Here is a 72,089-nt window from a genome sequence, read left to right as displayed (position 1 = left end):
TTCTCTATGCAAGGGGACAGCATGGGACGGTGGAGAGCTCTGGGTTGAGAATGAGCAGATTTGTTCTGTGAGTCATAATTCCGTCACTCACTGACCAGGGCAGATCTTCTCTTTCTGAGCCTTATTGTCTGTAAAATGAGGATTTTTGATGGGATAATCTCTATGGATGGAGCGCCACCTTTCACATGAAGCCATTCTTGGTTCTTTATATTCTATCCCCAACCAATGACTTCTCTCCCCATTCCCTGGCAGCATGATTCCAAATTACCTTGTCTTTACTTTGAAAAAATACACACACACACACACACACACACACACACACACACACACATATATACCCATATATATATATCCACATATAATATGTGGATATATATATATACATATAAACACATACATATAAATATATACATAAATACATATTATATATATAATATGTATCCATACACAATTACACACAGACACACACATATCTAGTTTTGTGATTGTAGAAGCTTGCTGATGCATGTTTTCCCCCAGAAGACTAGAAGTTTCTTGAGGGCAGGAATGATTTTATCATTGTTTTTGTACTTCCTGAGTCTAGGTGCTAGCCTAGCACCTGGATTATCGTAGGTGCTTTATAAACTCCAGTTGACTGATCGATTGATTCTGTCTCTAAGGCTCAATAACTCTAAGTTGTGTTAAAGGACTGACTGAAGGAAGAGACCAAAACTAGACTCCAAAGTAAACACGACTTCCTGGTGTTATCAAATTCCAAGAAGAAAACAGCACAATTGGAGGCAAATTGAAATCTATTTTTTTTCCAGGAATAATAAATGTGTCAGAGCTGTTGGAGTCCTTTTGTAGTTCTTTGAAGTGACAAAGGGATCAAAAGGTTGAAAGGTTGCCCTCAATTTTTCCTGCCGGTAAAATCCTGACCTTCTGCCTTGATGGATTTGGATCCTGGCCAACATTAATCTTGTGTTTTCCTTTGCTTAGAAAACTTGGTTTCCGATTTGATTTCTACCCAATGCCAAGTTCTTGGAAGGGAACATGGATCTCTAAAGATCCAGAGTAGGGCAGACTTTAGGAGCAAGCAAAGAGATTGAACTCTGTCTATAAATGGCAACATCTTTTAGAAATAGCTGATAAACAAATTAATCAAGGCAGGAACCAATGAAATCTCAACAGGTGAGAATAGTGGACTGAACTGAATAAAATGAAATTCAGGAGGTATAAATGTAAAACCTTAGCCTTTGGTTTGAAAAATCAGTCTTGCAAGTCTGAGATGGGGGGCGGGGGGGGGATGGTTCAGTTTCTGAGACAAAAAGGAATATTGTAGTGTTCTTTTTTTCCCCTGAGGCAATTGGGGTTAAGTGACTTGCCCAGGGTCACACAGCTAGGAAGTGTTAAGTGTCTGAGACCAGATTTGAACTCGAGTCCTCCTGAATTCAAGGCTGGTGCTCATCCACTGCGCCACCAAACGGAGTATTGTAGGGTACTGTTGGAAGAATTCAATACAATATGGCAGCCAAGAAAGTTGTTAAAATCTGAGGTGACATTAAGAGTGAGAGGAATGAAAATATGGCCATCCTGCTGCATTCTGGAATATTATGTTCTGTTCTGCATCCCATTTTAGAAGGTTAATAAGAGGTCAGCCATCCAAAGTAGAGGAATTAGGGTGGTAAAGGGTCATGAGAAGTTTAGGCTAGAGAAGAGAATTCTGAAGAAGAGGGAGTGAGAGTTGCCTTCAAGCCTTGAAATATCTATGGAGCAGGGATTTTGTTTTTATTGGTTCTAGAGAGGAGAATGAAGAGCCAGTTGTGACAGAGTGAACTAAGAAACACTTCCTAACAATCTGAGATGTTTGAAAGGGGAATAGGCTAGAGATGATGGACTTCCCCTCATTGCAGGCCTTTGTTCAAAGGTTAGATGGTTACTTATTAGGTCTTTCATAATGGGAATTCTTTTGGGATACTAGGTAGTCCTTTCAACTCGGAAAGTCTGTGAAACTCCACCTATGCCCATCATTGTGGGCCTTTTTTCTTATTGATTTCTTGCAAAGATAATTCTGTGGGCATTGTATTATTTCATGATTCATAGCCACACAACATCCCTGGGGAAATATTACTGCTCCAACTTGTGATCATTGGCAAAGTTGTGGAATTTTCCAGAAGCAACTCAGCCTAGCCTCCTACTTCTAGTTCTGGGCCTTGCTCATCACACTTTATCAGTGAAAGTCGATGATTCACTCCACCTGTAGCTTCCTAACTGATGGAAAAAGGTGATATTGTATAAAAGGATTTTCTGATGAAGAGACCATTGTTAATCCCTGGTCTTGAGTGACCAGTATGGCCAGAATTACACTGAAGTGGGTTAATGGGAAATTCTTGCCTGAGGAGTTAACGCAGCTAAGGATGGGCACCCAGGGTTTCTCCTGTCTTCATGGCTCTTTCTTTCAGAAACATCTACAATCACATGTTTCATTAATAAGACCTGTCTGTTGTCCTCAGCAACGACATCTTAGATTCTTGCTTCTTCCTTTCTGTTTCCTCTGCCATTCTGTTTCAGCATATAACAAGTGTAGACCTCTGACTCTTGTAAGGACTTTTCCTGGTGTCTCTTTATCTCAGTTTCCCATTTAATTCTCTAATTAGAAGCTTGTGATTGTTCTTTATCGCTTCTACTATCATAATACAATGTTCTTCTTAAATTTATTTCAATACCTAAAGCCTACCACTAATTGACTTTCTCTTCCACCCTCTCTGGTTGGAAACTACAGACCCCTAATCCACCATCTTTGGTCATATTGAATCTACAGACCCATAATTCACCATTTTGGTCATACTGAAGCTACAGACCCATAATCCACCATCTTGGTCATATTGAAGCTACAGACCCATAATCCACCATCTTGGTCATATTGAAGCTACAGACCCATAATTCACCATCTCTGGTCATACTGAAGCTACAGACCCATAATTCACCATTTTGGTCATACTGAAGCTACAGACCCATAATCCACCATCTCTGGTCATACTGAAGCTACAGACCCATAATTCACCATTTTGGTCATACTGAAGCTACAGACCCATAATCCACCATCTTGGTCATACTGAAGCTACAGACCCATAATCCACCATCTTGGTCATATTGAAGCTACAGACCCATAATCCACCATCTCTGGTCATATTGAAGCTACAGACCCATAATTCACCATTTTGGTTGTATTGAAGCTACAGACCCATAATTCACCATCTTGGTCATATTGAAGCTACAGACCCATAATCCACCATCTCTGGTCATATTGAAGCTACAGACCCATAATTCACCATTTTGGTTGTATTGAAGCTACAGACCCATAATCCACCATCTTGGTCATATTGAAGCTACAGACCCATAATCCACCATCTTGGTCATATTGAAGCTACAGACCCATAATCCACCATCTTGGTCATATTGAAGCTACAGACCCATAATTCACCATCTCTGGTCATACTGAAGCTACAGACCCATAATTCACCATTTTGGTCATACTGAAGCTACAGACCCATAATCCACCATCTTGGTCATACTGAAGCTACAGACCCATAATCCACCATCTTGGTCATATTGAAGCTACAGACCCATAATCCACCATCTCTGGTCATATTGAAGCTACAGACCCATAATTCACCATTTTGGTTGTATTGAAGCTACAGACCCATAATTCACCATTTTGGTTGTATTGAAGCTACAGACCCATAATTCACCATTTTGGTCATACTAAAGCTACAGATCCCTAATCCTATTTACTCCTCCTTACACAGAACCTCCTCATTTAGAATTAAAGTTTGAACTTGAGGCCATAACTTCCTTGTCATTTCTCAGTCACATATATCCAAGTTCTTCATACTCTTATTATTAATCCAGATTCAAGACATTGGTTATCAGTGTTAAATGGTGGCTAAAAGTGGGTGCTCAGCTGGGAGAGTTTAATTTTTCCTTGGACAGTGAGGGGTTGACTTCCAGTTTCTAAGGGCCAGATTTTGTAGGGAACTCTTCTAGTTGGCAATTTTAAAAAGTCTAGATTACTCACCCTAGTATGGGGCATGCCAATACTGCTTTGCTACTCTTTGTTGATTTTTTTTAAACTCGACTACTTGCCCGATCATGAGTTGAGCTAGGGCAGCTTGGCTAGGATAATTTAATTAGGTAGTTTTTTTTTTTTTTTGTTTTGTTTTCGAGCCCATTTGGATGGCTTCTCGTGTTATTGCATGTACCAGGAAATTTCAGGAGCGATTCTTCAAGATTGTAGTACAGTCATATTTAGGGGGCTTACTTGAGTACTTTCCTCTTATTTTCAAGGGGAAGGGGAAACATTACTTTGAGGGAAGGAGGAACTATTAATAGTTCTTTATATTAAAATTTTAACCTGATTTTTTTGTGTGTGTTTGGGACCAGTACTTCCAAACACTAAGGCAGGCGTGAGCCTTGTGACATTTTGGAAACCCTGATTTGTTTATTCAATTTGTGTGTTTAAGTATTGGAACTGAATATAAGCTCCAGTCCTACCCGACTATGGAAGGTCTGATCCCTCACCAAAGATTATTAATTTGAAAAACTTTAAAAGCTGCATCTGGTGAATAGTGTTAGGACTTTTAAGACAAGTCATGGGGCTAAATCATGTAGAATCATACAAATAATAAAGGCCTCTGGGACCCCCAGAGAGCTCTCCAGAATTGGGGATGTAGAACAATCTAATATGATTTGCAGAGATAGAAAATATTTACCTATGAGGAGAGAGTATCAGTGGAATGAAGCAGACAAGTTCTGAAGATGGTGAGCCTTTGCCAGAGTTTTTTCTCCATTTGGTACCATGTGAAGATGACAAAGAAAACTCCCTATTAGGTTCTAAAAGCTGAGGTTTCCTCAAGAGGAATTGACTGATTTCGAGCTTCATTGATTAGGGCCACCCTTAGGGTCTTTCTCCTGGTGTGTAATAGGGGAAAAGAGGCAATTTTCCAGACTCTAAAGTTGAAGGAACCTCAGTGATGAGCTAGCCCAGCCACTTTTTATCTCTGTTAGTGCTAAAGGCACTGTGCACAGTCTGGAGAAGAATACAGAGTCCTCAGAATAAGGTTTTCAAATGCTTAGAATAAAATATACAGAATTAAAAAGGAAACCAATTGAAGTAAAGAAGTAATTTTTCTCCATACAATTTACAGAAATCCAGGATCCCTTGAACTCTGGGGCAAAGGATCCTTGATCTAGAACAACCCATACCTGAGAAAAGTCCCCACACTATCTATACCCAGCTGGTACCACCCAAATGGTGGTCTAGAACTGCCTCAACTACATTTAGCTAAGAACTATCTTTCTTGCTAGCTGAGTGGGGAGCTCCTGTCCTCCATGTTCCTAGATCCCTTTTGCCTTTCCATTTCTGAGAATAAGCCAGAAACATAATCATTGAGGCAAAGGGTCAGGATCAGAATTCTTGCACAAGCTCCCTGGTATCTGCCCATATGGCCTACGAGGGCAACCATGGACAGAGTTCCTGCACCCTTATGTTCCCAATTCTGCTATTGTATAGAGAAATGGCACGTGTGTGGGAGATTAAGTATTGGATTAAGCATCAACCAGAATTCTGCCCTCAAGTAGGAAAGGGAGATTTCTTAGGGAGTGCCAATCTTGGGAGGAACCCCGAGTTTAAGAGTTCAGAGCATTCCTCGAGAGAGAAAGCGAATGATAGAGAAGAGAGCCTCTTGAAGAGAAAAGAGGGGATTACTCCCATGTCCTTGAGCCTTGGCAATGCAGGTCTGATGGGAAGGGGGTCTCTGGTCCTCGGACCTTGCTTGTGTCTGCAGCTCACCTTGCCATATGATGGTGAATTTCTGGGAGAAGCCATTCCAGATTGTTATCCTTAATCTGTGATGAACATCCCCTCCCATAACTATATATAAGTACCGGTATTGCCATTTTTGGTAGTAATGCCCAGGAAGTGGCATTATAGCAAGGTGGTGCCATAGTGCACAGGGGACCAGACATGGTGCCAGGAAGACTCCTGTTCTGAGTTTAAATGTGACTTCAGACACTTAGTAGCTATGAGACCCTGGGCAAGTCACTTCACCCTGTTTGCCTCAATTTCCTCTTCTGTAAAATAAGCTGGAGAAGGAAATGGCAAACGATTTCAATCTCTTTGCTAGGAAAATCCCAAGTGGGATCAAGAAGAGTTGTACACAACTGAAAATGACTTAATCCAAGTAGCTCTACTTTGGCAGACAAGAACTTCACAGGCAGACAGGACAACCCAGAGACAGAACTTCTAGCCCTCAAATAGATGAAAAGCAGGAAAGAAAATCCAAGCAGGAAAGCCATGGAGGCTAAAGAGCCAGTCTGAGCCAGAGGAAGGAGCCTCGATGTTGGCCATCAGAAGTGGGTCCTGCCTTCCTGCGTTTGCCCAATAGCCCTCTGGACCATTCTATAACCCCCTGGCCCCTGGTTTTCTCACCTATAAAATGGAGGGGACTTGTGTTCGATGATCTCTGCCTTTTCTTGCCCCTAGTTCTATAATGAGGATCCTTTTGGCTGTGAGGCGGTTGCAGGACAGAAAGAACAGCCCAGGATGGAGACTTAGTTATCAGGAGGAGAGTTGTGATCCAAGTCTGGGAAGTGTCCCTGGAGAAAACCAGAGGAGAGCAGTCTTCTTATGGAACCGTGGAGCTCTAAGACTGCTCTAGCCTGGGCTGGATGTGGCAGCAAAGCAGAGCCAAGAAAGGAAATCACACTTTCCCCAAATTGTAACAGAGTGAGGGAGAGCCTGAAGGTGACTCTAAAACCCTCTAAAAACCCTCTAAGCCTCTAAAATGATGCTGGACTTCTTTGGGCACTTTGCTCCACAAGATCCCCTCACCCATGATGTCTACACCTGTGCAGTCTGCGCCACAAGAGCCACACCTCCATGATGTCTGTGCAGTCTGCTCCATAAGAGCCCCACGTTACTATTGCTTTTGCATTCCAAAGGGCAGAGTATGTGATGTCAAAGGAGAGCCACGGATGTGGCGTGGAGGTCGGGATCCCCAGGAAGAACTTCTTTTTTAGGTAGTAGTGGTAGGAAAAGTCAGAAGCAAAGAAGAAGGCTTCCTTTCTGAGGATGTTTTAGGGCCTTTATTCCGGTATTTCCCCTTCATCCCCAGCCCCATCATATCCCCAATCAGATAATTTAGTGCTTGTGTCACAGAGATGTCCGGTCACTTTCCCCTGTCATTGCTTCAGGTGTCTTGGAAGGGAATGATCAGAGAAAAGTTCTGGAAACCTTTTCTTGAGCTCAATTTTCAAATTTGGGTTCCAGGATCCTAGAACCCCAGGATTGGAAGGGACCTTGAGTCCACCTCGAACAACCGGCGCCTACACAAGAATCCCCTTCTCCAAATACTGGACCATGACCATTCATCCAGTTGTGGCTTGAAGGTCACCTTCGGCATCTGACCAGCTTTTCCTAGGAAGCATCACTTCCTGCAAGTGCAACATCGCCTCCTGGCATTTTCCCCTTTGCCACGAGTTCTATCCAGTGAGGCCAAATGGAACCTGCTGATTCCTCTTCCACAGGACAGCCCTCCCGGTACTTGAAGACAGTTCGTCACATCCCTCCCCAACAAACCTTCTCTTCTCTGAATCCAACATGCCCATTTCCATCCATCAGTCTTCTTCTCCCAGGGAAATTCCAAGAGCCTCCTCTGGTTCCCCTTCTCTGGGTCATCACCAGCTGAACGTTGGCTTCTTTGTCAGAAGGACAGAAGGTTCCTTCATTGAGTTTGCTCCATAATGGATGGTTTGGGTCGAGCCATTACATGTTTGTTTGGGGTTCACAAGATGCCCAAGAAGCCTCAGCTCCAAATGGGAGGGAAGACTCTGTGTAAACTTAATTAAGTCTGGCTGAAATTTCAGAGCTTTCTGCATCTTCCAATTGTTCACTTGCGTCTCACTCTTTGTAACCCATCTTGGGGTTTTCTCGGCAAAGGTACTAGAGTGTTTTGCCATTTACTTCTCCAGTTAATTTTGTAGATGAGGAAATGGCAGTTACCAGGGTTAAGTGACTTGTTTAGGATCTGAGGCTGAATTTGAACTCAGGTCCTTCTGACTCCACACCTGGAGGTGCTCTGGATAGAGCTTCCCCCTGGTTGCTCACATCTTCCATTAATTAACTACTAATTAAATTCTAAACAAGAAAAAAGCTTTCATGGACTCATCTACCCTGCTCTCTTTGTCATCCACCACTAAGAGCAGGAAGATGTATATCCCGTGTCAGCCTGGGTGGGTTTGCCACACAATTAATTAATTTCTCAAATAGATTTTTATTTCAGGTTCACTTTCATTGTTTTCTCAATCGGTAGAAATCTGTCCTACTACAAACCAGCAGGCTGCAACGCTGTGTAATAAAACCTGGACACGCCAGTGTCTGCCAAAAGATTATTAGAAAAGCCAAAGCTTCCAGGGCCATTAGGGCCAGAAGACGCAGTTCCAAGGCTGGCTTTGCCTCCTCTGGAGCCTGGTCCAGGTTTTGTAAATAGTCCACATCTGGCTGCCCGCAGAGTTTTTTGAACAATTCTGCTTTGATTTTTATGTGATCATTTAAATAAGAGAAAGGATTCCCACGGGCTCCTCAGCAGATGAAGGAATACCTTTGGCTTTTCGTCAAGTGGAATCAGATCCAGTCCAGTTGTGTGAAATAGGAACTCATAGCTCACGCTTACAGAATGATTTTAATTTAGTGAAGGACTTTACAGACGTGTCTCCTTTATAGTTTTTTGTAACAGCCCTGAGTGTGAGTCCTGAGGAGAGGGGAACATTATGCTTATCATCCTCAGATGGGAAAACCGAGGCTGGGAGCAGTTAGATCATTGTCCAGGGTACTCATCCAGACTCCAACTCCAAGGTCTCACTCTCTCCATCATTTGGTGCATAATGTCAGGTATTTATGTCCATATTTCTTATGAGGAAAGAGACTGAGAAGGGTGTGGGTCATGTAGGTGACAAGGTAGGATCTGAATCCACTTGAGCCCATAAAATGAAGTCGTTGGTCTCCATGATTGCAAGGTCCCTCCAAGGTCCTAATCTTTGGTGAGCCCCTATCCCCTCCCCTGCCAAGAGCCCCATAATCCCAATCTTGGAAAGCTGCTCATAGAGCTAGACAAAGGCCAGGCTATTGACTCCTCTAAAACATTGTGAGGGAACATTTTTGCAAGAGAGCCGAGTATTAGAAGGGCAGTGATGTATCCAAGAGAGAACAAGGCAGGAGGCAGCTGCTGCCATGTTGGGCCACGGCTCTCCCATGGACCAGCAAGGACCGTACTCTCTGTGGGAGCCTGGGAAAGTTGTGCTGGAACTGGGCTGCAGAGGGAAGACTGTGGGCATGAGGGGGCAAAGCTGCAAGGAGGCAAATTTAGGCCATAAGTGAGTCTGGAAGTTTGTATGAAAGGTGGTGGAGGCAGTCTTGCCCACTGCTGGCTGGATCAGAGCTTCTAGAGGCCTTGGGAGTTCTGAGATTCTGAAGGGAGCACAGCAAGGATCTGGCTTTAGAGGTAATAGATGAGCACAGATGTTACAGTAAATGGCAACCGATGATTGATTGATCCCTATGAAGTCAATTTTTTGCCTTTCTTTATCTACCACCTTATTGGACATCACTTCTCTGGATACCATTAGCAACACAACCAGAGTGGCTTCTCACCCAGAGATCTCCCACCACCAAGCTTTTGCTCTGGCCTGGAAGGCACTCCTACCTTACTTACCTCTGCCACAGAGTCCCTGTTTTCCTTAAAGACCCAGCTCAAGGATCATTCTTTTCACAAAATTTCCCGACCCTTCCCCCAACCATATAGTGTTCCTCTCCCAAACTGCTTGATATATTATTTCATCTCTGTTTCTATTCACTTTATATTTATGCTGAAGATTATTTGTGCATATACTCATCTACTCAATTAGAATATAAGCCCCACATGAGTTAGAATTATTTCATATTTTGTTCTAGTATCCCCTGTGCCTAATATAGTGCCTGACACATAGTAAACATTTAACTACTTTCATCCATCCATCTGTCCGTCTGTCCACCCATCCATCCATCCATTCATCCATCCATTCATCTGTCTGTCCATTTGCCCATCCGCCCATCCATTCATTCATCCATTTGTCCATCTGTCCATCCATCCATCCATCTATCCATCCATCCAAGCCAACAACTGAGTTCAGGCCTGCTACTTTTTGGCCCTTTGCCTTCCTGTGGAAGGTGGATGATAGATTTTCTGAATGGGAGGGAATGGGATTAGCTCACATCCTCCTTAAGATTTGGGATCCAGAGGGTGCCTTCCTCAAGGCAGAGCTCCTCTGAACCCTCTTTTCTGGTGAAGAAATTGGTGGACTCACCTGATCTGATCCTCAAAGAAGAGAGGAGGTGATTGGGGGCAGGTCCCAGAGCAGAACAGGAGAGACCACTCTGGGGGCTTGAGGTTCAAATCCTATTTCTGACACTGCCTAGCTCTAGGATCATCAATAAGTCAGTTCTACCTCCCAGACTCTCTTCTCACCTTCTAGCAGTTTTCATACCCGATAGAACACTTTGGCTGTGTGAGCAAATGTCATTCTCAATTCTTAACGTGATTATGGTCATTTCTATGTTATCTTTTAACCAGGCAATCATTCAACAAGCATTTATTAGACACTTGGTGTATATGTCACATTTTTCCATGTGATGGGATACAAAGAAAAGAGGAAAACAGTCCTTGGCCTTCACTAAAGGAGACAGTGCAAATAATAAGGGTATCCAAGCTCACCTCCTTGGGCTCCCAACCATTTGGGGGCTGTACCTTTCCATCCTGGACCCGGACTCCTCTTGTCCATTGGTCAGTGGTTATCATATGACCTCAAGACCTTTCCGGATGCTTGGCTGCTGTTTGCCCAGCACTAGCTTTGGGATGCATTTAGACCGGGCTAATTTGACGAACTCAAAAGACTTTTTAATTCATCTCACCTGACCCTACGGCTTGGGCTTCAGCTTCTTGGGCTTAGGACACATCATTGTGCTCCAAGGAATTTTTGAATCCCCACACGACCTTTCCCTGATGTCTCTGAGTTACCTACTGGGGCTTCAGTGACATGAGCTGAAGACCAGAGGGGCGGGGCATATCCCATCTCTCCCCCAGACCGAACTAACGGGTGGGTGGGTGGGCTGGGGCAGTCTCTCCTGCTCTGTGGAATGGGCCGGCTGCATCAGATGCTCTCTGAGACCATTCCACGGCTCCCTCCTTTGTCTTGCGATTCTCCTCCCTTGTTCCCCCCAGTATTTTGGCCCCTGCCCTGCTCAAGAAGCCCTCATACACACGGAGAACCGAATGGTCCCAGCTTCCCTCCTCCCAGCAGGACCTGTCAGCGCCCTGTCAGAGCCAGGATTTCCCCATGAAAGGGAAACTTGTGACCATCCTTAAAATTCCCATGTGTAGGTGGGAGAATGGGGTCTGAGGAAAACGAGGGTCAGACAGGCCGGGTGGCTTCGGCTTCTCGGGAATCGGAGTTTTGCTCACGCCCAATTCTCTCTTCAGAGAAGCCAGATGTAGCCTGACTGTGCGCCGTTAGCGAGATGTCAGGCAGGCAAGCAGTCACTCATTCAAGAAACACTGACTGAGGGCTTACACCCTGCAAAGTCTGCGCCCTGGGCTGGGAGAGGGGAGTGGAGCATCCCTGCCCCCATTGTTCACGCTCTGTGCCTTTGCAAATGGACTTGCACGCACTTGCCTGCATGGAGCTGCACTCACCTGTGAAATAAACATTTCTTCTGAGCTGAAGCAAAGCTGGGAAAGGGAAAATCCACTGGAGCTAAAGAGGGCAAAGCCCCGATGGCAGTTACAGGGGAAAGGCTAGCCTTGCTCTCAGAGAGGCTGGCCCCCGCCAACCACCCCCATCCCTGACCCTCCTCTTCCCCCCCCCCCATCCACAGAAGGAAGGAGAGACAGGGTGAGTTTATGGGAGACATGATATTGTGGGAGTAAGTGGATACTAGGAAAGAGGTAACTCCTCAGGAAGGTTTAGGGAAGCAGTGGAATACTGTGGATTGGTACGGGGCAGTGGGTGGGGGTCCTTGGTCCTAGCTGGGCAGAGGAGGTCAGGAGAATGACATCTCCCATCGGAGAGAGGCTCAGATCTGCCTCTGCTTGGTGCGCTCGCTGAGGGTGACCCATGGACTCCAGGGTGGCCGGGAGCTCCTAGTGAAGCAGGCCCAGGGGCCGCTGTCCTCTCCATGACTCTATGGGCAGTAAGAGAGCACAGTGACTCATGGGAAGTTCCCAGAGCAAGAGGAGCAGCAGGTCAGGCTGACTGAGCCATTGTAGTGATGCTGGGGAGGTCACAGAGAGCAGGAGAGGTGCTGAGAGGCAAAGGGCAAATAGCCCCAGCTTTCAAGAGAGGGGAGAGAACGAAGGGGGCAAGCTCTAGGCCGGTGAGCCTGATGTGCTCAAGACATTGTTAAAACCCATTTTGGGAAGGAAGCCTCAAGAGCTGAGCTTTGCTAAGAGGAGGTCAGGATACTCGTTCTCCTTGTTCCCTTCTTTAATTGAGCTACGAGATGCAGAGAGATCTTCCCTGACCTTCTCCCTCTTCCAGCTGCCAGTGCCCTCCTTCCCTCTGTGATTTCATTTATTTCGCACGTGCTTAGTAGGCGTCCGCCATCTCCTCCCAGTAGAATGGGAACTCCCTGGGAGCAGAGCCTGTTTCACATATTTGTGTTTCCATATGTGCAAGAGCCTGGCGCATAGAAGGTGGTCATCCAGCACTGGCTGTTTCTCCGATCAATTGCTTTAGACAAAGTGGAGCACAAAGCCCCTGCTCCTGCTGTTTGTATGGACAAAATGAAGGGATGTGACCAAGTATATTTATGTAAATGTGGATATTCAGGCCCAGCTGTGGGGAGGTCCCAGGAGGGCCTCAGGGATCGGGCTTTGGCTCGTCTGTTCCAAACATTTATGGGATTGCACGTTTGGTGAATTTGCAAAGCACTCTGGTGAGGACTGAATCCTCACTAAGTGTGAAACCCAGAAAGCCTGGAAAAAGGTCAAAGGGGACTGCACCATTTGGAGTTCTCCAGAGCCCCTGCCACAGCTGTGAATCCCAGCACACTAGAGAGATTAAAGGAATGTTTTGTTATCACAATCTTTCTCTTACTGACAGGCCCACGGAAAGACCGACATAACCCAAGGAGTCAGCGATGTCTGTCTGGAGCTCCTAAAACAAATTTCTTGACACAGATGTTGCTGGAGAAAGAATATATGCTTTTCTTCAACAATAATAACCTTGCTGTGCAGAAAATATATATTCTGGGTAAAGGTGAAATAAACCAGAGGAAAGAGGTCAAGAGACCTTCACTGCAACCTGTCAGTCTCCTTGGATCATTAGCTAGGACCATTTTTTTCCTGAGACCGTTGGGGTTAATTAACTTATCCAGGAAGTGTTAAGTGTCTGAGGCTAGATTTGAACTCAGGTCCTTCTGATTTCAGGGAAGGTGCTCTATCCACTGCACCAAGCTGCCCCTCCTTAGATTGTTATCATCCTTTCCCATGACATGCTCCATTCTGCTGGTCAGAATCAGGTCCCAGCAGTCATAAGCAGGTGACTCCCGTGACAGGACCCAGAGATAGCGAACACCCCGGATGATAGAGGAAGCCACACAAAGAGCTAAACAAACAAGGGAACGGCTGCCTTAAAGAAGACCCAGGTTGGGAGAGATAAAGCCTTCCCCTGGGTCCTTTAGACCCGGGTCGCACTGGCTGCTCAGCGAGGCTGGATGTCCAATTGCTGCTGGGTTTGTTTCAGGAACGAGTCCGCTTACTGGCCATAGAGGTTTGAGTTCTCTTCCTTAGTGGGCTTTGTGAAGCCGGACCCCTGGAGCGACTGTGCAGAAGGTATCTGTGATTCCCCTCACAACATGAGAGGACTTTCTTAGGGACCTAGCAGGACTTTTCCACCTTTCAGGTTCTCTGCTCAGGGCCCCAACACTTGTTGCCAGCTCGGGATCAGAACTAAACTCATTTCTTAGAATTCCCTTGTGGATCTTGAGAGGATGGAGGGAAGGGAGTGTCTGAAACTGTCCTCTCGGTGTTATTCTTTCAGCTTTAGCAGGGCTTGCCCTTCCTGCCTCTTAAATCTGAAGAAGGGACTTCCCTAAGTGAGTTTCTGAAACCATCACTTCTCCTCGAAAGGATGAGTCAGGTAGGATGTATTTCCAGGGATGTTTATGATGTGCGGGCCGCTGAGACCCAACCAACTGCTCTCAAAACAAGAGAAAGTCAACTTTGCTCTCTGAGGCAGCCCCGGTTAACCCTGAATAAGGGGGGGAGGGTGTCTGTCAGAGGGGCCCCAGGCTCTGGAGGCTTAGCTAAAGTGACAGTAATGGAGGCCAGGGAATGCCCGGCCAAGGAAAGAACAAGCTGGTTTGTAGCCTCTGGAAGGGGAATGTCACTGAGAATTGGTTCAGACAAAGCCCGGTGGACCCTTGGTTCCTGATCCATGGAGAGGCAGCAGGGAGAAGCCCCCCCCCCACATACCTTCACTGCATGGGAGAGTGAAATCCCTGCTGCCGCTCAAGCCCCTGATGTCTTATTGCTTTGCTGTGGCTGTCCCCAAGGGTTGGCAATATTGCTCTTTTCTTGAATATTTCCTTTCAGTTCCTGAGCCTTTAAAATAAAGTAAAACTTGGGAGCAACAAAACCTCACACTGTTTTACTTGATGTGCAGTAGATCAAACAGGAGAGGAAAGTGGAGGGCTCTCTTTTTAGGGATAAACAATATATTTCTTCCCTGGAGTTGCACTGGGGGACTGAAAGGAGAAGAATAAAATGTAAGCCACAGTTTTTCTTCTTTTTGCTGAGGCAATTGGGGTTAAGTGACTTGCCCAGGGTCACACAGCTGGGAGGTATGGAGTATCTGAGACCAGATTTGAACTCAGCTCCTCCTGACTGCAGGGCTGGTGCTCTCTCCACTGGGCCACCTAGCTGCCCCACAAGTTTTGATGATTCTAAGATTTGAAAGAAGTGCCCGAAATGCTCTTCTCTCTTGTGTAAAGGAGATAAGTAACACAATAAGAAGCAGCAAAGGCTCTCGGGGGCTTAATCTGAGTCTTGAGCAGCATTTGAAGAGACCTAAGTTCCCAGGATCTGGGGGAGACAAAGGACCCCAGATCTGCAGCAGGTAGAAGTAGCAGAATGGGAGCAGATGGCACAGAGCCATCACCCTAACAACTCAGTACCTAAACTTGCTTCTCAGGGGGGCTGGTCCAGAATACAGGGCTCTAAGGGGGTCTGCTGCCCAAGGACTGATGGTCCTGCGAAATACAGAGAGTTCATCCTCCTTCCAGAGGCTCCATTGAGGGGGATCTGCTTGGGGACTCTATTCCCTCTCTCCACTAGCGATTCTCATGTACACCCTTTTCCTTCCACCCAAATGATCAAAAGTAAAGCTGACATTTGCAGACCGCTCCCCTAGAACAGATTATCTTGTTGGGCCGGTTCTGGGTGGTGGGTGATGGGACTTTCCCAGAAACCCATGAACACAGTTAGGATTTGGACTCAGAATCTCCCAGCTGCACTCCCCCTCATGTCACTGAGCGGCCCCCAGATGCCCCTCTCCTGTAACCCACCACCTCCATACCTGCCAGCTTTCTCCATGATGCTCCTTCATCCAGGGTCCCCCCTGCTCTCAGGCAGATCCCCATCTCCTGGTTTTTTTTATATGACTCTAGCATCTTTTGCTAGCGTCAACTACAAACAGCTCCATTGATCTTGAGCAAGATGGCACCATGATGTCTTGGCAAGATTGCTGCATGTTACTTGAATTGAATATTCCAGTCAAACTTCCAGTTCCTTCTGCACGCCCTTCCCCCCTTCCCCCATTTCCCATCTCCACACCTTTGTATCCACTGTTCCCCATGTCCGGGATGCTGGTCTTCACATCTGACTCTTAGAATTCTTCAAGATCTGACTCAAGCACTAACGAACGAGATCCCATTTGAGCACTATCAAACCAGATCCCATTCAGGCACTACCAAACTAGATCCCATTCTGGCACTGCCAAACCAGATCCCATTCTGGCACTGCCAAACCAGATCCCATTCTGGCACTGCCGAACCAGATCCCATTAGAGCACTACCAAACCAGACCCATTCTGGCACTGCCAAACCAGATCCCATTCGGGCACTGCCAAACCAGATCCCATTCAAGCACTACCAAACCAGATCCCATTCGGGCACTGCCAAACCAGATCCCATTCAAGCACTATCAAACCAGATCCCATTCTGGCACTGCCAAACGAGATCCAATTCAAACACATCAAGAGTGATAACTTTTTTCAGAACCCCCTCCCCACATGCTAGCGCTTCCCCTCTCCATTCGGGGTGCATTTTAATGTGTTCACTTTCCCCATAGAAAGCAAGCCCCTTGTGAGCAGGGCCTTTTCACACTTTTTCCTTGCACCTGTCCCTTCCCCCTCCCCTCCTTTAGGAAAGCTTGCAGAAGGAACACATGCTGCTCCTTTCGTTTAGTCTATAAATATTCTGGGGCACCTCCTGGGACGGGGCTTTGTGCTGGGCTCAGAGAACACGGAGGAGGCCCAGGCTGGCCTGCATCCTCCCCAGAAGCCTGCGGGCCTTGCTTCCCTTCCCTGTGAGCAGCAGGGATGATTTTGTGTTCTGAGACTCACAGGATTTGGAGCCGGGGGAAGAGAGAGCCCACGCAGATCTCCACATGGAGGCAAACAAACACTGTTACATAAGCACCGGAGATGGCAAAGCAGAAGCCTGGGGACTCTTACACAGGAGGGCAGCAGGCCCGGGCCCGGCCTGGGCGAGGGGTTAGCTCTGCTCTCCTCAGCCCAGCGGCCAGAATGGGGAGGAGCAAGCTGGAGAGAGAAGCCCCTGGGACTCCATAGCTACAAAGTGCCCTCCCCTTTGCTCCTGGCGTGGCGTGGGCATCTGGCCCCAGACTGGCTGGTTTCTTTTCAAAGCAGGGCTTTCCCTGGACGATCCTGAGCAGAGCCGGCTTCCTCCTTTCAGGGGTCTTTAAAGGCCAACTCAGGTGGCCACCAGCTGGTACTCCGACGACCCCTTCCTTCCCGAGCCTCTGCTCCCCCAGGTGTAGATGATGGAGGTTCTCTCCTGTACTTTTCAGTCCGTGACTGACAGAAAGAGGAGGAGACCCAGGGCCGGGTGCAGAATTCGGCCAAGGCACCCAGCGCCCTCTAGGGCGGGTCCCTCAGCTTCCTGGGCTCCCGCTTTGCCACCTGTAAGGAAGGCTTCGCCGCCATGACCTTGGGGGCCGGCCCTGTCCAGGCTTCGTCTGTGACCCTGTGAAGTCTGGCTCAGCCTGGACTAATCTGGACCCAAAGTGGAGGCCGGGCCGGAATCAGGGCCTGCCCACGGCCTTTCCCAAGGGCTGACGTGGGAGGAAACGCCCCTTTCCCGATCTGAGACAAACCCCGGGAGGGTTCCCGTGGCCGCATCTCCCCGGCTTTGATTTCTTTCAGAACAAGGAGTTACTCTCTCCTCAGAGTAAACCCTGAGCCCGAGAGCTGAAGGACCCAGGAAGCCTCCGAGAGGGTACGGGAGTGCTGGGAGTCAGACCGGACCGGGAGTGCTGGGAGTCGGACCGGACCGGGAGTGCTGGGAGTCGGACCGGACCGGGAGTGCTGGGAGTCGGACCGGACCGGGAGTGCTGGGAGTCGGACCGGACCGGGAGTGCTGGGAGTCGGACCGGACCGGGAGTGCTGGGAGTCGGACCGGACCCGGAGTGCTGGGAGTCGGACCGGACCCGGAGTGCTGGGAGTCGGACGGGGCCGTGGGCCAGCAGGTCCGGCGCTCGCCTCGGCACGGGCATCGTTCAGAAGAAAACGCTCCCGACCGGGGCCGGACTCGGATCCTGGGCCTGCTCCTCCCCTCCTGTGTCCCCCACTGTAAGCCGACGAGAGGGCGCCGGGATTGGCTCACGGAGTCCCCGGGTCTATGGGGCCGGCCTCAGGTGGGCTGCGGGGCCCTCGGGGGTCTGGGGTCCTCGCGGGGGTCCTCGGCCTTCCCTGTTTGCTGGCGCTGTGGTGCTCTGGGGATCCTGGTGGAGAAGTGCCTCCACCTCGTGGTCTTGTGAAAAAGTAGAAAAACACAAAAACTGGCTTTTTCAGAGGAGGGAACGGCCGCGTCGGGAGGTCACAGTCAGTGCTTCTGCGGGGAAGGACCCCCCTGGGTGCTCTATCCCACGCCCTTTTCCTGGTGGAGACTAGAGGAGGGGGCGGACGGAGGGACGGGGGAGGCGGGGCCGGCGGCGCAGTCTCAGCCGCTCACCTGAGTTAGACTGGCGGCTGACCTCTTACGGTTACGTACACAGCAGGTGCCCCATAAAAGCTCCTGGTTGGCTTGGCCCGCGCAGGAGACCCCGCGGAAGGAGCACAGGGTCAGAGACCTCGCTAACTGCAGAGCCGTTCTCATCCCCCACCAGGCCTCGGCTTCCCCACCCGCAAAGCCAAGGGGTCCCCCGGCCAAGGCACAAGGGGGAGCTCGGAGCAGCCTGAGACATCCCTGAGGCGGCTCCCGGGTGGTCTGGGGTGGAGAACAGTGAGACTCCGGGGCCGCGTGGGGCGCGGGTCCGGGCCCTCGGGCTCCGCTCTGAGCCCTTGGGCAGCACAGCGGGACGGACGGCCGGGAGCACGGCCCGAGGCCCAGGAGCGTCGGCCCCAAACGGACGGACGGGAGCCGGGGTCCGGACTTGTTCCTTACAGCCGAGCGCCACCTGGTGGCCAGCGGGGGGTGATGCTGGGGGAGCAAGTCCGGCCCGGAGACGCTGCGTGTGGGCTCATCCCCCAGCCGAGCAACGGGAGGGGAGGCTGGCCACCATTTCTGGGGGCTGAGGGGAAATACGCGCGCGATGTTCTGCACGCACGACTCACGCACGCGGAGCGGAGGGTGAATGTCATGGAGAGCGTCCGCAGAGTTATGGTGAATGGGAGATTATGGAGTGTGACCGTTATATGTGGGTGCAGAGAGCACACAGCCGGGGCATATGCAGCATTTGTGTAGTGAATGTGTATGTGCAGAGAGAGCGTGTATACAGCCGGGGCATATACAGCATTTGTGTAGTGTATGTGTATGTGCAGAGAGAGCGTGTATACAGCTGGAGCATATACAGCATTTGTGTAGTGTATGTGTATGTGCAGAGAGCGCGTGTATACAGCTGGAGCATATATAGCATTTGTGTAGTGTATGTGTATGTGCAGAGAGAGCGTGTATACAGCTGGAGCATATACAGCATTTGTGTAGTGTATGTGTATGTGCAGAGAGAGCGTGTATACAGCTGGAGCATATACAGCATTTGTGAAGTGTATGTGTATGTGCAGAGAGAGCGTGTATACAGCCGGGGCATATGCAGCATTTGTGTAGTGTATGTGTATGTGCAGAGAGAGCGTGTATACAGCCGGGGCATATACAGCATTTGTGTAGTGTATGTGTATGTGCAGAGAGAGCGTGTATACAGCTGGAGCATATACAGCATTTGTGTAGTGTATGTGTATGTGCAGAGAGTGCGTGTATACAGCTGGAGCATATACAGTATTTGTGTAGTGTATGTGTATGTGCAGAGAGCGTGTGTATACAGCCGGGGCATATGCAGCATTTGTGTAGTGTATGTGTATGTGCAGAGAGAGCGTGTATACAGCCGGGGCATATACAGCATTTGTGTAGTGTATGTGTATGTGCAGAGAGAGCGTGTATACAGCCGGGGCATATACAGCATTTGTGTAGTGTATGTGTATGTGCAGAGAGAGCGTGTATACAGCCGGGGCATATGCAGCATTTGTGTAGTGTATGTGTATGTGCAGAGAGAGCGTGTATACAGCTGGAGCATATACAGCATTTGTGTAGTGTATGTGTATGTGCAGAGAGAGCGTGTATACAGCTGGAGCATATACAGCATTTGTGTAGTGTATGTGTATGTGCAGAGAGTGCGTGTATACAGCTGGAGCATATACAGTATTTGTGTAGTGTATTTGTATGTGCATAGAGAGCGTGTATACAGCTGGAGCATATACAGCATTTGTGAAGTGTATGTGTATGTGCAGAGAGAGCGTGTATACAGCTGGAGCATATACAGCATTTGTGTAGTGTATGTGTATGTGCAGAGAGAGCGTGTATACAGCCGGAGCCTATACAGCATTTGTGTAGTGTATGTGTATGTGCAGAGAGAGCGTGTATACAGCTGGAGCATATACAGCATTTGTGTAGTGTATGTGTATGTGCAGAGAGAGCGTGTATACAGCTGGAGCATATACAGCATTTGTGTAGTGTATGTGTATGTGCAGAGAGTGCGTGTATACAGCTGGAGCATATACAGTATTTGTGTAGTGTATGTGTATGTGCAGAGAGTGCGTGTATACAGCTGGAGCATATACAGCATTTGTGAAGTGTATGTGTATGTGCAGAGAGTGCGTGTATACAGCCGGGGCATATGCAGCATTTGTGTAGTGTATGTGTATGTGCAGAGAGAGCGTGTATACAGCCGGAGCATATGCAGCATTTGTGTAGTGTATGTGTATGTGCAGAGAGAGCGTGTATACAGCTGGAGCATATACAGCATTTGTGTAGTGTATTTGTATGTGCATAGAGAGCGTGTATACAGCTGGAGCATATACAGCATTTGTGAAGTGTATGTGTATGTGCAGAGAGAGCGTGTATACAGCCGGGGCATATGCAGCATTTGTGTAGTGTATGTGTATGTGCAGAGAGAGCGTGTATACAGCCGGGGCATATACAGCATTTGTGTAGTGTATGTGTATGTGCAGAGAGAGCGTGTATACAGCTGGAGCATATACAGCATTTGTGTAGTGTATGTGTATGTGCATAGAGAGCGTGTATACAGCTGGAGCATATACAGCATTTGTGAAGTGTATGTGTATGTGCAGAGAGAGCGTGTATACAGCCGGGGCATATGCAGCATTTGTGTAGTGTATGTGTATGTGCAGAGAGAGCGTGTATACAGCCGGGGCATATACAGCATTTGTGTAGTGTATGTGTATGTGCAGAGAGAGCGTGTATACAGCTGGAGCATATACAGCATTTGTGTAGTGTATGTGTATGTGCAGAGAGTGCGTGTATACAGCTGGAGCATATACAGTATTTGTGTAGTGTATGTGTATGTGCAGAGAGCGTGTGTATACAGCCGGGGCATATGCAGCATTTGTGTAGTGTATGTGTATGTGCAGAGAGAGCGTGTATACAGCCGGGGCATATACAGCATTTGTGTAGTGTATGTGTATGTGCAGAGAGAGCGTGTATACAGCCGGGGCATATGCAGCATTTGTGTAGTGTATGTGTATGTGCAGAGAGAGCGTGTATACAGCTGGAGCATATACAGCATTTGTGTAGTGTATGTGTATGTGCAGAGAGAGCGTGTATACAGCTGGAGCATATACAGCATTTGTGTAGTGTATGTGTATGTGCAGAGAGTGCGTGTATACAGCTGGAGCATATACAGTATTTGTGTAGTGTATGTGTATGTGCAGAGAGTGCGTGTATACAGCTGGAGCATATACAGCATTTGTGAAGTGTATGTGTATGTGCAGAGAGTGCGTGTATACAGCCGGGGCATATACAGCATTTGTGTAGTGTATGTGTATGTGCAGAGAGAGCGTGTATACAGCCGGAGCATATGCAGCATTTGTGTAGTGTATGTGTATGTGCAGAGAGAGCGTGTATACAGCTGGAGCATATACAGCATTTGTGTAGTGTATGTGTATGTGCAGAGAGTGCGTGTATACAGCCGGGGCATATACAGCATTTGTGTAGTGTATGTGTATGTGCAGAGAGAGCGTGTATACAGCCGGGGCATATACAGCATTTGTGTAGTGTATGTGTATGTGCAGAGAGAGCGTGTATACAGCCGGGGCATATGCAGCATTTGTGTAGTGTATGTGTATGTGCAGAGAGAGCGTGTATACAGCCAGAGCATATGCAGCATTTGTGTAGTGTATGTGTATGTGCAGAGAGAGCGTGTATACAGCTGGAGCATATACAGCATTTGTGTAGTGTATGTGTATGTGCAGAGAGTGCGTGTATACAGCTGGAGCATATACAGTATTTGTGTAGTGTATGTGTATGTGCAGAGAGCGCGTGTATACAGCCGGGGCATAAGCAGCATTTGTGAAGTGTATTTGTATGTGCATAGAGAACGTGTATACAGCTGGAGCATATACAGCATTTGTGTAGTGTATGTGTATGTGCAGAGAGAGCGTGTATACAGCCGGGGCATATGCAGCATTTGTGAAGTGTATTTGTATGTGCATAGAGAGCGTGTATACAGCTGGAGCATATACAGCATTTGTGTAGTGTATGTGTATGTGCAGAGAGAGCGTGTATACAGCTGGAGCATATACAGCATTTGTGTAGTGTATGTGTATGTGCAGAGAGCGCGTGTATACAGCTGGAGCATATACAGCATTTGTGTAGTGTATGTGTATGTGCAGGGAGAGCATGTATACAGCTGGAGCATATGCAACATTTGTGAAGTGTATGTGTATGTGCATAGAGAGTGTGTATACAGCTGGAGCATATATAGCATTTGTGTAGTGTATTTGAATTTTTATACAATGGGGCACATAACATCTGTATATTCTCTATGTGTTTTGTGTGTGTATACAACCGGAGCATATATAGTATTTGTATATTATATGTATGCATACAACTGGAGCATATATAGTATTTGTATATTATATGTGTGTATACAACTGGAACCCCATATAACATTTGTATGTTATATATGTAGAGAGAGAGAGAGAGAGAGAAAGAGAGACAGAGAGAGAGAGACAGAGACAGACAGAGACACACACACAGAGACACAGACAGAGAGAGACAGAGAGAGACACCACACATAGAGACACAGACACAGAGAGAAAGAGAGAGAGAGAGAGAGAGAGAGAGAGAGAGAGAGAGAGAGAGAGAGAGAGAGCGAGAGCCGCGCCCCAGAGCTCTCCAGGCGCCCGCTGCTCTCTTCCCGCGCGTCCGACAGCGAGACACAACAGAGACAGAGTGAGAAGAAAGAGAGGCCAGGAGTGTCTGTCTGTGTCATTTGCCCTAGTGGCAGCTGTGTGGTCACTTGATAGAACGCTGGACTCTGGTCAGAACCATCTTAGTTCAAATCTTGTCTGAGAAAACTCACTTGCTATGGGACCCCTGGCTAAGTAACGGAATTGCTCTTTATCTCCATTTCCAGAGTGTGGCCAGAATCCAGAGAGGTGAAGCTCTGTGTGGACCTCAGAGACACATAACTACAACTTGTCCTCCTCCTCCTCCTCCTCCTGGGTTCCCAGAGAGGTAAACCTTTGTTTGGGACTTGAGAGAGCATCTTTCTCCTGAGCCTCTGGGGCCATTTTCTGTCAGACCAGTAATTAATCAGTCCCCAAACTTTGATAAAGTCCTACTATGTGCCAGGGTCTCAGCTGGGTACTGGGAATATGAGGACAAGTGAAAAACAGAACTTTCATCCTGGACCTTAATTCTCTTGGGTGGATACATGTCTGTAGATAAACATAGGAATGAATCCATGTGGCCTTGGGCCTTTAATTCTTTTTATGCTGTTGTGAAGTTTTTTTTTGTTTTGTTTTATTTTTGCATTATTTATGGGTGCCTAGCACATAGTAGGTACTTAATAAATGAATAAGTAAACAAACAAATAAGAAAGAAAAAGAAAAAAGAAAGAATAAATGATTGAATTAACAATAACCACAATGAGTATTTATTAAGCACGAGCTATGTAATGGGCCCTGAAGGGAGATGGGGCAGGATTCCGGGCTTGGGAGATTGTCAGAGAAAATTCAGAGTGGGAAGACAGAATGTTTAGTTCAAGGAACATCGGTGTCCTTAGGTCACTGAGTGCATGGAGGAAGTAAGATGTTAGAAGATTAGAAAGATAGGAAGGGAACAGATTATGACTAATTTTTTTAAAGCCAAACAGGCTTATCTATTTAATCTTGAAGGTAACAGGAAGTCATCAGAATTTAAGGGTGGGGAGAGTAACTTGGTCAGAACTGCACTTTAAGAATATTAATCCATAATCAGTCTCATAGGAAAAATACTTTAAATAACTATTGATTAGAGAAATGCACATCAAAACAACTCTGAGATACTATTTTACACCTATAGATCCGACTATTAGAAAAAGAGAATGACAAATGTTGGAGGGGATGTGGGAAAATTGGGACACTAATCCACTGATGAGTTGTTTACTGGTCCAACCATTCTGGAGTACAATTTGGAACTACGCCCAAAGGCTATGAAACTGTGTACAACCTTTGACCCAGAAATACCACTACTAGATCTGTATCCCAAAGAGAGATGAAAGAAAAGGTTAAAATCACTTATTCATACAAAAATATTGTTGGTAGCTCTCCTTGTGGTGGCAAAGAATTGAAAACTGAGGGGATGTCTATCAATTGGGGAATGGCTGAACAAGTTGTGGTGTTTGATTGTGATAGAATATTAATGTATTATAAGAAATGACAAACAGGATTGCTTCAGAAAAACCTGGAAAGACTTACATAAACTGAGGCAAAGTGAACCAAGCAGAACCAGAGAACATTATACACAGGAACAGCAACATTGTGCAATGATCGATTATGATAGATTTAGCCTTTCTCATCAATGCAATAATCCAAGACAATTCCAAAGGACTCTTGTTTAAAAGTTTTTGAAGTCTGTATTATTTTTAATTAAAGTTTTTTTGATTTTCAAAACAAATGCATGGAAAAATTTTCTTTTTTGAAAGCTTTTTATTTTCAAAACATATATACAGATAATTTTTCAACATTGACCCTTGCATAGCTTTGTGGTCCAAATTTTCCCCTCCTTCCCCCCACTGTCTCCCCTAGATGGCAAGCAATTCAATATATGTTATACATTTTAAAGTATGTTAAATCCAATATATGTAAATATATTTATACATTTATCTTGCTGCATAAGAAAAATCAGATCAAAAAAGGAAAGAAAATAAGTAAGAAAATAAATGCAAGTGAACAACATCAAAAGGAGTGAGAATGTTATATTGTGATTCACACTTAGTTCCCATAGTCCTCTCTCTGGGGGCAGATGGCTCCCTCCATCACAAGACTGTTGTAAGTAACCTGAATCAGCTCATTGTTGAAGAGAGTCACATCTATCAGAATTGATTATTGTATAATCTTGCTATTGCCATACAAAATGATCTCCTGCTTCTGCTCTCTTCACTTGGCATCAGTTCGTCTAAGTCTTTCCAGGCCTCACTGAAATCATCCTGCAACAATAATATTCCATAATATTCATACACCATAACATATTCAGCCATTCTCCAATTGACGGGCATCCACTCAGTTTCCAGTTTCTTGTCACTACAAAGAAGGCTGCCACAAACATTTTTGGACATACAGGTCCCTTGCCCTCTTTTAAGATCTCTCTGGGATCTACTGGGATAAGTCTAGTAGAATACTCCTAGATCACATTTTGATAACTTTTTGAGTAAGTTCCAAATTGCGCTCCAAAATGGCTGGTTGTATTCACAATTCCACCAACAATGTATGTATCCTAGTTTTCCCACATCCCCTCCAACATTATCTTTTCCTGTCATCTTAGCCAATCTGAGAGATGTGTAGTGGTATCTCAGAGTTGTCTTGATTTGCATTTCTCTGATTAATAATGACTTGGAGCATCTTTTCATATGGCTAGAAATAGTTTCAATTTCTTCATCTGAAAATTGTCTGTTCATATCCTTTGACCATTTACCAATTGGAGAATGGCTTGAATTTTTATAAATTTGAGTCAATTGTCTATATATTTTAGAAATGAGGCCTTTATCAGAACCTTTGAATGTAAAAATGCTTCCCTTCTAATCTTGTCTTTATTAATTTTGTTTATGCAAAATAATTTTAACTTAACATAATCAAAATGATCTATTTTGTATTCAGTAATGAATTCCAATTCTTTGGCCACAAATTCCTTCCTTCTCCATAGATCTGAGAGGTAAACTATCCTTTGATCTTCTAATTTTTTATAATATCACTCTTTGTCTAAATCACGATCCCATTTCAACCTTATCTTGGTATACGGTATTAAGTGTGGGTCACTGCCTAGTTTCTTTCATGCTAGTTTCCAGTTTTCCAAGTAATTTTTGTCAAAGCTGGGTTTGTCAAACACTAGATTGCTATAGTTATTGACTATTTTGTTCCACTGATGAACTACTCTATTTCTTAGATTTTGATGACATTTGCTTTGTTATATAGTTTTAGATCAGGTATAGCTAGGCCACCTTCATTTGCATTTTTTCATTAATTCTCTTAAAATTCTTGACCTTTTGTTCTTCCAGATGAACTTTGTTTGTTTTTTTTTTCCCCAGATCTGTAAAATAATTTCTTGGGCATTTCCAAAGGGCTCTTGATGGAAAATGCTCTCCATATCCAGAAAGAGAACTAATAAACTCTGGGTATGGACTGGAGCATACTTTGTAGTTTTGTTTTTCTTGCTTTTTCATCTGTGCCCTTTTTTTTGCAACTAATACTTTATATGTATTACTGAAATTATATTAGTTGTCTTCTCCCCAGGCGAGGGAGATATGGAAGGGAGGGAAAGAATTTGGAACTCAAAATTTTGAAAAATGAATGTTAAAAAGGTTTTTGTTTGCATGTAACAAAATAAATAAAAATATACTTAAGAAAAAAAGAATATTGCTTTGATAACTGAGGGATGGCCTGCAATGGGGAGAGTCTTGAGACAGAAAGACCATCCAGAAAGCTATTGAGATAATCCAGGCTTGAATGGTAGCAGTGTTGCACAAAAAAAGGGAGGCACGGATAAGAAATATTCCAACAGTAAATGGATAGAGCAGCAGATTGGATCTGGGGAGGGAGGGAAAGTGTGGAGTCCAGGATGAAATTTAGTTGTAGGCCTGGGGGGACAGAACGTGGTGGTGCCTTCACAAGGAAAAGAGAGTCAGGGAAAGGGGAGAACTTTGGGGGAAACGATAATAAGGTTAGTGTTAGATGGATGTCCAGTTAGAGATGTTACTAGGCAGGTGTATGTCAGGAGAAAGATTACAGCCAGGTGAGAATCATCAATGTAGAGGCGATAATTGAATCCAGGGGTGAGGCTGTGATTACTCCGTGGAGTAGTTTGGGGGAAGAAGAGAAGAGGACCAGGCAGAGTTTGGGGGAGCCTGATGGTCGGTGAGAGGGACCCCGCCAGGAGGCTGAGAAAGAGCAGCATCCCAAAGATCTGGGAGGAGGAGCTGCCAGAAAGTGACCAGCAGTGTCAGACAACTGGGAGACAGAGAAGGTTGGGAAGGGAGGAAGAGTCGTTAGCTCTGATGATTAATTAAAAAGAATCATTTCTGCAGGACTCGAGGTCAGAAGCTGGCTGTGAAGGAGTGAGAAGAGATCAGAGCGGAGGCGGCCTTCTCAGGGGCCTGGCCACAGGCGGTGGGGGGAGGCCCACGTGAGAGGCTTTTGAGCATGGAGGAACCTGGGTAAGCATGTAGACCATTGGATAGTGTCAGCAGCAGGGAGACACTGAAGATTGGTGGGGCCCGGAGGGTTCGGAGAGAGAGGGGTATCAAGCCAAGTCTTTGAGGACTCATAAGATGTGAGAGTTACAGAGAAGTGGGTATTGGAGAGAGGGTAGTGAGAACCAAGTCTTAAGAGTAAGGGTCTGGGAGCAGCCAGGGAGCGCAGTGGATAGAGCACCAGCCCTGGAGTCAGGAGGACCTGAGTTCAAATGTGACCTAACACTTCCTACCTGTGTGACCCTGGGCAAGTGACTTAACCCCAACTGCCTCAGCAAAAACAAAACAAAACAAAACAAAACAAAACAAAACAAAACAAAACAAAACAAAAACAAAAACAAACCAGAAAAAACGAGTCAGGGTCTGGGGTCAATAGATGGAGCCATCTGATGGAGATCAGGCTTGGGGAGGGACCCCAGAGCCTCTCACTGTACAGATGAGGAAATTGACGCTCAGGGAGGGCCATGGATTGGCCCAAGATGATGGAGGTGGTAAGTGACAAAGCCAGGGTCAGTTTCATTTCAGTGCTGGGAAATTCCCTTTCACACCCAGCCTCAGTGTACCCATCTGCAACTTCCCTCCTTCCTGGTAGGGCCCAGAGGAGCAAAGGCCTTGACTGCCAGGGAGATGCTTTTTGTGACTCAGGCCAGGCTCCTCCCAGAATCAAACTCTGAACCGTGCTTGACTCCCACAGCAGAATGAATGAGTCACTGGGGCCTTCACAGAGGCTCTCTTTGGGTCTCCTGTGGAGAGCTGAGTGTTTGCCGGAAACTTCCACCACCCCCCTCCTCCCCTCCCCCGTGCCCTCCCACACAGCCCCCCAAGGAGCGCTGCTAAAAAGAATCAGATGCCAATGTGTGAGTTGTACCCGGCTCTCTTAAAGCCCAGGCAGGGAGGCAAAAGCTACCAGGGAGGAGCTTTGGGTCTCGGGTACTCCTGGGCAGAGTCCGCTCTGGCCATAAAGCCTAGAGTAGAGCCCAGACCCCCCTCCCCCCCACCGAGGGCTCCACTCAGTCAACGAATATTCATTAAGCATCTCTTATGTGCCGTTCTTGGGCAGTCCAATGGACCGCTCTGGGGCTCAATTTCCATATCTGAAAAAGAAGATCACAGGAATTAGAGTGAAAGGGACTTGGAAATTGACTGGAGACTCAACGAGCCCCAAAGTTGAAAAGGGACTTGTCCGATATCCCGGCGCTGTCTCTAAGGTCTTGTCTGGCTCCAAAAATCTATCTTCAGATTAGGAAATAAGCCTCCCGCAGCCCCACTCAGGACCAGGCTCTCCCGTGAAGTCACCTCCTGGATCCCCTCAACTCCTTCCCAGAAAGACTCTTACTATTTTCTGACTGAGTAGGGATTTATTCAGAAATGAAGGGAAAATTTAACATAAGGAAAACTATTAACATAATTGATGATATTAGTAAATATATAGGATTATAATAATATATACAGACAAAAGGTTTTGATTCATAAAAACTTATTTTTATTAAAAACACTTTAAAATATGAAAATAAATGAATTTTATTTAAATTGATAGAAAATACTCCATTTATCTAAAACTATCAACAACCATTATTTGTTTTTTAAATAATAGCCTTTTATTTTCCACATATATACAAAGATAGTTTTCAGTATTCGCTCTTGAAAAATCTTGTGTTCCAAATATTTTCTCCTTCCTTCCCCCACTCCCTCCCCTAGAATCAAGTAATCAGATAGAAGTAAAATGTGCAATTTTCTACACATATTGCCACAATTATCGTGTTGTACAAGAAAATTGAATCAAAAAGGAAAAAAAAAATGAGAAAAAACACAAAACAAGCAACAAAAGGTGAAAATGCTATATTGTGACCCACATTCAGCTTCCGCTGTCCTCTCTCTGGGTGCAGCTGGCTCTCTCCATCACTGAACAATTGGAACTGGCCTGAACCATCTCATTGTGAGAAGAGCCACGTCCATCAGAATTGATCATCTTGTTGTCACCGTGTACTATGATCTCCTGGTTCTGCCCATTTCACTCAGCATCAGTTCCTGTAAGTCTCTCCAGACCTCTCTGAAATCCTCCTGCTGGTCATTTCTTACAGAACAATAATGTTCCATACCATTCATATACCATAACTTATTCAGCCATTCCCTAACTGATGAGCATCCACCCAAGTTTCCAGTTTCTTGCCACTACAAAAAGGGCTGCCACAAACATTTTTTACATGTGGGACCTTTGCCCTCAGAAAGACTTTTATAATAAAGAATAAAGAGGAAGAAAAAAGTTCAGAAAAAACTGACCAATAGAGTAAAAAAGTCTGAGTATTCCTCACCCATCATCCCCCACCTATGCAAAGAAGTATAAAGAGTCATTTTCTCATATTTCTTCTTGGGGCCAAACTTATCATTTCAAAGAGTCCAGGTTCTCTTGTTTGGTTATTTGTCATTTAAAGTTACAGTGTATTGGAAATTGGCCATAATATTTTCTTGGTTTTGCTTAATTCACTTTGCACTAGATTCTTAGGTTAGGGTGACATCATGTCTGCCATTTTGATAATTTTTACTTATGTCAAAGTTCTGTAGTGGCTGGCAAATGAGCATGAGCCGGGAGCTGCAGTCACAGTTCTTCTTTAAACAGGTGGCTCAGGCCAAAGGGCCATCTCCTCGCCAGACTGAATCCATAGTGCAATTCGGCAGCCCCCTGGGGTCTGACACTGCTCATCTCCTTTTGTGAGGGAGCTAGAAAACATACTTTCCCAAATGATCTGCTTTGCCCAATCCTAACTTGCTTAGGGGGCAGCCAGGGACCTCACCCTCATTGATGATATTATGCAGCCATGAAAAAAAATTTTGTGCAGAGATCTTGTCAGCCAAACATCACCGGCTGGGAGAGTTGGAGTGGGAGGCATTTGATCAGATGTTTCAGGGCATCTGGCAAACATTCATGCAAGATGAGAAAGGCCAAAGTGCGCTACGGAGAAGAAAATGATGGACCACTCGGGGATCTCTGCCAATGGGGTCACGAAGAGTCAGACAACTGAAATGACTGAACAGCAACAAATTCAACAGCAAAAGCAAAAAGCACAACTGCAGTCCAAACAATATAAAATATTCAATTAATTTCATTTTTAAATTACAATTTTTATCACAAAATTTTGATAATGCTGGCATAAAAGAGATCTTTGAGAGAACTTTTTATGTTCATTTAGCTTGCAATGTAAACATGAGAAATCCAAGATCTAACTTCACCTGGCACATCTGTGTCGAAATCAGTTGAAGACCCTGGTTTATTTTAAATTTTAAAACCAAGAATTTATTGTCTTTTTCTTCTATTTCTTTCATTGAAAAAAGAAAACAAAAGAAAAAAAAATTCCTTGTAACAAATATACACAGCTAAGTTAGGCAAATCCCTGAGTTGGCCATGCCCCAAAATATTGGTCTTGTTCTGTATCTTGAACCTGTAGATTTTTTTTGTCAGAAAATAGGTGATATGCTTCATTTCACCCAGGATCTCATGTGTCAGGGGCATTAAAAAAAAAACTTTGCTTGTTTTGGATTGATTTTCTTCTTTTCAGTTTGCGTGTGTTTTTGTTGGCCCACTCTTCTAGAATTGCTTCTTGAATCAGGACTTTGTATTAAGACCAGATTGTGAGTTTCTGGAAGGAATGTTGGAAACCTGTTTGATCCCCAATTCTCTGGGGACCTGCTGTTCCTTCTTTGGATGCCGACTACTTCAGGGATCTCGGTCTAGGACACTGTTAACTTTTAATATCCCCAAAGTAGTCTGATCGTTGCCTTCCTCATCAGAACTTTGTAAATTCCAGAATTCAGTGTAAATCTGGGTAACACAACTGAAGGCTCTCCTTTGGTTGGGGCTCCAGTAGACTGCTGGTCCCAATCAGCTAGGTGAAAGACCCTACAGGCCAAAGTGATAGAACTATTGGTTCCACCTTGATCTGAGATTTCTAGTTACTCAGTTTACAGGCTCAGGACTCAATCTTCAACCCTTCACACGGCTACTGCCGGCCTTGGACCACGGCCACATCAGATCTAGCTCCCCTCACAGTCCATTATATCCTTAACTCACCTCTGGGGTCAGAAGGATACAACTGCTGGTTGACTTTTGTTCCTAGGAAAATGTCTCACTGTGTTTTCTTTTATATTTCCTAATCACTTCTCCATCTGACTTCAATGCAATTGCTTTTTTTCCATTCCTCCATTTGGCCATTCTCCTTCAGGTTCTGCCTTTTTGCATCGTAAATTTTCACCAGGAGGGAGGAGATGCTGCTTTAATAAATCCAGGGAAGATTCAGTCCTCTCTCGATGGTCAAGATAGGTGGAAAGGGGGCTTGAAATGGTGCACAGTTATAAATTTGTGGGGTCTATTAATGACTCAAGTTGTTTGCCCACTTGATGGTAAATAAAAATAAGTTCTAAGATAAAGTAGGTCCATTCAGCCACAATTTTCTTTGGGCATTTAACCTTTCCTAGAAGACAGGGCCAGAGTTGTAATGGTAGAAATGCAGGCAACATCCAGAAATAAGGAAAGGATTTTTACTGGGGCAGGAGGAGGCAGGAGAGACCTTTCCAGAGTACCTAGGACACACTCCTATATAAATATCTATGGCCTAAGAAGTTGCGTTTGCATCTCAAACCACTTAATGAGGGCTGATTCCCCACTCCTCCTCACTATTTCTGGAGCTACTTGAATAGGCCCAGGGCTCCCGACCCCATAATTGGAGGCCAGGCCTTAGCTCTGGGGAAGGCTAGAGTTTCCATTTTCAGGACAATTCTCTGAGTGGGCATTGATGACTTCCTGTAGTCTCTCACCAACACCTCGCAGTCCAATATTTTGGAGCCCTTGGAGGAGCTGTCTATACGCCCCCTTCTTGCCATGTCTCTGGTACCAGTGTTTGAGCAGCTGGATTTTCTGCTCATCTGCGTCATTCGCGTAATCATGCTTGACTCGATCAATTATGATTTCGCTTATTCTCATCTCCCGGACAAACCTTTTAACCTGGTCGAGTTCCATTCTCTCAGCAATTTGTGGAATATATTTATTCAAGTCAATATCTGAAAATAAAATAATATAAAATCAAAAAATAAACATGAAAACAGTGATTTTGGAACTGAATCTTCCCACAGGGACACAAAGGAAGCTTTTATGCCTTCAGGAATATGAGATCAGAGTGACAGAGCTGAGAGAAACCTCTGAGATCACTGAGGTCAAGAGTTCTTACTCTGGGGTCCACATGTTTTATTTCCATGGATTGGATCTTTCAAATCCTACATATTTCATCTTAGACATTTAAGAAGGGGACCAGAGTCTTGACAAGACTGCTAATGGAGTCAGGACACAAAAAAGCAGTAGGAATCTTGATGTACTCCTATCTTCAGGAACTCCCAGATTTCTCTTGCCTCCTCCAAGTGACATCTAGATGCAGTGGGGACCACTGTGTCAGGAAGACATGACTTTCAATCTTAGTGGCTCTCTGTGACTCTGGCAAGTCCTTTAACTTCTGTCTGCCTCATTTTCCTCAGCTGTAAAATGGAGATACTAATACTTGTTCTCCTTTTACACAGGGGGAAACTGAGTCACAAGAGATGTTCCTTCCACAAGCAAGTGACCCAAGAGCACGAAAGAGAGAAAGGCAGCCTCCCTCTGACCTCCTGATCCCATTCCCCAGGAAAGGAAATATGAATTCTTTGATTTACCAAAGTCTGTGGAGTCCATTTGGATCCCTTTCCAGAATAATGTTTCCAAATGCATGAAGTACATGGGATTACAAGTAAACCAATTAAATTGAAATATAGCTATCAAATAATAGAAATAAATAGCAATCTTGAGGATCTTGAGGATTAAATCAGGTTGGCAATGAATGTTAAAGGGTAAAAGGGTTAGGGTATTTTTTTGGCCACGGGTCTGTGAAAAACAGAACCTGCTGGTGGGAGCTGGGGGGAACAGTTGTTACTCAATCAAAAATTTCATCTCAACAAAAGGAACAACTTGATGACAATGACAGCTATCAAAAAGTAGAAGGAGCTATCTTTCTAGGTAATGAGTCCCCCATCACTGAAAGTATTCTAACAGGCTGGAGGATCATTTGTCAGAGGGGACCAGAAAAGGACCAAAAGATTATCCACTTAGAACTAAAAGGGAATTAAGCAGTCAAGATGTGCTTCAAAGAGAAGGCAAGGATGCAGAGTTTCCCAGGATTCTCTTGACTCCTCCCAATGACATCTAGATGGCTCAATGGGGACCACTGTGTCAGGAAGACCTGACCTTCAATCTTAGTAGCTCAGTGACCCTGGCAAGTCTTTTAGCTTCTGTCTGCTACATTTTTCTCAGCTGTAAAATGGAGATACTAATAGTACTTCCCTCACAGGATTGTTGTGAGGATCAAATGAGAAAATATTTGTAAAGTACTTAGAACAATGCCTGGCACATGGGAGATGCTTAATAAATACTTGTTTTCCTCCTTTCTTCCATCTGTCTCACTAGAGAAAAATGTCAGCATTTAATGAAACTATTTGAGTTAATTTTATTTTATTCTTGTCTTATCTTAGAGGAAACCCCAGAGGTGACTGGATTTTAGGCTTGAAGCAAGGAGCTCAGAGGCCATCAAGTCCAAGCCATTATTCTACAGAGGAGGAAACTAAGGCACCAAAAAGTTAAATCATTTGCCTGAATCTTGAGTCCAGTCTGCATTCACTGCATCAATTTTCTGGTCAAGTATCGTCTGAACATGATTCTCCTTTATGGTATCTCAATAATTCACCTGTCAAACAATACTTGAAGACTTCCAGTGAAGATGAACCCATTACCTCTTTCTCTCCATCTCCAATTCCTGCCCCTTTCAATGAACTAACATTTATTTTCTCTTCCCTTTCACTCCCTTCCTCCAATGAAAAATAAAGAAAAATAACACAACCCTCAAAACTAATATGCAAACAAAACATTCCATTTTGACCATCTTCCAAATGGGCAACTCATTCTGCATCTTGATTCCCTCCTCTCTCTGGGAGGAGATGAGTAGTAGAGTTTAGCAGCATTCTTAAAGAATTGTACCTTGTCATTTCATTAATTGGAATTCTAGAATTTTTTAAAGTATCTTTTTCTTAATGATATTGTTATTTCAATTAAACAAGCAATTAACTTAGCAGCTACTGGGTACATATCACTATTTTTTAACGAGCATGGCATTGGGTCCAGTAGAATTGGGGAGAAAACAATAATCTATTGCTTCTGGGAAAATAAAATAATATCTTACCTGCATAAGTCAGAGGAATGTCTTCCTGTGGGAAAGAGAAGGGAGTGAGAACAAATGCATATCATAGAATTATAGAATTTTGAAAATTGGACAGGAACTTAGAGGCCATTTTATGTGATACCCCTCATCTCCTGAAGACCATCCTCGGAAGATGATCATCACATAAATAAAATGGGCTTGGCTGTCTTGCCATTTGCTTGAGCTGCCGTGTTAACTGCATTTCTGCCAAATTTCTTCCCTTATATAGATGGACATCTTTTTTTACTGGACCCCTACAATCCCTGTGTAAATACTTGAGGAAGTGAATCCATTCAATTTTAGAACTTTTATCTTGGGACTTGATCATCTTGATTGGTCACTGGGTGAATTCAAGATAACAGCCCATTCTTAGTTAGTGCTGAGATGCTTCACATCTCATCCAGATATTTACATATTGGCCCAAATTACATTTCTTGCTATATGACTCAATGCTTCATCCTCTTCCATCTCTCCAGTTTTCCACCTCATATTTTGGGGCACAGTAATTACAATACCAATGGCACTAGAAAGGCCATTGGCCTATGGATCAAGCCTCCATCCTTCAGATGATATCTCCTGGACACCATTTCCTATGTGAGCTGTCTTTACTATTAGAACATAAGCTTGTTGAGGGAAGGGTAACTTTTTAAATTTTATTCCTATTATTCGATATATCACACAATACTTAGCAAGTATATATTAAAAACCTTTTTAAAAACTGATTTGTTCATTGGTCATGAATATATAACACTTTTATAACTAACTTGGAAATATGACATTTTTGTCAAATTTTCTGACGACCCAAACCTGGGAGGGACAGCTAAGACAGTGAATAATAACAAGAATTAGGGCACCAAAGGGTTTCAGCCAGCTAGAATGATGGACAAAATCTGAGAAGACAAAATTCAGTAGGACTACATGAAAGGTTCTATATTTAGGTGTAATAAAAGCCAAAATCACAAGTGAGGGATAAGGGAATTGGAGCTTGTCAGATGTTTACTTTAAAAAGATTTGGGAATTTTGGTGGACCACAAACTTAATGAATGAAAATGTTGGTATGATAGCTTCAAGTTAATGCAACTCTAGCCCAGATTAATAGAAGTGTGTCTAGAACAAGAGAATTGGATCCATCTATCTTTTACCATGGTCGTACCATGTGTGGAATACTGTGTTTAACAGGAATGATCTTTTAGAAAAGACACACCAGAAACTGGTATTAGAAGGCATCCAGAGGAGGAAAGTCACAGTCAACTTCTAATGATTCTACTGAAGAAATGAGGATGTTTACCAGAGAAGAAATAAGATTTTGGGGAGGAAAGCCTTCAAGGTAGATTAGACTTGTTCTTCTTGATTTCAAAGGACAGAACCAGGAAGTGGGTGATATTGTCGAAAGAGCTAGTCATTATATAAAGAAAATTTTCTTAACTTTTAGAACTAACCCAAAGGTTTCAAGTAGAGGCTGCATGGTAGAGTGGGGATCCTAGATCAAGTATAACTTGAACTCAATGCTCTTTCAGCTCTGAGATTCTAAGATTCTGTTCTACCTAACAAAAAGACTTTTAAAAAATCTGAAAGAATCCTTTCTACTCCTTCTTCTACATAATGGTATGTGCTATCTTTACTTCTCCTTATCTTTCCTCCACTTAATTCCATAATAATTATATATTTAGTTTCATTCTTAAAAGACATACATAGGTTACTTAGTTTGGGTCACCATTTAAATAGACAGCCTTGGCATAATTGATTCTAAGATAGATAAATCTACATACACAAACATACACACACACAAATACCCAAAAAGACACAGACTCAGGCAAACACATGTGGGTATATACAAACCCACACCCACCCTTCTAAGCTTGTCTCTTTCTGAACTTGATAGGGTGTTTAGCTTTTTCATATTTTACTTAATAGGAGTACAGACTCAATGGTCAAACTATAGCCCAGTTCAGCCCTGTATTGACCTAGTAAGTTTCAAAGAACTCTTCAGCATATCCTGACATTATGTCTCCAACATCTCAACTCCCTTTCCTGAGACTTTTTTGGAATATGAAACTCACTCTTTGTCCTGGTATATACTCTCTCCAACCTTCTCCAGTGTCCCCCACTTTTGTTGTGTGTTAAGATCTTGGCCACTAGACTGAGATGGTATTTCCTAGTTAGAATGTGGTCCATCCAGCCTGTTGTGACTCATCTGAATTGTTTGAAGACTAGAGTTCTTGACTGCCCTTTAACAGTAATTAAAACCTACCTTATATTCAGGTTTTGAGCTATCGGTATCCTTTTGGTGCTTTCTTTTCCGATCTAAAATATTTTAAAACGACAGCAGAATTAATTATCTCCGAGACAGACCAAAGCAAAAGGCAACAAGGCCATTGGAAAGCATCTCTGCCAATCCCTCTGTTACAGGATACAAAAATTCAGACAAGAAGATCTTTCCCACAGGGGATGAGAGGGAGACATTTCCTGGGGAGCTCAAAGCACCAGGCTTTCCACAGCATTTCCAAATGTCCTTGATTTTATAATGTCTAAGACTTCTTGGTAATAGTTTTTAAATTGGCCCAAATTCTGTCATCTGATCACTGATCCAATCTAAAGCTTCCTCTTAACCTATCACATAGTCTTCCTGGGCCATTTCCAAATGCTCGCATGTGGGAAATGGTCACCCCTCATTTGCAGCCATCCACCCAACCCCGACTCATCCTCCCACCCTCCTAACCCCATAGGATTGTCTAGTCTAATGGTGCAGTGGATAGGCTGCTGGCCTGAAGGCAGGAAAATCTGGATTCAAATCCTCCCCTTGGTTCTTTCTAAGCTGTGTGACCTTAAGCCAAACATGTACTCTCTCTGAGCCCTAGTATTCTGAATTGTAACATGAGAGGGGTACTTCCAAAGGCTCTTCTATCTCCAAATAAATCTAAGATCCTAAAATCCTATAAAATTCCTGCCTCATTTTTCTTATCTTTAAAGTGATGGCATTGTCACTAGATTGAGGACCCTGTGGTCCAGATGTCAGCAAATTTCTGGTCTAGTAACAGAGGTCTCCAGAAAACTTTAGAGTGTGGAGAAAGCATTTGGCATAAAAATCTCTCACTCATCCACTTGAAGGCAATTAAGGACTGGAATGATAATGCCCATTTTACAGATGAGAAAACTGAGACTCAGCAAGGTTAAAAAATCCCTGGTCAGCAGAGGTTCCTAACATGGCAGCCTTACGCCTGGCTGCTAAGGACCTCTGTCCACTGGAATCCTATTTCCGGTGCCCCTTTGTCTTTACCTTCACCTTTTACTAACTAGACTTTAACTTTACTTCCAAACCCCGTAATAAACCTTTTTATCAATCTAAAAAAAAATTAATTAATTAAAAAAAAAAAAAAAAAGCCCTGGTCACCCATTCAATAAGCATGCATGATTGGTCCAAGTCCAGGGAGTCTGATCCACCAAGCCTATCAGAATATAAATGTCAGTTATTATCATTATTATTATGTAATTAATAATAATCTCAATCCTCTCCAGGGACAATGTAAAAAAAAAAAAAAAAAAAAAAAAAAAAAGAAAGAACTTACAATAAATAATGCCAAGGATTATAGCCGGGATTAGTAGCAGCAGCAGCAACAGGAACAGGAAGTAGAGCGATTTATTCTCTGGGATTTAAGAAAGACAGGTTAGGACCCACAGTGGGATCCTCCTGAGGGTCTGTAGAAAGCAAAACAAGCTTCTTCCTGAAACAACCCAGCTCCAAAATGCTCCCTCCTCCCTTTCAGATTTTGGTGCAATCTTGCCTCTTCCTAGTCTGTTCTTGTGGATGGGAGACATGGAGGGAAAAGACAAATAGAAAGAGCTCCGTTACCTTGGGCCTGGCAGATAGCATCTCTGGCCTCAGTGCATTCCTCAAGGACGCCATGTGCACACCTGGAGGGGGGAGGAGGTGCGAGCATCATAGGGTATCCGACTTGGCAAGATGGGAATTATCTATGCCTCCTCACTTTACTGATAGTCAAAGATCTGACGGGACTGGATAGTTGTGGGGTTTTCCCCAACCTGTTCCTTAATGGAATCTTAAACCTATAAAAGTTTATTAGGTCACTGAGAATATGTTAACCGTAGCTACTCTGTTCCAGGCATTGGGGCTACAATGGCAAAACCCAGATCATTCCTATCTCTTTATCTTCCTTCCTCCCCCGTCACCGCTCCTCAGGACCTCCCAGAAGTAAGTTTCTTATTCAATCAGTCCATCATTTGACGAGCATTTATAAAGCAACTACTTTATGTTAAGTGCTGGAGATAGAAGCAAAAGCATAGCGGTCCCTGCCCTCGTGAGGCTCACATTCACAATTATAATAACGGGGTAGTCATCATATTCTTTACAATGCCAGGAAGCATTGTAAGAGATTCGGGGGGTAAGTCTCTAGGTAAAAGCAGCTGAGGGTCGGGGTTTATGCAGAGAGTTAGAATTGGGAAGGATATGGTAGTGACTGTGGCTAGGATGGAGAATCTGGAGTTAAAGGAGTTGAATTTGCACATCCCCCTCCTTGTCCCAGCAGGCCCTGTTTCTCACCTTGTTACCTCAGGGCCTTTTTAGAGGATGGAGCTGACCTCAGAATCTCTTGGAAGCATTTTCCTTCCCTGCCACACCACTTAGGGAAGATGGGGCACTTGTATAATATCCTATGCCTCACTACACAAGTTAGGATCATGGGGATCTATGAGAAGAATGCCGGCGAGATCATCTTCTAGAAATCTCTCAGGGAGAAGGAGACAGACCCAGAAAGGAGAATGGCTTGATTAGGACTGAAAACGAGGGTCCTGGCTTCCACTTTGTGCTCTCCTGTACTAGAGGGTTGTCTCCAGTGGGCTCCCCTAGAGAACTCACACCCAGACTATTTTAGACCCAGATAAAAAAACATCAAACTTACTGAGTACAGGGGAAACAAAGGTTACACACAGGAGTGTTGCAGAAAAAGTTCTTGGGGCATCCACATATCACATTGTGAATAGTGGTACAATTCTTTCGGATTTCCGAGCCTAAAAAGAAATTTTCAGGGTTTATCACTGTGATCTGAAATGTCTTTTGACAGTCTACTAATCCCATCTTCTCACCAGGTTTGCCCTGCTCTACTCAAACATCTCCAATAGATACCTATTGTCTCTTTCCTTGGCATTTAATGCTCTCCCTAACCTGGCTCCTTCCCCTGCCTGCTGGGACACACCCTACCACCCTCCCTTGCCAAGTGGCTGCAGCCCATCCCTTAGCCCAAGAAGTGGCCCATCCACAGAACCTCTGACCTCTTGCTTCTGGGCTTAGCTGAGCATTACCTCCTCTTGGCTGGATGTCATTTCCCCCTCTTGAAATATCCCTAGAGAATTCTGTCTGGATTGCTCTCCTGTTTCATCTCATGCAATGTTGTATCACTCAGGGTAGGATATGTGTAAGTTTTTTACAGGCAGGGACTAAGGCACCTTTTAGTTTTGTAACCCCAGCATCTAGCACTATATGCTTACATATAGTAGATGCAAATATGAATATTTGCCAAATTAAGTGAATCTATGAATAGATATTATTAATAATTATTAACATATTATAATATGTATTATTAATAATATTATTAGTAATAGAATTCCACTTTAATATAATAACTCTTAAAAAACATAACTTTTCCCTCTCTCTCCATGCCAATCAATAAATAAGCATTTATGAAGAGCCTACTATGTGCCAGGTACTGTGCGAATACTGAAACATTCCCTGCTCACAAGGAGTCTGCATTCAAATGGATGAGATGATTTGTGCATACATGGGAGTATATGGGACATGACATACGATAACCTTAGAAAAGCTGGCCCTAAAAGCTGAAGGAATAAAGAAAAGCTTCCTGCAACAGGGAGCCCCTGAACAGAGTGGGAAAGGAAGCTGTGCATTCTGGGAGGCAGAGGTGAAGAATGGTCTAAATATGAGAGGGGAACCAGAACAAAGGGAGACAGAGCTAGACTGTGAAGAGCGTGGAGGTAAGTGATGTGTGAGCAGGTTGGCAGAGGCCAGACTGTGATAAACTTTAAACTGCAAACTAAGAACTTTCAGTCTGCTCTTATATGTGATATAGGGAGTTTATAGAGGCAGGTCATGTCTGGGTTGTAAGAAACCCAGGGGCAGCTAGGTGGCGCAATGGATAGAGCACCAGCCCTGAATTTAGGGGGACCTGAGTTCAAATGTGACTTCAGACACTTACCACAATGCTGTGTGACCCTGGGCAAGTCACTTAACCCTAATTGCCTCAGGGAAAAAAATCACTATAGCAGTTTATAGAGAGGCTGGAGACAAGGAGGCCAAGAAGGAGACTAATACTTCAGGTCAGCCCATTTAAGCTGAAGGCAGGGGCAGACTAGGGGCTAAATGAGTGAACTAGAGGGATGAGTGGAGGATGTCCCCCAAACTGAAATCTAGGGTGGGGGAGCAACTAATCACCAACCTTTTGCAGCCCAGTGAGGAATGTGGGTGCACATGAATGAAAAAGGAGGCCCGAATAATCCTCTACTCCCTGGACAACTGATGTGGTCTCATGTTTGTTCTCACCCTGGGAGGTGATCAATCCTAGGCTCAAATCAGGGGAGAGCTGAGCCAGGTCTCTGAGTCCTTTCTAATGATAATCAGTACTTTTGGAGCCTGTAGGCAGTCTAGAATAAGGCTGAGAGGAGCATTCTGCAGTTTTTGTGCCTTAGGATGTAGTTTCTGACCTCCTGGGTTTGCCCCCCAGCTCTCCAGCTGATATACGCCCTAGCTTCATCACTCTATTGCATCGGTTCTGTGTGTACACATTTATATACCTGCACATACAGGTGTGTATGTGCACACATGTATACATACATATTAGCTGCTAGAGACTGCTTTGCATTTCTCTGTGTCCCCACTGCACAGTGCAGTACCTGGCATCTACTGTGTGCTTAAAAATGCCTGTTGATTGATTGACTGACTGCTGTTACCCTGACCTTCTCTGTTATAGTCTGTTTTCCTGAGATTAGTGCCAAGGCGGTTCCACGCTCTGAAGAGGGCACGAGCCTCTATCTCTTGCTGGAACTACCCATAGTCAGCACATGAAGATGGTCTGGGAAACAGCTAAACCAGAGGGAAAGAGAGGAGAGTCAGGCCAGATGACAGGAACTGGGCTCCGGGGGGCAGGGATTCTGGGAAACTCTTCCCTGTGTCTGAGCTGTGTCTCTATTTCCTGGTGTGGTCCTGTGGGCCAGGCCATGCTACTGCTGAGCTGTCTGAATGGGACTCACAAGCTCAGGGAAAAGCTATGTCCCTTGGGCCCCTCTGGAGCATCATCTGTCCCCCAGAGGGGGAGCCTTGTCTGCAGGGTCTTTCCAGGCCCTCCTGTCTCCTCCTGGTAGCCAGGCTCCCTGTCCTGGGCCCAGTCCCTTGTCTCTCACATTCTGGGTGCCCCTGCATGCTTCTTGTAACTCTCCTCCCCAATGCTCTCCCTTCGTGGACTTTCTTGGATCCCCTAGTTGTTGGCTCTCCTCTGGCTCATCCCCCCCCCATCACTGAGCAGCTGATTATTTATTTTAATGAAGACAGACTGAAGAGCATCGAAACTCTGACCTTCATCGTCCCTCCTGACCTTGGTTACCTGTGGCCACTTCTGACCTTCCCTCTTCCTGCCCCTCCCCACAGTCGACTGTCAGCAGGGCCTGTTGGCACACGGAATGTGGCACTCTGTGCATCACAGACATTAAAGAACATTTTTCTGCACCAGCTGGCACGCACTGTGGGCAGCTCAGCTGGCCCTGACTGACTCACCGTGTTCTTTATCACAAAGGCCACACCGTAGACATTGATTGTGATAGTGAGGTTGGTCTGTGTAATCCTCCCCAGGTATACATCCGGTGCATTGTGGCTGGCCCCCGGCCTCCTTGCAGTCAGAAACTTTCTTTGTGCCTGTCCAAGAGCAGAGGAGAGTTTGCAATGCTGTGCTGGGAAATATTTAACAGCCGGACCTTCAAAAACAATTTATGCATTTCACACTTTCCGGCTTAATCTGCACTCTCAGCATCTTCGCCACTTTCTTAAGTCTAGACACTCAACAAGACAACGAAACAAGCCCTGATTTGCAGCATTTGCCCATTTCTGGAGGGACATGGAAAATTTAACAATCAATTCTGACAAGTATGAGCCAGCTTCAGCCCGCCACTGAAAATACGGTCAGAGAAGGAATGAGTCCGTCCTGGTCAGAGAAGAAATGAGTCCGTCTTGGCCCCTGGCCAGAGGATAGCCTGTTGGGATGGAGGTGAGCTATAGCACTCCCTCTTATAGTGAGGCAATCTAGTGAGCTCCCCCTCTTTAGGAGTTTATAAGCAAAGTCTGGAGGAGCATTTATCAAACACAATATAGAGGGGGATCTTGTTTGGAATTGGGCTCACTGGCCTTGGAGGCCTCTTCCTACTCTGACAAAGAAATGACAAATGCTACAGTTTCCATGGCCTCCTTCCAGACTCGGTCAAATCCTGCCTTCCGTGAGAGCCACTTCCTGGCCCCCCGTGTGCCCCTTGCCTCTGAGATGACTTCCAATTTCTCCTGTATGCATGGAGTTGTGTCCAGGTTGTTCCCTCGTTATACTGCTAGCTCCTCAAGGGCAAGGACTGTGTTTTTGCCTTTTTTATATCCTCAGTGCTCAGCACAATGCCTGATAAATGCTTCTCAACCTTCTAAAATTGGAGAAATCCAGGAAGACCCCTCTGAAGGGAAGGACAAAGAAGATCAATGGACATTTGTAAAGTACTTTTCAGAGATTTTCCCATTTGAGCCTCACCACCGGCTGGAGAGGTAGAACTGTGGGTAGTATTACTCCTGTTCTGTAGATGTGGCTCAGCTGTGTGACCCTGGACAAGTAACATCACCTCAATCAGCCTCAGTTTCCCCTATGTCAAATAAGGATAATAACACAGATTCTATGAAATGGGGATAATAACCTACTCAAGAAGGTATTGAGAGTACCTTCAACATGGGCGTTATTACAGTGATTGTTACTGTTCTTGCTCAAAGACTTCCCAGAGTTCTCTTACACGCTCATTCTCCTGCCAATCCTTTCCGCTTCCCCCCAGTCTCAGAGAGCCAAGTCCCCCTTCAAAGAAGACTTTCAGGGTTGAAAAGCAGGTCAGAGCCTGTCTAGTTCCACCGTACAACAAGCCCCCAGGAGCTGTCCAGCACTTGTGGGAAGACTCCGATTAAGAGCAGCTGTGTCTACCCAAAGTGGCTGAAGCTCTCCAAAGGCTTTGGTCTTTTAATCCCACAATCCCACCGCAGGACAGCTGGCTCACTGCTGGCTGGGAGTGAGAACAGGCAGAAGTTAGGAGCCCCCTAATGTTACAGGGGAGAAAACTTGAGGCTCAGGGCAATGAAATGCTTTTCCTGGATCACAGAGTTACAGGTGCCAGGGATTCTCACTGAAAGGCAAGAGAAGTTTCCCAAAGCAAGAGGAGTAAGCACTGATATCAGGAATTGAGCTTAGAACCTCTGACTCCAGAATCAGCAAATCAAGTGGACTAGGAAGCCCTTTGAGGCCTAGGAACGTTCAGCCCTCAGACTCTCACTCCATATTAATGCTCTGACCCATATGGTCTTCCTGTCTTTTCCCCATGAAGCTGCTGGGAGGGCCCCTGTTGTTCTAAGCTGGAGCTCTCTTTGCCCTCCTCCTTCAAAAGCTGCTGCCATATTTGCATTTCGCAGCATTTCTAATTGATTGCTGCTCCTTGCAGGCTTTCCTGTCCCTGCCAGGTTGCTTTTTGCAACCAGCACCGGGGTATGGCTGTCAGTGGTATTTCTGCCACTTGGATGGAAAATGCAAATCCCCTCTGCACCCTCACTCTGGCCAGACCCTATTTGCTGCCTGTTTAGCTTTATTGGGGGGGAGGGGCTGGGCCACAAAGGGAAGGCAGAGGCTCCCACACTTCACTGTGACTCATCAACAGCAGAAGACAGTAGCAGGAACTCGGGCACTCCCTCCCCTAGTGCTTTGGCCATCTTGAGAAGGCAGGCAGACATTGGGTTCAAGTGGATTCAGTTGAGATGAGTGCATCTATTAAGCACCTGTTATGTGCTAGGCAGAGGAGATACAAAGATGAGGACAAAATTATTCCTTCCCTCAAGGAGCTTATGGTCCACTGGGATGGGTACATTGCACACAAACAAGTAAATAATTAAGTCATTTCAGTGAAGGGAACTGCTCATAACTGGGGGATGAGGAGGGGAATCAGGAAAGGCTTCCTGTAAGAGGTGACATGGGAATGAAGCTAAGAATTCCAGAAGGTTACAGAGTATTCCATGGATAGGGGTCAACCTACAAAGTCATAGAAGCAGGAAACTGAATTTCATAACTAGGAAAAAGCAGGAAAACTAAGCTGTCGGGAACATACCATGCATGAGGGATAGGTATGTGTAATAATCCTGAAAAGGGAGCAAGTAATAGTAATAATAATAATAGCAATAGCAATGGCTAACATTTATAAAGCACCCACTATGTGTCAGGTACTGGGCTAAACACTTTATAATAATAATAATAATAATAATAGCAATAGCTAACATTTATAAAGCACCTACTATGTATCAGGTACTGGGCTAAATGCTTCATAACAGTAATAATAATAATAACAGCAAAGGCTAACACTTATAAAGCACCCACTATGTGTCAGGTACTAGGCTAAATACTTTATAATGTAATAATAATAATAGCAATAGCTAACACTTGTAAAGTACCTACTATGTGTCAGATACTGGGCTAAACACTTTATAACAGTAATAATAATAATTGCAATGGCTAACACTTATAAAGTACCTACTATGTGTCAGATAGTGGACTAAACACTTTATAACAGTAATAATAATAATAGCAATGGCTAACACTTATAAAGCATCTATTATGTGTCAGGTTCAGGGCTAAATACTTTACAAATATCTTTTGACTCGAAGAACAGCTCTGAGAAATAGGTGCTATTATTACTGATGAGGAAACTGAGATAAATGGATGGAATTACTTGCCCACACAGCTAGCAAGGGACTGAGGCTGAATTTGAATGGGGATCTTCCTGACTTGAAATCTGGAACTCTTTGCCCCCTAACTGCCATTAAGCACTGATGGCAAGCTTGTGTCCAGAGCCATTTCCGGTCGCCCTGATCTCTATCTGGCCACTGGACCCAGTTGACTCTGGAGGGGAGAGTGAGGCAAGTGGCATTAGAAAGCATACAGAGGAGTCAGTGGTTTTTTCCTAGGACAATCAAGGCAGCCTACTTTCTGGCTACTTTCCTGTCACGTATGTCCCAAGAGGCATAGAACAAGGGAAACTATGCCAGGAAAAGAGGAGCACTCATAAGAGTAATTAGGGGGATCTTACAAAAAAAAACCCTGGCATGCCAAGAGCAATTTTCTAGCATTTGATACCTACCAGGAGGGCATAGCTGGCAGCAGATGTCCCCTACGGGGTGCTGACTTTTGGGACACGTGACCTCCCTCTTAGTGAAGTTTTTCTTTACTTGTGGCCACTTGGAATCAGTACCAAGCCAGGGGGACATAATGTTTCTGCAAAAGGCTCCATCGATGCTAATTAAAACCTACAAAAGAAATATTATACAGTCATCCTGATGAATGTTAACTAGACCTGAATAATGCCCTCTGCCTAGACCTTGTTTATAAAGAGAGGCTTTATAATTCATTTAAAATTCATTTAAATTTTCCTTGAAGCATTTACCAACTTTGGTGTTGGGGGCATATTCTGAAATAACATTAGGGTATTAAATTCTGAAATAAATGTTACCTTTAAGCAAAATGTAGTTTTCTCTTTATCACCTTTAATTTAGTGTATTTTTTCTGTTACCTTGTCTGAAATCGTAATTGTCATACCTGCTTATTTTGTGCAGTCATATGCAAAATAATAAATTTTGCCACAGCCTCATTTTTATGAATCTTTGTATTTCAAGTATTTTTCTTAGAATTATGTGCAAGCATTTTAATTTGGGGTCAATTTAAACTATTCATACTTGTTTAATTGTTCATTCCCTTCCATTCCATTCTTTATTCATTTTTCTTTTCTATATTCTTCCTCCATATTTATTTTGAGTTATCGCTTTTTTCCCATTTTAATTTTTTCTTCACTATCTTCTCTCCATTCCCAAAGTATGTTTCATTTATTCCTAACCCTTCCCTGTCAAAACAGAACAAGAGAACTATAGATCATGATCTCTAATGACAGAGATGCAAAAATTTAAATGAAATATTTAGCAAAGAAGCTAAAACAACATATCACAAATATACATTATGATCAGTTTGGATTTAAATAAAGGCTTAGTTTAATATTAGGAAAACAATAAATATATCTTAGTTGTGTTTATTATAAAAATCAACAGAAACAATAGGATATAACAATAATTCAGAAAAATTATTTGACAATAATGAACAGTTTCCTACTAAAAACATTCCAAAAATAGGAATAAATGGCTCTTTTTAATGTGATAAATGGTACATATAACAGTATAAGGAAAGCAGAAAGCTAGAAACAATCTTTGCAGCAAATATCTCTGATAAAGGTCTCATTTTTTTGGTTATACATGTACATTCATTTTATTTTAAAATATTTCCTTATGAATCATGTAGGGAGAGAAAAATCAAAACAAAAGGGAAAAATCTTGAGAGAAAAAAGATAAAAAGAAGAAAAAGAAAAAAAATGAACATAGCATGTGGTAATTTACATTCAGTCTCTTTAGTTTTCTCTCTGTATGTAGATGGCATTTTCCATTTACACTTTATTGGAATTGTCTTGTCTCTCTATATACATATGAGAAATGAGACCTTTAGCAGAGATATTTGCTGCAAAGATCGTTTCCTAGCTTTCTGCTTTTCTTATAATGTTTGTTGCATTAGTTTTGTTTGGACAAAAGCTTTTTATTTTAATAAAATCAAAATTATCTATTTCACATTTTATAATGCCTGTAACTCACTTAACTTTTTCTTTAAGAATTTGAATGCTACTTTCTCTTCATGTTCTATCAGTTCCAGACAATTTTCTTGGATTATTTCTTGCTTTATTGTGTCAAGGCTCTTTTTCTGGTCACAACTTTCAGGAAGTCCAATTATTCTTATATTTTCTTGACCTAGTCTCCAGATCTGTCATTTTTCTGATGAGATGTTTCAAATTCCATTCTATTTTCTCATTCTTTATCATCTGTTTTGTTATTTCTTGGTCTTAAGCTTCACTGGATTCCTCTTGCACAATTCTAATTTTCAAAGAGTTATTTTCATCTTTGAGACTCTGTAATCTACTTTTCCATTTGGTTAACTTTTTCTCATAATTTTGTTTTTCTTGTTTTTTTTTCCTCAAAGGCTATTTGATTTTAAAATTATTTTTTGAGTTCTTCTATAAATTCTCTCGGGGCAGGAAGCTATGAAGGAAAAATAGAAGTAGAAAAAATCTACTGATCACCAGCTCAATGCTATCCTTTATGGAAAACACATAGGAACATTACTGCTAGATTTTGAACCCCAGATCAAAGAGAAAAATTTGCAAGAAACAAGAACAAAAATCAAATACTCTACAGCTACAATTAGAATTGTAAGGACTTAGTAATCATAGAAAAAACTACAGGTCCTGGAATTACATCTACTGACAATCAAAAGAACTAGGCTTGCAACCAAAACTATCATATCCAGGAAAATTTTCTATAATATTAAATGAGAAAAAATGGACATTCAACAAACTTTCAGATTCTTAGGACTACTGACCAAATCTGAACTTAATAAAAAATTTAAGATATAAAAAAAGAATTTGGATTCTATACCATTTGGTGCATATATGTTTACTACTGATAGTGTTTCATTGTCTATGGTTTCTTTTTTTTTAATGTAGTTTCCTTCCTTATCTCTTTTAATTAGATCTATTTTTGCTTTTGCTCTGTCTGAAATCATGACTATCACCCCTCTTTTGTTTTCTTTATATCAGCTAAGAGGTTCTGCTCCATCCCTTTTCCTTTATTCAACACGTCTCTTTGCTTCAAGTGTGTTTCTTGTAAACAACATATTGTAGGTTTCTGGTTTTTGATGGACTCTACTATGTGATTTCCATTCTATAGGAGAGTTCATCCCTTTCACATTCATGTTGTGATTATTAACTATGTCTTTCCCTCTATCCCATTTTCCTTCCTGTTTGTCCTCTCTCTTTCTTTTATCCTTTTCTTCCACACCAGTGCTTTGCTTCTTTCTACCATCTCCTCCAATATGCCCTCCTTTCTATTGGTTTCTGTCTTCAATCGCCCCCCTTCCCTTACTTAATTTTTTTTTCCATTTTCCTGTCAGGTAAGATAGATTTCTATATTCAACTGATTGTGTGTATTATTCCCTTTTTGAGCCAATACTGATGAGGGTAAGGCTCAAGTAATGCCCTTTGCCCACTTTCCCATCCTTCCCTTCATTGTAATAGGTTTTTTGCACCTCTTTTTGTAAAATAATTTAACCCATTCTACTTCTCCTTTCCTTCTGCACCTAGTTACTTATTTTATTCCCTCAAATACACCTTATACTTTATTTATTTTGTATTTTCCCCAGTTACATTTAAAGTATCTTTTACATTTGTTTTTAAAACTTTTAAGTTCTACATCAACTGATGCTGAGTGAAATGAGCAGAACCAAAAGATCACTGTACACTTCAACAACAATACTGTATGAGGATGTATTCTGATGGAAGTGGATATCTTCAACATAAAGAAGAGCCAACTCACTTCCAGTTGATCAATGATGGACAGAGGTAGCTACACCCAGAGAAGAAACACTGGGAAATGAATGTAAATTGTTAGCACTAATATCTGTCTGCCAAGGTTACATGTACCTTCGGAATCTAATGCTTATTGTGCAACAAGAAAATGGTATTTACACACATGTATTGTATCTAGGTTATATTGTAACACAAGTAAAATATATGGGATTGCCTGTCATCGGGGGGAGGGAGTAGAGGGAGGGGGGGATAATTTGGAAAAATGAATACAAGGGATAATATTATAAAAATATATAATAAAAAAACCTTTTAAGTTCCATATTCTTTCTCTTAATCCATCCCACGTTAAGAGACCAAATTATAAACCATTTCCATAAATCATGTTGTGAAAGAAAACATAAATCTCCCACCCTAAAAAACCCTGAAAAAAATAAAAGAGAGAAAAACAGAGAGAGAGAGAGAGAGAGAGAGAGAGAGAGAGAGAGAGAGAGAGAGAGAGAGAGAGAAAGAGAGCATCTCAGAATATTGCTGTTACTTAGTATATAGTATACCACTTTGCTAAGAGGACTTTTCAGGTTTTTTCTGAAAGCATCCTGCTCATCATTTTCCATAGAAGAATAACATTCTATCATCATCTCATACCAAGTTTATTCAGCCATTCCTCAATTGATGAGCATCCCCTCAATTTTCAATATTTTACCCTGAGAAGAGAGTTGCTACAAATATTTTTGTACATATAGTCTTTTTAATTTTTTTAAATTTCTTTTAGGATTCATGCTTAGTAGTGATATTGTTAGATTGAAGGCCCTTTGGGCATAGATCGCATCTTTTGATCATTTTTCATTTTGGACATGGCTCTTGTTTTTTATAAATTTGGCTTAGTTCCCTCTATGCTTGAGGAATAAGGCTTTATCAGAGAAATTTGCTTCAAAATTCCTTTTACAATGACTATTGCTAACTGTATTTCCCTTCATTAATTATCTCCTCTCTCCTTTTACATTGTCCCTCCTCAAAAATAATTTGCTACTGACCACTCCCTCCCCTAATAACCCTTTCTTTTATTACCCTCGTCCTCTTCTCATACTCCTTCCCCTCTTACTTTCCTGCAGTGCAAGATAGATTTTCTATATCCATATTAAGTGTGCATGTTATTTCCTCTTTGAACCAATTCTGATGACAGTAAGGTTTGCTCACTGCCCCTCCCTTCCCTTCTTCCCCTCCACTGTAAAAACTTTTTCTTGCCTTTTTATGGCAGATAATATACACCATCCCTCTCCAGAACATTCTTCTCTTACCCCTTAATTTCACTTTTTAAAATATTATCCCTTCATATTCAACTCACACCCATAGGTGTTTTGACATTGTTGTCTCTTTTGAGACTTTTGATCTTCCCTGTGACCATAATAGTTTGCTGTGGTCAAATTTAAAAAAAATTTTTTTTAATGTTTTTGCTCATCTTTTTTCCTTTCTTTTAAATTTGAGTTCTACTCCTGGGGTAGAAGGGACACTCTCTCAGGCTTCTCGTGCCAGTGGTTACAGGCTCTGGCTGTTTATGTAGTGCCTTGCTGAGGTTGTCCTGAGGTTCAGAGCTGATGTTGTCCTGAGGTCCAGAGGGGACCCAATTGTGTGGGGCTGCCCCTGAGGGGGTGGAGTGAGGGATGGCTGAAACTTCTGGGGGCCAAGTGGTCTGGCAGCAGAAGTCCTAGTGTGGATGTTTGGGATGAGCTGAAGGCAGTGAGGTGTTTCTGTTTCCCCAGGGCATCACTGGTGGTCTGGTCACAGGAAGCTGCCTGTTTTGTTTAGGCTCCTAAATGCCTGTTTGCCCAGGCAGTGCTGAAGAATATGAGGGGTTCTTAGAGCTGGAGTCTCCCTGATCCCCTGTCTATGCTGAAGCATGTGGAGGGATCCCGGTGCTGGTGTTTGCTTGTTCCACTGCACTGGTGCTCAGAACCTCCCACAAAATAGAAAATTCTCACGTATCCAGCAAAACATCAAGGAGGATTCCAAATATATAACAGCATATACAAATCAAAGAAAGTATATTATTAGTAGAAAAATTTATCTTCATGAATATCCATCTTTTATTTATTTCCTTGTAAATTGTTCTTTTTTCTCTGCTGTGTAACTTTATGTTCCCCTCTTTCATCCCCCCCACTATCCCCAAAGAAAGCTATAGTTAAGAAAGGATATATTTCTATCTATATATAAAATATATGTTTATATATAATATATAATGTATATATGTATACATACACGTACCTACACACATAGACATACACATCTTTCCTATCCCTGCTGACCCTTTGCTTTAATTCTGCTCCTAACTTGCTTTGCTATTGACTTAACTTCCCCCTGCCCATGGATCCCCTCCCTTGTCTTCTTCCCTCATCCTGTGCTTCCCTGTCTGCTCAACCCTCTTCTTATTTCTTTATAGATTTTGAAGGATACTTTACCCTTCATAGCATATATGTAATGTTGCCTATTAATCCTAGCCTATTATTTCCAAAGTGAGTAGGTTTGCAGAACTATGAAACCTCCTTCCCATTCTAATGCCTCGATTTCTATTCTTCCTCTGCACCTTATTTGTATAACATAATTTCTGTTTTTACCTTCTGCTCCAGTCTTTCTTTTGCGCTATCATATTGTTGATGTCCATCTTAAAACATGTTATAAATTTCCCATGCAAAAAATAAACAATTTATCCATGTTGAATTCTTTGAAATTGATTTTTGATATTGCTAATGTTAAATTTTCTATTAAGTTTGAGGTTGATACAAAGCCCTGAAAATCTAAGTCCACTGAAATTCCATTTTCTCATTTAATATTATAGATAATTTTTCTGGATATGATTTTTTGGCCACAGGCCTGCTTCTTTTGATTGTTGGTAGATATGATTCTACGACCTGTAGTCTTTTATTGTGACTGTTAATAAATCCTGTACAATTCTAGTTGTAGCTCAGCATGTGGTTTTTTCTTGTTTCTTGTAAAATATTCTCTTTGATCTTGAGGTTTCAAAATCTGGCAATAATATTCCTATGAGTTTTGGAGGACTTGGAATAGATATTCTACAGAGCAATGGAGCTAGAATGACAACCAAGAATCACCTATGGAGCAAAATGAAGTATTATCTTTCAGGGGAAAAGGTGAGCATTCAATGAATTAGAAGACTTTCAAGCATTTATGATGAAAAGACCAGAAGGGAATAGAAATTCTGATCTTCGCCTTGAAGTCAGGAGAACCGGAGTTCAAATCTGACTCAGATACTTAACACTTCCTAGCTGTGTGACCCTGGGAAGTCACTTAACCTCAATTGCCTCAGAAAAAAAATCTGATTTTCAAATACAGATCTCAGAAGCACAAAGGGGATAACCAGGAAAAGAAAATAATAAGGGACTCAATAACATTACTCTGTTTATATAGTCCTATGTGGGAAAATTATATTTGTGACTCATAAGAGTTACTTATAGTTTAGTTTCTTATTATTAGAGGCAGTTAGAATAAATATCTATACACAGCAGGTACAGGTGTGAGTTGAATATGAAGGGATAATATCAAAAAATTAAATTAAGGTGAATGTACTGGAAGATTGAGAAAGGGAGAAATGGAATGGTATAAATTACAATAAAAGAGGCAAGAAAAAGCTTTTACTGTGGAGGAAAAGAGGGGGAAGGGAGGGCTAGCAAACAGGAGAGCTAGAATTCCACATGGAGGCCCCTGACTTTGAGCCCTGCCCTCCAGTGCAATGAAGCTCCGATAGAACCACTAGTCACCAAAAGTCACATTTCCACAATTCTTTAGAGAAGCGAGAACAATTATTTGGTTAGGAAAATTATTCGGAAAAAAACATTGCTACTAATGGGGCTGTTTCACATCACCTGCATCTAAAAATAAACTCCAGTGAGACACACCCAGAAAATAGAGTAACAGCTCTAGAGAGGACCGGAGTGATCATATGTCCTGACTCTCTCATACTATGGAGAGAAAAACCCTGTAACTCAAGGACTTGGGACTTTGCAGCTTAGTGGTGAATCTGCTACTTAATCCAATCTAACCAATATCTATGAAACACCTTCCAAGAGCCAGGGCTTGGGCCAGACTCTGGAAATACGAGCCAAAAATCTGCCTTTGGAGAGGGTGTGCTTTCCAGCAGGGGCTGAATTCCTGTTCAGGGTTAATAAGGTTTTATGACCTCCCAAGGTCTTTTCCAACCCTGAGATTTTGTGACTTTGGTGGGGCTTGAAGTGGTATTGTTTGTCATGAGAAAAACATTATAGTGAGTAAATTCAGAGACAGGTGACTGAAGCAGACCTGATAAACCCTTGGACACTGAATCTTGGGGTAAGGACTCTATTGGACAAAATCTATTGGAAAAACTAGAAAAAGCTGGCAGAAATTAGGCTTAGACCAATATCTCATACCATACCACAATAAACTCCAAATGGATACATGATTTAAATATATATATATACATATATATATACATATATATAAACAAACTAGAGAAAAAATGAAGACAACATTTTTCACAATCATGAATGGGGGAAAATTCTTGACTAGACAAGAGACAGATGATCAGAAGAGATAACAGAAATTTTTGATGGAATTAAATTAGAAAGTTGTTAAACAAACAAAACCAATTCAGTTTAAATCTTTGCTTTAATGCTTTATAAATGCCCTTTTGTTCATCAATTGTTCATCAAATCATCAATTCATTCATTTATCCATTTTCCTCAAAAATATTTTGCAAAAGCAGTTGATGGGTATTTTTGGAGACGTGTTTATGACTCCAAATGGAAATATAGCAATAAAGCTTATTCTAAAATATATTAAAATAATTTTTTAAATCTATGATCCTTTTATCTTAAAGAATAGCTGAGGGATTATTCCAAAAGAGATGACCACCCCTCACTCCAACAAAGCAACCCTCAAGTTTCAGTAAAGGCCCATTGAGGCTCCAGGAGGAGAGTTCAATGGAAACTTAGAAAATGTGACTAACCTAGACTCAAGGAATTGAGGCAATTTGTCTCAACTCTGTAAATTAAGTTCCTACTAAAGAATCGAAAGAAAAAGAAAGAAAGAGAGAGAGAGAGAGAGAGAGAGAGAGAGAGAGAGAGAGAGAGAGAGAGAGAGAGAGAGAGAGAGAAAGAGGGAGAGAGGAAGGGAGAGGGAAAGAAAGAGGGAAAGAGAAAGAGAGACAGAGAGAGACACAGACACACAGAGAGAGACACAGAGAGAAACAAAGACAGAGACACACAAAGAGAGACAGATAGAGGGGAAAGGAGAGAGTGAGTGAGGGAGCAAGGAAGAAAGGAAGGAAGCCTTTATTGACCATTTTCTATGTGCCAAATACTATGTTGAAAACTAGGATGGTATATACATTATTTTCAGGATGTTTATAGCTTCTCAGGGCAAAACAATAAATAAAAATGGCATTTGCATCATGAAAACTAGAATTGGGCTCAGGGGTCATTTAGTACAACTCATTCATTTTATAGAACAAGAACAGCTAAGCGATCTGCCCTAAATCACTCAAGTAGTGGGTGATAGTTGCAGGATTTGAACTGAAATCCTGTGGCTCCAGAGTAGCTAAATAAAGCAGGAGTGCACCAAGTGCTGGGCTTGGAGTTGGGAAAACTCATCTCCCTGAACTGAAATCCTGCCTCAGACATTTAGTAGCTGTGTGATCTTGGGCTGATCACTTAACCCTGTCTACCTCAGTTTCCTCATCTATAAAATAAGCTAGAGAAAGAAATCACTCCAGTAAGCCACTGGAAAATCCCCAATGAAGTCATGAAGCATGAAGAGTTGGACATGATGGAAAAACAGTTAAGTTCTCAGTTCTCTTTTTCCCGGCATCTGCCCATTCTTCTATCCAGCAGGGAATCCATCGCCTCACTGGTGAGTGTTGGAGCTGCTGGCCTATCGCTTTACTGGCCAGTTGAGCCCTGGTCAGAGTGGAGATTCCAGCCAAGCTTCTCTGACTCTTGACCCACATGGGGCTGCTCTGCAGAGAGCTCTCCCAGTCCCTGGCCTGAGGTTCTGTGTTCTGCCCAGGGAAGGGAAATTGGGAATTAATCGCCTTCTCTCCCACAAATGTGCCTTCTAGAGCCTCAAAGACTGACAGGATCGTCTCATTTAAGAGTGGGAAGTGACCTCAGCACTATCTCCTCGGATCCATGACAAGAAAGAACTTTCACATAACCCATCCAACAAGCAGCCAGCCATTCAGCCTCTGCTTGCAGAGCTCCAATGACAGGGAGCTCACTACCTATTAAGAAAGCCTTGCTGCTTTTATTTTTAGTAGTTTAGAATAATAAGTCCAGAATCAGATTAAATTTGCATCTTTAGAACCTCTCTCTTCTCTTCTGCCCTTGGTTCTTCCCCAGGACCAAAAAGAACCTCTCTTCCACATTAAAGCCCTTCAAATATTTGAGCAGTTAGGCTCCGAGGTCATAAACCCAGACTCTTCACCATCTTTTGGACATTTGGGTATCCTAGTCCTGAGCCCAAGAGTCCAGATGAGACCAGACTGGGGCAGACCAGAGAGGGCCTGGCACTTCCTGTATCTGCAAGCCCTGCCCATCCTCCAGCAGCCCGAACTGGAAGCCCCTTCGCTGGGGCTGAGTTGGTTCCCATGGCTCCTTATTCCTTCTGACATCATCAGCTTCCCTGATGGAGCAGAGATCCTTAGAAGTTGGGCTGGACACCAGCCCAACTGACCAGAGGCCTGAGCATAGTGAGAAGCCTGGGGCCAGAGCGGCTCCCAGCAATCAAAGCCCTGCTGTGAGTCACAGGCAGAAAGTCAAAGTGAGAGGTGGCCTCTGGGCTGTGGCCCTCTCTCTGGGCTTCCTCTCTTACAGAAAATGTAATGAGTGAGCCCCAGCCCGCAGGAAGAGCAAACTGACTTATTCTGCAGAAAACGATGAATCAAATCAACAAACCAAGCCGGGGTTGTAAGATGAGCAATCCTAAACATGGCTCAGTTTAGGCACCAAAAGCCACATCCATGTTGTATCTGCAAGCTGACCCACGTTCACCACTGGACCTGGAAATGCTTAATAGGGCAACCTAGCTGTGTGACCCTGGGCAAGTCACTTAACCCCAATTACCTCAAAAAAAATTATAGGCAAGGGCTGAAAATACCTCCAGTCTCTTTATAAAAGAATACTCATGCAGCTTGGACAGATGTCTAGTAAAGGGTACCACTGCCACCCTTCTTCTTCCCACAGATGTGCTCCTGCCTCAAATGGCACAAGGTCCCACTCTAAAGTGGAGGGATAAGACAGAAAGAGAAAGAGGAATGTACAAGGAACCCCAGCTTCCTTCTAGGACCAGCCTGAGTTCCACCTCCTCCATGAAGTCCTTCCTGGTGGCTCTCTTATTCACACTTATCCTCCTTGAAATGATGTTCAATTACTTTGTATATAAAATATATTGTATATAAATAAAGTGTATAAAATTGTATATAAATTTATATATAATGTATATAAATTGTATATAAAGTAAATACTTTGTATATAAAAGGCAGTGTTGTGTAGTGGATAGAGAGCTGGTTTCAGAATTAGGAAGATCTGGCTTCAAGTTCATATTGGCTGTACGACTTCTCGATGTCTTAAGAGATGCTCCATGATGGAGGTGCAGACAGGGGCTGACCGTTAATGGTGGAGCAAATTTCTTGCCTGGGAGTCCTCATAACAGTAGAATTATAAGGTCAGTAAAACACACACATACACACACACACACACACACACACACAAACACAAACACACATACACATGCACACACACACATCCCTTTGTGTTTACTTCTTTTTCCTGTGTGACTCTATTCTCCAATATCTCTAGCATTTCTTTTCATTCTTACCACAGACACGCAAACCCATGCCCTCCTCATCTTCCCTACTGCAAGAGTGCCCTGAGAAGTCTCCCATCCCATCTTTCATACAGCTGCCAAAGGGATATTCCTAAATCACACTTGTGATCGTGTCCTTCTCCAGCTCAAGAAGCTTTGATGAGTCCCTATTGCCTGTCAATAATAACATCCAGATTGCTCCATTTGGCCTGAGTCTCTTTCCACTTCCATCTTGTCAGATTCATCATACATTATGCTCCACTGACCCAGTGTTTAAAATAAAGTGGTTTCCTAATGCAGGATACCCTATGCTGCCTCCATCCTTTTGCACAGAGCATCCCCCATCCTCTTTTTCTCCACTTGTGGAAATGGCCAGCAGGCTTCAAGGCTCTCTTTAGGTGTCCTTCATGATGTTCCCAGTTATTCCTTAAACACTTGTTCCTCAACCACCAATATTTTTAAAAATATATTTATTTGTATATAGTTATCTACATGCTTTACTTGTTTTTGCCCACCCTCTCAACAGAATATAAGCTCACTGAGGATAAGGATTATTTGGGGTTTTATTTATTTTTCATATTTACTATTTGAGGTTATCTTTCATATCCCCAGCCAGTAACTGGCACAGAACACACAATTTAAGATGCTTGTTGAATTGAATTGATAGCTTGTACATGTTATTTCCCCTTAAATGAGATAATATTTTTAATACCTAGCAAAGTACCAGGCATATAATAGGTACTTAATACATGCTCATTTCCTCCTCTTTTTTCAGTGCAATATAAGTTCCTTGAGGGCAGAGATGTTTGTATCCTCATCACCTCACACAGTAGTTGATTAATAAATGTTTGCCTAATTAAATTATAGTTTTACAGGATGACCTTTTAGCAAAATGTGAGTTCTTGAGATCTTTTTTTTTATTGTTGTGTAACTTCCACAGTAGCACTTTGCATAGTGCTAATGTACTACATGTTTTTGCCCGCTCTTTTAAAGCATGTTATATGTATTTGTGGGACAGAATGCCCCATTTGAGGGAGCAGAATAGGAGGAAGTTTTATAGATACTATTCTTACTATGCCAGTTTAGTAAATTACTTTGCTTTGAGTTAATTGTGTCTCCTGGCTTACTGATAAAGGAGAGCTTACCCCTGGGGGCTTGTGCACTCTAGTTTTTAAGCCAACATATCTGAAAATGTAGGAGTTATAGTTACCTTCTAGAGACCCAATGTGTGAGTTAAAGGATGCTATAGTAATAAATACTGATTCAAATTGAAGGGAGATCTGGTTTTGAGTCACTTCTTAGTTGGATGACTTTGGACAACTGACTTCACCTCTCTGGGCCCCAAGGTCCTTATTTGCAAAATGGGGAGGTACTTTATAAGCCTCCCCAGGGCACAAAATATAAGTCAATGTTAGCGTGAAGGCCAAACTCTTAATTTTCTCTCTCTATTTTCTTCCCCAAGTGGCTGTGAAACATGGCAAGCCAAGGGGGCTTCCAGGCTCCCACTGATCTCCATTGCACTCCTGCCTTCCACACAACCCGCCTCCACTTCTGGAGCAAGCAGGTTTCTGACAGTTCAGCTAACTTGCTGATTTGGAGAACTGTATTAGAACTAACTTGCTATATTGGAGAAAAGTGGCAGGAAGTGAAAAAACCACTTTTCAATGCAAATATAGGTCCTGAATAAGATGGGGTGAAGAAAAATGGTTTTCATCACCATCAAGTAGAATAAGCAGTATGGTTAGAGAGTTGCTGGCAATTTTGAATAAATATTGATGGTATGATCCTGGAAAGTCACTTAACCCCTTATTAGTCCCAAATAACTCAAAACAATGGTAACTTAAGTGATTAGCAGCTTTGTTAGAGAGTTGCTCTATTCTATACTAATGAAATCGTGAGTCTAATCTATATTAGAACAAATCATGAGTCCAATCCATATTAGAACAAATTATGAGCCCAGTCTGTATTAGAACAAATCATGAGTCCAGTAGATATTAGAACAAATCGTGAGTCCAGTCCATATTAGAACATTCCCATGCCTTTGCTCAGCATTCTATGGCAACTGCATTAGAGAGTTACAAATGCAGATTTGTTTGAAGGATGAGAGCCTTGATTACTGGTGTTAATGGATGGTGTAGAACATCAGGGAAGTCTTACTAGAGAAGGTGATATTTAACTTGTGCTTTCAAGGTGGGTAGATTTTCAACTACCATTACTACCCAGAGGCATCTGGGGGTGGCACTGCAGTGCAGAGTACTGAACAGGAAGACAGAAAGATCTGAATTCAAATGAGTTCTAAAACATATACTAGCTGTATGACCCTCACCAAGTCACTTTACCTCTACCTGCTTTAGTTTCCTCATCTGTAAAGTGGGGATAATAGCATTAGAATTGTTATAGGATCAAATGAGATAGTGTTTATAAAGCACTTTGTAAACCTGAAAATGTTATTTAAATACTAGCTATAATCATCACCATCATCATTGTCATTGTTTAAATTTCATTTTAATCTCTTTTTATGGCATTAGATAGAAACAGGCAATCACTATCACTATCCTGACAGTATTCTTTTTATTTAAAGTTTTGCTGATGATTACAAAGGTAAATAAAATAAATTTTTTTTTGTTTTGTAGTTGAATAAAAGATTGGGATAGGAACATGTCCTTTATGGCAAACTGTAGCCATCTAAGGAAATCCCAGGAGCATATAGAATGACAGATGGAACATGCCCCTTCATCCTGCTCCTATATGGAACTGGGTATCTCTGCTCTAAGAGTATGTCATTCATTCTGTGTGGTTTGGAATTGAGTCACAGACAGCAACAACTATTAAAAGGATTGTCCTTGAAGTTGAGAATTGCAAGAAGAAGTAGATAGCAAAACTATACTTGTGGGGGATCTCAAGCTCACTCTATCAGAATTAGAGAAATCAAACCATACACACATACACACACACTCACAAAAAATCAAACCACAAGAAAGAAGTTAAGGAGACAAATAAAACTTTAGAAAAGTTAGATATGGTAGAATTTTGTAGAAAATTGAATGGGGATAAAAAGGAATATACATGGAACCTACATAAAAATCTACCATGTATTAGGGCATAAAACCTTCAAAATCAAAGGCAGAGAGACAGAAATAATAAATGCAACTTTGTCAGATCATAATGCAATAGAAATTACAGATAATAAAGGGTTGGGGTAAAATAGACCAAAAATTAATCGGACACTAAATAATCTATCCTAAAGAATGAGTGGATGAAACAACAAATCATAGAAACAATTGATAATTTCATCCAAGAGAATGACAATAATGGGACAATATGCCAAATTTTATGGGATGCAATCAAAACAGCTCTTAGGGGAAATTTTATATTTCTAGATGCCTGTTTGAATAAAATAGAGAAAGAGAAGATCAATTAATTGAGTATTCAACTAGAAAAAGCTAGAAAAAGACCAAATTAAAAACCTCCAATTAAATACCAAATTTGAATTTCTGAACATAAAATGGAAAATTAATAAAATTGAAAGTAAGAAAACTATTGAATAAACAAAACTAAGAGTTGGTTTTATGAAAAACACAACAATAAAAATAGATAAATCTTTAGTTAATTTGATTAGAAAAAGGAAAGAAAATAATCAAATTAGTGTCAAAAATGAAAAGGGTAAACTTACCACTAATGAAGAAGAACTCAAAGCAGTAATCAGGAGCTACTTTGCCTAGTTGTATGCCAATAAATCTGATAATCCAAGTGAAAAAGATGAATAATTTAGAAAAACATGTATTGCCCAGATTAACAGAGGAGGAAATAAATTACTGAAATACTCCCATTTTAGAAAAAGAAATTGCATGAGCTATTAATGAACTCCCTAAGAAAAAAACTCCAGGATCAGATGGATGTAAAAGTGAATTCTACCAAATATTTAAAGAACAATTAATTTCAATACTATGCAAATTATTCGTGAAAATAGGGAAAGAAGGAGTCCTACCAAATTCCTTTTATAACACAGATATGGTGCTGATACTTAAACCAGGTAAGGTCAAAACAGAGTAAGAAAATTATAGACCAATTTCCCTAATGGATATTGATGCAAAAATCCTAAATAAAAATAAAATATTAGCAAAGAGATTACAGCAATTTATCCCCATGACCAAGTAGGATTTATACCAGGAGTACAGGGCTGGTTCAATATTAGGAAAACCATTAGCATAATTGGCTATATCAATAACCAAATTAACAGAAATCATATGATTATGTCAATTGATGCAGAAAAAGCATCTGACAAAACCCAACATCTATTCCTATTAAAAGCACTAGGGAGCATAAGAATAAATGGAGTTTCCTTAAAATGATCAGTAGCATCTATCTAAGACTGCCAGCAAGTATTATATTCAATGGGGATAAGCCAGAAGCAACCCCAATAAGATCAGGGATGAAACAAGGTTGTCCACTATCATCATTATTGTTCAATATTCTATTAGAAATGTTAACTTTAGCAATAAGAATTGAGAAAGAGATTAAAGGAATTAGAGTAGGTAATGAGGAAATCAAATTATCACTCTTTGCAGATGATATGATGGTATTCTTAGAGAACCCCATAGACTCTAATAAAAAGCTATTAGAAAATAATTCACAACCTTAGCAAAGTTGCAGGATACAAGATAAATCCACATAAATCCTCAGCATTTTTATACATTACCAACAAAATCCAATAGCAAGAGATACAAAGAGAAATTCCATTCAAAATAATTGTTGATATCATAAAATATTTGGGAATCTATCTACCAAAGGAAATTCAGGAATTATATGAGCAAAATTACAAAACACTTTCCACACAAATAAAATCAGATTTAAATAATTGGAAAAATACCTACATTAATCTACTTATCCAGTGCCTTACCAATTAAATTGTCAAGAGATTACTTTACAAAACTAGAAAAAATAATTTAAAAATTCATCTGGAAGAACAAAAAGTTAAGAGTTTTAAGGGAATTAGTGAAAAACTGCAAATGAAGGTAGCCCACCTATCCCAGACCAAAAAAAACATATAATAAAGCAGAAGTCATCAAAACCATTTGGATCAGTAGAATAGATTAGGTTCACAAGACACAATACTCAAACAATTATAGAGATCAAGTGTGTGATAAATCCAAAGTTTCTAGCTTCTGAGAAAAGAACTCACCATTTGACAAAAATTGCTGGGAAGATTGGAAATTAGTGTGGCAGAAACTAGGCATTGACCAACACCTAACATCCTGTACCAAGATAAGGTTGAAATGGATTCATGATTTAGAGTTAAAGAAGGATACGATAAGAAATTAGGAGAATAAGGGATAGTCTACCCCTCAGATTTACAGAGAAGGAAGGAATTTATGCCCAAAGAAGAACTAGAGTATTATGAAATGCAAAATGTATAATTTTGATTACATTAAATGAAAAAGATTTTGTACAAACAAAACTAATGCAGCCAAGAGTAGAAGGGAAGCAGAAAACTAGCGAGGGGGGGCGGGTTTACAACCAAGGTTTCTGATAAAGGCTTAATTTATAAAATATACAGAGAACTGACTCAAATTTATAAGAATACAACCATTCTCTGACTTATAAATGGTCAAAGGATATGAACAGACAATTTTCAAATGAAGAAATTAAAGCCATTTCTAGTCACATGAAAAAATGTTCTAAATCATTATTGATTAGAGAAATGCAAATTAAAACAACTGTGGTACCACTACACATCTCCCAGATTGGCTAAGATGACAGGAAAAGATAATGATAAATGTTAGAGGCCATGTGGGAAAACTGGGACACTAATACAATGTTGGTGGAGTTGTCAACTGATCCAACCATTCTGGAAAGCAATATGGAACTATACCAAGGCTATCAAACTGTGCTTGCCCTTTGATCCAGCAGTATCACTACTTGGTCTATTCTCAAAAAGATCATAAAAAAGAGAAAAGGACCAGATTTGCAAAAATATTTGCAGTAGCCCTTTTTGTAGTGGCAAGGAACTGGAAACTGAGTGGATGCCCATCAGTTGGGGAACGGCTGAGTAAGTTATGCTATATGAATGTTATGGAATATTATTGTTCTGTAAGAAATGACCAACAGGATGATTTCAGAGAGGCCTGGAGAGACTTACAGGAATTGATGCTGAGTGAGTTGAACCAAGAAAACATTCTACACAGCAACAAGAAGATTATGTGATGATCAATTCCCACATTTATCATATTGCACAAGAAAAATCAGATCAAAAAGGGAAAAATGAGAAAGAAAACAACAACAACAACAACAATAACAAAAAGTTGCAAATACTATATTGTGAGACACATTCAGTCCCCAGAATCCTCCTTCTGGATGCAGATGGCTCTCACATCATTATTGAAAAGAGCCCTGTCCATCAGAATTGATCATCATATGGCATTGTTGTTAAAGTACATAATGATCCCCTGGTTCTGCTCACTTCACTCAGCATCTGTTCCTGTAAGTCTCTCAAGGCCTCTCTGAAATCATCCTATTGGTCATTTCTTACAGAACAATAATATTCCATAACATTCATATACCATAACTTATTCAGCCATTCTCATCCACTCAGTTTCCAGTTCCTTGTTACATAAAAAGGGTGACTGCAAATATTTTTGCGCATGTAGGGTATTTTCTGGGATTGCTTTTTCAAAGAATTTCCTTTTCTCAAGGCACTGATTATGAGGTGCTCAGAGCCACAGGTTTTTCTGACACGAAGACACTAATTTCAGCAATGCCATGTTGCTTATTATTATTATTGCTATCATTGTTGTTATTGTCATTGTTACATTGTCCTTAAATGTTTCACTAGAAATGTAACATTAAAAACCAATTTAGCGACTATCCTGCCTTAGGAACAATTTACATTCACATCAGATTAATTCCTTTTCATGCAATGGACTCCATGGCCTGTACATAGATAGATGCTTTTCCAGAATTATATTTTTAAATGAATAAAAAAAATGAATATATTGCAAAGGAAAACCAGTTATATTGAAATCGTTATCATTATATCTTAAAATACACACTCAGAGGTCTCAAGTTTAAATTAGTCTAAATGGTCTCACTGTTCTCTCTCCATTCTTACATATATTTCCTCATCTAATCCCCCATTTTTTCTGATCTTGCATTATATTTCATAATCATCTCTCTGTATTTCTTATGCATCTTCATACTGGTTCATTTGAAGTGCATTTCAAAGGTGTTTCAATGCATGAATGGACCACAGGGTTTTTTTTCATCGTCCTCTGACTCCTGGACTTGTTTCTTCCTGTTTTTTTGAAATTCAGTTCAATGTGCCTATGACCATTCTGGGGCAGTTGACTCATTCTGTGGTATTTTGCTAGATTCTTGACAACATTGTCTTTTGCTGGTTGTTGGACTAGGGCCTCTGAGGTCCCTTCCAATACCCAGAGCCACACCTCTCTTGAAATGCTCTCAGGACATGGATTCTAGGGACTTTTACAGCCTAAGTAATTTTCTCAGAAGACGATGAACTCATCAGGGACTTTCACGTGGGGTTTTCCTACTTTCTAGAAGCATCACCTTAGAGCAGAGCTATTTTCTACAAGACACTGCTTTCTTTGGGGGCTTTAAGGTCTGGCTCTGGGTATGAGACATCAGCTTGCCCAGTATGTGTTGGCTGGCTCCATGAAAGTCCCTCCCTGAGCTCAGTCACAGACAGACACGTCTTACATAGAAAATAGCCGAGACCCAGAAAGACAAGATTGTCCTGCATCTGCTGAGGGGAGTTTGTTTTCAGGGGCTTTTATACTCTTATTCAAGAGGGTTCTGCAGCGATCTGTGCTGATAAGGCCCTCTGGTGATTAAGAAACTGAATGTGGTCTTAGACTGCAGCAAGAAGGGCATGGTACTCAGCCCCAGGAGGGTATTGGTTCTGTCCATCTCTGCCCTGGGCAAATCACATCAGGAGGCTTTTGTTTAGAGCTGGCCATCACAGTTTGGGAAGACTACTGATGAGCTGGAGAACTTCCAGGGTAACAAGATGGTGAAGGGAAGGAAGGAAGGAAGAAAGGAAGGGAGGAAGGAAGGAAGGAGGGAGGGAGGGAGGGAAGGAGGAAGGGAAGAAAAAAGGAAACCTTTGAGGATAGGGACTTTTTTGGCTTTGCTTCCCCAGCAGGCCCTGACACAAAGTAGGAACAATAAATGTTTGTTGATTGATTGTGGTGGGGATTGGTCTCTGAGATCTTTCCCATCTCTGAAATTCTATGATTTGGACTGAATAGAGATCATTATCCCCATTTGACAGATGGGAAAAATTGATTCAGGGCTAGTATACTTAATAAGTAAGAATGAGGGCTAGACCTTAGGACTTCAGCCCCAGCTGGGTGTTTTGCTCCTTGCTTCTCCTGCTGCCTTTGGAGGTTTTCATGGCACTTTCACAAGGGTTGTCATTAGGAATTTCAGCTCTTACACCCTAGAAATTGTGAAGCTTGCTCAAGGCCACAGAATGGGCAAGACCAGGTCCCGAGCTTCTGCTTTTGCCTCATCCGGGACCATTCCAGGATTGCCACTAGGAAGAAGTCTGTCCACACTGTGCGTCCACACTGCCTGAGGCAGCCAGGGCAGAGGATGATGGGATGGAGCCCTGGTGGTCCCAGCTCCACCTGTACTTCCTCTCTACCAGAGCCCTTGTTCTGAACCAAAGGCAGATGTTTGAATTTCTTCCCGCATGTTAAACTCTGTGTTTTGCACTGTTCTCAGCTCCACCTGAGGAGGCCCCGGGAACAGGCAGGAACCCCTGAGAACAGCAGGACACTTGAAGACTGGCCAGGACAGTGGCCTGAACATGTGTCATTATGAAGAATAAGGTATCAACATAAACTAGGGGAAAGACATCAGAAATGTTCTGGGGAGAAGCGAAGGCAACACAGCAGGGAGGAAGGAAGTGTCTTTGGGTGAACACAGGGGATGTTGGACAGCTCCACTCCCCACCCTGCTCTAAATACCTAAATATCCTGTTAGGCCCTGGATGAGCCTGGGTTTCTGCCAGTTGAATGATGGCGGAACTGCACAGCCTTGAAGAGGCTCCTGATGGGTGAGGGCTCAGCACGTCTAGCTGACCAGACCCTTCCACCACCCCCTCTTTCCTTCATCATGTTCACAGTGTGCAGTCTCCCCACCCCCTCGGCCTTGGGGAAGCCAGGAAACCAACACTCTGCTCCCGGGGAGCACAGACCAAAGGTGCTGGGGCTCAAATCTCTAACCCTGGAACTTTCTTGGCCAACAGCCCTCCCTGAGCGCTTCCCTCTAAGTCTTGTCTTCCACTAATGGAATATAAGTTCTTTGAGGTCAAGGACTGACTCATTTTTGTGCATTTGTCAGCATCCTAGCACCCCTCCTGGAACTTTGTAAGCACTTCCTAAATGCTTCTCCCCTTCTCTTTCCCTCCTCTTCCTCTCTCCTTCCTCCCACGGGTCACTGTGGAGCATTGTTAGCTGTCCCCAAGTGGCTGAGCTACTCTGGCAGAGGCCGGATCCATACTGGGAGTTCCTCAAACAATGAAATCACGCACCTGGAGCCCAGCGTACAGGACACGGTGTTCACCCAGCTTTTGGCCGAAGGCCCATTGAAGGGGTCCCCACTATCTCCCAGATCTCCCTTTGGCGTGTTTCTCTAAGGGTTAGGAAGTTTCCTCTAAAGCTCTAAAGCTGACTTTTCACAACTGTTCCCTATAGGTCTCCCATCTGAGACAGAGGAAAGGGGAATGGTTAGAAATCAGAAGATCTGGATTCAAATCTTGCCTCTGCTCTGTGATTAAGGCTCTTTTGTCTGCCTTCAGACGTTCTCAGCCACTGGAACTAGCTCAATCCTGCCCCCGAGCTGCACTGACTCAGTGACCCTGGGCAAGTCTAGTGCTTATTCTCTTCATCTCAGTTTCCTGCACTCTAAAACTGGCCTTTGGGCCCAACAGCCTTGGAAGAGCGCCTTTCAGATCTAGGATCTTGTAAACGTTCTCTCTCTGAACCTCAGTTCCTCCTCAGGAAGACAAATCTTAGACACTTGCCAGCTGCAGGATCCTGGGCAAGTCACTGCATCTATTTGCCTCATCTGGAAAATGAGGATAATAATAATAGTTCCCTGGGGGAGGAGTGATGGGTGAAGATCAAGTGAGAGAAATCTGATAAGTGCTTAGTATAGTGTCTGGTAAATGGTAGGAACTTAATTCTCCAGTCTTTTTTCTCTCCTTTTTCTCTTTCCTTTCTTCCCTCCTTCCCCCTTTCTTCCCTTTTTCCTTCTCTTTCCTTCCCTCCTTCCTTCTTTCACTCCTTCCTTGGTTTTCTTCTTTCCTTCCCTCCCTCCCTTCCTCCTTCCTTCTCCCTCCCTTCCTTTCTCCCTCTCAGCCCCCCTCATTTCTGCTGGAGTAACTCTGAATCTGGTGTCAGAAGACATTGCGTCAGCCCTCATTTGAATCAATCACTGCTTGTATGACTCTAGTCAAGTCCCTTTCCCTCTGTGGGCCTCAGTTACTTGGCAGAGTTCTCTTAATGCGTCTATTTTTCCCTATCCAGGGAAAAATCGGGTTCTGGGAATCATCCTTCCAGTACAGCAGAGTAAAGAGCTGGATTCAAATCCTGTCTCTGTTATTTATTGAGAGAACTTGGGCACGCCCCCCTTTCTGGAACAGTTGCCTCTGCACAATGAGGGTCCAAATGAACTTCCAGATTTTCTGTGACCCTGGAAGTCGTTTCTAATTGGGTTAGTCTAGTACTTGCCATCCTCATCAATCAATCAAGAATGTATGAAAGGGGGGGGGGGGAAGCTAGGTGGCGCAGTGGAGAGAGAGCAGCAGCCTTGAATTCTGGAGGACCCGAGTTCAAATCTGGTCTCAGACACTTAACACCTCCTAGCTGTGTGACCCTGGGGGAGTCACTTAACCCCAGCCTCGGGGGGGGGGGGGGGGGGGGGGGGAAGAAAAAAAGAATGTATGAAATGCCTACTGTGTGCACTGGGGATCCTGGGGGCTATGCATGACTCCATCTCTCCTCAGCCCTACTTTGTGTAACAAAGACTAATGCTTATATTTAATTACTTGTGATCTATTTGTGTTCATTAACTTTATGTCTTCACTGAAATCGACATACTGACATATATATGCTAGATCTAGCACTATTATCTATTGACCCCTCGGGCTCCGGGCGGGGGGGGGGGGGGGGCAGGGCCAGCGGAGCCCCCCTGCAAATGCACAGCCTTGCCCCTCGGGGGGAGACGCCCTAAGGTCAGTGAGTGGCCCTCGGGCTCGGGGCTCCCGGGTTCCAGGCCAGGAAGGTCTGTTTCCTCGTCCCCGTCCTGGCCCATGCTGTCCACAAGTGACTTCTGGAGCAAGCTGAGTGTGATTTCCCGGAACCGGGGCGGTGTCGGCGTCCCCGGCCTCCGGCCCGAGCGCTCGGGGCGTCCCCTCCGTCCCTCCCGGGCGACCTGAGCGCGACACCTTTACTCCGTCTCCTCTCCCGCTCCCCCTCGAGCCCGGCAGCCTCTCCCTCCCACCCCAGAGTCCACGTCCCCGACGGGCGGAGCGGTTGGAGAGGCTGGCGCGGTCCCTTCCTCGCCGGACCCCCCCAGCACCGGCCTCGAGCCCCCCCAGCACCGGCCCCGGCGTTTCCCGCTACCCCGAGTCAGAGCAGGGCTCGCTCGCAAAAGTGCCCTTCCCGTCGGGGCTCTCTGGGGGCGCGTGGGGGCGCTCGGAGACCCCCGCCCGGAGGGCGCTCCAGTCCGCAAACGCGCCCCGAGGGCTGTCGGAGGCAAGGCGCCCCGAGGCGTAACTCACCAGCAGCAGCAGGAGCGGGGGCTCCCGGAGGCTGCGGCCGCTCATCGCTGCCCTCCGAGGAATTGAAAGTAAAAGGACAGAGGGGGGCAGGCCGGCTCCGGCGGGCCCCACCCCTCTCCTCCCCCACCCAATCCCGCTGCTCGCTGGGCCCCTCCCCCGGGCTCCCCAGCGGCTCCCTAACCGCGGCAGCCCCGCCCGAGGCCCCGAATTCCTAAGAGAGACGTCCCCGGGAAGCGGGGAGCGGGCCCGCCCCGCCCAGCTCGGAGCGCGCGGCCGCGGGGCGGGGCGCTCCCTCGGGAAAATGGGAAGCCTGAGCCCGGAGCTACTTTCCTGGAGAGTTCTAGGGAGCAAAATCCGTCCCGGGGCAAGCTTCCGTGCCTGCGGCCACCCGGAAGCCCCCTCCTCAGAGAGGGTCCTCTCCCTCCTCCCCTCCCCCTCCTCCCCCCAAGCTTTTCAAAGCGCTTTGTGAAATTCCTAGCAACATCACTTCTTAAAGTCATAACGTGGTTCCTCTAAGGCCCTGACTGAACTCCTGTATGGAAACTGCTTCAGCTAGTCACAGCCTCCTCCCCCATCTTCAAGAGCTGGCCCTCCTCCCTCCCTCCCGCCTCCTCCCCCTCCCCTGTCCCGAGTCCCATTGAAATCCCAAGTCTGGTGTTAGAGGAAAAGAGAAGAAAGGCGGTGGGGAGAGAGAGAGAGAAGGAAGGGGACAGAGAGGAGGGAGACGGGGTGCTGAGACAGGGGAGAGAGAAGGAAGTAGAAGAGGGAGATAAAAGAGGGGAGAAAAAGAGAAAGAGGGAGAGAGAGACAGAGAAACAGAGACAGAGACAGAAAGACAGAGAGAGACAGAGACACACACACACACACACACAGAGAGAAAGAGAGAGAGAGAGAGAGAGAGAGAGAGAGAGAGAGAGAGAGAGAGAGAGAGAGAGAGAGACAGAGAGAGACAGAGAGAGACAGAGAGAGACAGAGAGAGACAGAGACAGAGACAGAGACAGAGAGACACAGAGAGAGAGACAGAGATAGAGAGAGAGGAGACAGAAAGAGAGAGACAGAGACAGAGAGACAGAGAGAGACAGAGACAGAGACAGAGAGACAGAGACAGAAAGACAGAGATGGAAAGGGACAGAGACAGAAGACACAAAGAGAGTGGGAGAGCGGAGCTGGCGCTGCTGGAGGTTTCCCGCTTTGGAGTCGAGGTTCAGTCTGACTGGTAGCCTCTGGTGTGTGACAGGCAGCCTCTGAACTCCGGTTTTCCCCAGAGAGGGAGCCGGCTGTTGGAGACTCGCCTTCTCTGGGATTATTCTTACGCTCTGGGGCGGGGGACGGGCTGGGATGGACGCTTTGATCCTTGGGAGGAGCTCCGGCCGTGGAGGAGAGGAAGTCCCTGTCTGGCAGAGCCACATTGCCCTAAGACCCCGGCCTAGGGTTACCCAGCAAGCAGGATTTCAAGCATCTTCCCTATGGCGCTCCCCCCCCTTAGGCCTCACGGCCTCTCACTCACTATTTGATGGTCCTTCCATTGAAAGCTGGCAAGCTTCCTCACAGAAAGTTTGAGCAGGACCACAGCCAGCGCTTCAATTGAGTCCAAGCTTCCTCATTCAAGAGATGAAGAGACAGGCTTCTTGGATCAGACGGTACTGGGCCAACAGACTGAGGCCTGGCTCAGACCGTCCCTCTGGTGCTCCCCAGGGCGGCTGCTCCTCCGGACAGTGAGCCTTTCTCTGCCTTCTCTACTTCTTGGGGAGTTGTAGGAAAGATTCTTGGCAAAAGAAACCTTGCTGGCCACGGGAATCATCACTGGACTTCCAAAGGACCTCTCCCTCTTTCTCTCTTCCAGCCCCTCAAGCCTGACCTTAGAAAGCAGCTCGATACCCAGGAGAAGCCAGTGCAGTGGCGCAGGGCCTCCTCGGTGATTGCCCTTGTCCGGTGGAGGGAGACTGGATGGGCAGGTCTCATCGTCCTGTATTTTCTCTGCCTGAATGTCCCCCCGGCCTTGGCTCTCCTTCCTCATCTCCGCCTCCCAGCTCCCCTGGCTTCCTTCAAGTTCCAGCCCACATCCCTCCTTCTACCAGAAGCCTTCCCAAATCCTCCTTAATTCTAGTGCCTTTCTTTTATTGATTGTCGTTCACTAGTTTCAGTCATGTCTGATTCATCATGACCCCATTTGGGTTTTCCTAGCAAAGATACTAGAGTGCTTTTCCCTTTCCTTCTCCAGCTCTTTTTACACGTGAGAAAACTGAGACAAACAGAATTAAGTGACTTGCCCAGGGTCACACAGCTAGACAATGTTAGAGGGCAGATTAGAACGCAGGTCCTCCTGACTTCAGAATTGGTGCTCTATCCACTTCCTCTACTGATTACTTTCCATTTACCCTCTAACTTGGATGCAATATATATATTTCTTTGGATGTTATCTCCCCTGTTAAGACTGTGAGCTCCTTGAGGACAGGGACTGTACCTAGTAGATGCTTAATAAATGTGTATGGACTGACTTCTTACCTGGGCAATCTTGATCAAGTCACTTCCTCTCTGGGTCTCAGTTGCCTCACTCCTCTCCCATTGAGTGATCCTCCCTCCTTACCACCTCTCATCTAATAGAGGAAGAAACCTGTGGGGCAGGGCTCTCGCTGAGCTCCTGTTGCTTAAGAGATGTTTACAGAGGCTTCTTTCTTTGTAACAGACACATTTAGTGGCGTATTTCCCCAGGAAGCACATGCCAACTGGGGGAGCCCCACGTCTAGGGGCAGAAAACCTGGGATCCAGTGAGGAGATTGGATCTAGAGCTAGATTAAGAGACTCTCAAGTCTTTCTCCAATGGGAAAACTTTCTCAGGTTCTCGGTAGAGACCTAAGCCAA

General features: G+C 43.5%; 1 protein-coding gene across 3 annotated transcripts; it reads right to left on the bottom strand.

Annotated features, from left to right (window-relative positions):
• Nucleotides 1–29,011: 29,011 nt before the first annotated feature.
• FAS (Fas cell surface death receptor) lies at nt 29,012–69,344 on the bottom strand. 3 transcript variants are annotated; one of them, XM_074297104.1, is made up of 9 exons: nt 69,228–69,344; nt 46,253–46,418; nt 42,615–42,752; nt 39,736–39,844; nt 38,670–38,731; nt 38,386–38,463; nt 37,071–37,123; nt 34,802–34,826; nt 29,012–32,603 (listed from the first exon to the last, which is right to left on the bottom strand). In XM_074297104.1, the coding sequence occupies exons 1-9, from the start codon at nt 69,270–69,272 to the stop codon at nt 32,281–32,283; spliced, it is 999 nt and encodes a 332-aa protein (XP_074153205.1). In that variant the 5' UTR covers nt 69,273–69,344; the 3' UTR covers nt 29,012–32,280. The 3 variants fall into 3 exon arrangements, with proteins under 3 accessions (XP_074153205.1, XP_074153207.1, XP_074153206.1); XM_074297106.1 differs by lacking the exon at nt 69,228–69,344 and adding an exon at nt 47,802–48,181; XM_074297105.1 differs by lacking the exon at nt 38,386–38,463.
• Nucleotides 69,345–72,089: the final 2,745 nt, after the last annotated feature.

This window comes from Sminthopsis crassicaudata, chromosome 2 (assembly GCF_048593235.1).
Source record: "Sminthopsis crassicaudata isolate SCR6 chromosome 2, ASM4859323v1, whole genome shotgun sequence".
Classification (NCBI taxonomy): Eukaryota; Metazoa; Chordata; class Mammalia; order Dasyuromorphia; family Dasyuridae; genus Sminthopsis; species Sminthopsis crassicaudata.
Note: the sequence above shows the minus strand (reverse complement) of the source record. Positions and strands in the feature narration are given on the sequence as shown.

Coding starts and splice junctions, on each gene's coding strand:
- FAS (XM_074297104.1), bottom strand. CDS start 69,272: ATGAGCGGCCGCAGCCTCCGGGAGCCCCCGCTCCTGCTGCTGCTG. Junction 46,419..69,227: donor CCCCGCTCCTGCTGCTGCTG/GTGAGTTACGCC, acceptor TTTCTTTTGTAG/GTTTTAATTAGCATCGATGG. Junction 38,732..39,735: donor CTTTGTTTCCCCTGTACTCA/GTAAGTTTGATG, acceptor TCCCCCCTCCAG/GTGTGCACATGGCGTCCTTG.